Source organism: Thalassophryne amazonica, chromosome 3, assembly GCF_902500255.1.
Source record: "Thalassophryne amazonica chromosome 3, fThaAma1.1, whole genome shotgun sequence".
Taxonomy (NCBI): domain Eukaryota; kingdom Metazoa; phylum Chordata; class Actinopteri; order Batrachoidiformes; family Batrachoididae; genus Thalassophryne; species Thalassophryne amazonica.
Window position 1 is genome coordinate 41,717,897 of NC_047105.1, and position 57,408 is coordinate 41,775,304.

General features: G+C 40.9%; 1 protein-coding gene across 1 annotated transcript; it reads right to left on the reverse strand.

Annotated features, from left to right (window-relative positions):
• Window positions 1-992: 992 nt before the first annotated feature.
• On the reverse strand, window positions 993-38,807 carry timm17a (translocase of inner mitochondrial membrane 17 homolog A (yeast)). The gene is made up of 6 exons (XM_034166096.1): window positions 38,690-38,807; window positions 25,002-25,101; window positions 24,672-24,735; window positions 19,591-19,719; window positions 15,164-15,274; window positions 993-1,562 (listed from the first exon to the last, which is right to left on the reverse strand). The coding sequence occupies exons 1-6, from the start codon at window positions 38,713-38,715 to the stop codon at window positions 1,498-1,500; spliced, it is 495 nt and encodes a 164-aa protein (XP_034021987.1). The 5' UTR covers window positions 38,716-38,807; the 3' UTR covers window positions 993-1,497.
• Window positions 38,808-57,408: the final 18,601 nt, after the last annotated feature.

Consider the following 57,408-nt stretch of genomic DNA (forward strand, 5'->3'; position numbering starts at 1 on the left):
ATGGGCAGATCTGAGAAAAGAGAGAAAAAACTATGATGTCCAAATACTGGCAGGTTGTCTTTGCATAGATTGCCCTCTAGTGGGAAAGACGAGCAATCCTGCTCAGCCAGTTGAGAAACAGAACGGTCAACAACAAATCCATTAAATTTTATAATGACTCTGCACCATAGGGCATACCATGGAAATACATTCCCTCCACTTTAACCGTTGATTTTTTTTTTTTTTTAACTTTTTAATTTTGCAGGAAGTGGTGCACTGATCTCAATTTTCGTGGGGGATTCAGGGTTTATTGTAAGTAATTGTGTCTGTCAAAGTGAAGAATTTCATTTAGCTCTAGATAAATATTTGGATCAAATGTTTAATTCTTTTTTCATAGAAGGTGATATTTATTGTACACAAATAGGGTAACAGTCACGTGGACACTTGGCCTTGGTGCTGGCATGCTGGATTAAATATTACACATTGATAGACACTAAATGTGCATAAATATTTGACAAAAGTCTGCAATATTTCCTGAAACAGATGAAAAAAGCTTGTAATGTTATAAAATGGGGGTGGTGGTGGGGTGTTGTTATTTGCAGCAACCCCTTGAATGGGATTTGTTATAAATTATGCCAGATTCTTCCTTGGGCCATGACCCATTCACCGTTCCTGCAAATTTGATGAAATTCAACCTGGTAGTTTTTGTCATCCTGTTGACCAAGACACAGTTGAAATCATTATCCCAGTGGTGGAGGCAGTTGGTAAAGAAAAATTCACAAGTTGAGAATCTGAAGTTTTTATTAGTTGTAGCACAGTTGGATCTGCTGTACAGAACGAATACAGAGTTCATCAATCCCTTAGCTGACTTTGTCCACGTGGTGCACAAATGCCGTCATTTGTCACCGGCATTCTGCCTCGGTTTCTGGATTCTGGTGTTGAATGTAAAGAAGTCACATGGGGGGGGGGGGGGGGGGGGGACCCACAGAAAAAAAATCCAATTGAACTACAAATAATTAAATCCAATTTTTTAAAAAGTTCTTGGAATAGCATGGTGTCTGTACTGAATTTCTTCCTTCTTAACTGAATAAAATCCAATTAAAACACCATCTAGCTGTAAATGACCAGCCCAAGCAGGTGAAACAATGAAGGCAAATAACGATCAAGAAGTGAATAAAATGGAGAGGATATACTGTATATACAAATATGCATATAGTTACAATAGTAATCAAATTACAAGTGTGTCATATTCAAAACAACTCGACCGTATAAACTAGCAAAATATCATATCTCTATGTGTAATAAATCTAAGGTGGAGCACTCGAACAAGGACGAAGATGACAAAAGGCAGATCTGAACGTGGATCTCGATGGAGAAATGTCTTTTGCCCTTCGCTCACGATGCAGTCCGTAGAGTTAGGTGCAGGTGCTGTATATGTGGCATTTCATATCTCCTTTTCTTCTCTGTAACATCAGCAGGAATTCAAAAGGCCTAATGTACAAGTAGTGAGGAGTCCTCTCATTGATACTGTCTGTAGTCTCCAAAAGAGGAAGCGGACATGGGTTCCTCTGATAATTGAGGTCCTGGACAAAGACAGAAACATTTAGGCTGCCACAAGCAACAGTCCATGTCAATTACAAACCACAAGCAGCAATGAACAAGGTAGGCAATGCTGGAAAAGATAACTTCATTCACACTTAGTAGATTAGATTACATTAGGTAGAACTTTATTAATCCCTTGGGAAGACTCCCTCAGGGAAGCTGAGGTTCCAGCAGCATTGTATAGCAGCACACAGGTTAAGAAGCACACAGAGTATCAAAAGTGAAAGTAAAAAAGAATTTGCAAATATAAATACACAAATGTAAATACCAGAAATACTGCTCGCTACCGGTTTACTGGTTACTACTGTTTCTCTCCTTCCCGTCCTCTGTCTTCTTGTTTCTCCTCCCGAGTGAGGAGTACTCTTAGTAGTAAACCTATCCAAACGTGTTCACATCAGCTTTAGACCTGAATCAGAATTTCAAGACTTCCGAAATTACACAGTTAAGAGAAACGTTTCTCACTGAGTCTGATTAAACCTATCAGTCAGCAATGCACATTATCCCATCACAGACAAGTCAAACTTTGCTCAGCGGTTTTGTGAATTACAATTAAGTTATAAATCACAGAGGAAAATTCAAGGATTGTTATATGATGGCTGAGGATATTCACCCAAGTGCCCTAATTTAAAATGTTGTGTTCTTAAAGTGCATAGCACTCAATTTAAATTTATTTTCATTTGTATAATACCAAATCACAACAACGCTGCCTCAAGGCGCTTCACACAAGTAAGGCCTAACCTTACCAATGTTACCAACCTTACAACTCGTAAATGAAATGTCAAATGAGCTGACAATTCTAAATAATCAGAATCAGAAAAGTTTTATTGCCATATGAGTGAAGAAGTTCACAACATTAGGAAATTGCTGTGGTACTTGGTGCTAACATTAAAAAAAAAATAGAACAGTAAAACGTATAATAAAACTTTACACTATAACAATGTTACAAAATGTACAGAATGTATGAGTTAAGATAAATATATAAGATGTGTGTGTGTGTGTATGTATATATATATATATATATATATATATATACATACATACACACACACACACACACACATATACACCCATATGTGTAAATAAAGAATGATGACAATACAGATGTATTGCGTTTTATTTTTGGTGCCATATGCGCTGAGAATTTAAGTAATAAACATGGGGAATTTAGGCTGATTTCACCTGCTGCTGATAAATGCTCAGAAGCGTCAAGCTGTGAAGAATGTAGACTTTGATGACATCACATAGGGCCATGCGTCTCCAGGCCTTCTATTGAAATGAAGTCATGATTCATAATCTGGTATATAATTTTTTAAAAGACAGTGTTGACTGAAGTGAGATATGCCCTTTAATACAACAATACTTAATGAAACACATGGATGCTTAGGAGAGAAAAAAAAAAAAAAAAGACAGCAATGTGATTCATTTATAATATTCAAGACAGCAAAAGTTACCCCGAACGCCATAGGCGCTTGGAAAACTAAGGGGTGCGTCTGGGTACATTTTGAGAATATAAGTGCCCTGTGGTGCATTCTGGTGCATTCTTTGGACTAAATGTGGACCTGAAACAGCTGTTAAATTTCTCTTGTGATCTTGTGCAGTATGCCACAACATGTGGCTTTTGAATGCATGTTGTGCATCCTGTAGGAGCATGTACAGAATATAACAACACAACAGTTTACAAATATAGCTAAATCTTCATGAAAACTTTATTTAGTTTGTTTGTGATTGGGCTCAAAGACTAGGCAATTAAAAATCATAACTCTTAACTAAAATGTTATAAATAACCATAACTGCTTTCAGACTAGGTAAAGAGATATCATATCATAATATCATACCATAATACTGAAGCCAGTCAATTACTATTATTCATTCAATAAGGCACAACAATAAAATGTTAAATTTGTTTAAATTATCCATCTCAGTCTGAGCCCAGACACCTGTAAGAATCTGAACCTGAATTTATTTATTTTTTATTTTATACAGAAATTTATTTATTGACTGACATACCTTGATTAACATACCTTATAGTAAAAAGCCACATATTCTTGTGTAAATTCCTGTAAATCCACTCAAAGCCACTGTCTTTTTCCCATGAAAAATGTCTACATTCATAAAAACTCATTTACATTCTTGTGTAAATTCATGCAGCCTAAATCCATTCAAAGCCAGTCTTTTTTCCCAATGAAAAAGTCTAGATTAATGAAAAAAGTCACAATGTTTTCTAAAATCCTGTTTGAACAGCACAATGTTTATTTTCCAGAGAGAAAAATTCTTACCGTGTTTCCTGAGGGCGCAGTTCACTTTTCCCGTTTCTTTTATCTTTCAGGTGTGCTGATGAAGCCAGTGACAATGCCACGGATTCTTGTTTTTAATCAGACTTTTTCAAACAATCTTTCTCGCCATCTTCTCTCTGTCCGATGTCGGTCCGTGACAGAGACATGCTGCACAAGTCTTCTTTTAAAAACTTTAGCGCTGAGAGTTCCGGTGATGACGCCAGACAGAAGTGCGAGGTCGGATAGCTCCCGACCAAACCACAGCTAAAGTGATATTTTTAAGATACATCTGCATGTTAGTGTGAGTACAGTCAAAGTTTTAGGGGTTGCAACAATGTCTGGCAAACGTATGGCTTTGGAAGGCACCGACAAACAGAAGAATCCAAAAGGTTCCCGCAGGCAAGCTAATACCGAAGCTCCCTCCAAAGATGGCGATGTTAATGAGGCTAACACTAGCGATCTTAAACCATGTACACAGGCGGACTTGCTTTCACTTTCAACCCACTTATCAGACAAAATTACTGCGGTGATTGATAACAGAATCACACAGATCTCCAACAAGCTGGACGCAATCACCGCCAAGATTGAGAGTGAGGCTCGACGCTTGGATGAGGCTGAACAGCGCATTTCCAACACAGAGGATAGCATGGTGGAGCTGGAGGCTAAAATAGCTAGCGCTGAGGAGAGTCTGGCCAGCATTACTAACTGACTAGACGACCAGGAGGCAAGAAGCCCTAGGGACAACATTAAGATTTGCAACGTGAAATAAGGCAGTGAGGGACGTGATGCTTTAACGTTCTTTGAAACCTGGATACCCAAGCTATTGAACCTGGATACTCCCAACGGCCGTGTCATCTTGGATAGGTGTCACCGTCTCCCCTGCCCCAAGTCAGGCGCTCCCAGGCCGGTGATAATAAAGCTTCATTACTTGGCGGATAAAAGGAAGATCCTGGCCCTCAGTGCAGGGCGTAAGCTGGAATTTGAGGGAAACACAATTTTTTTTCGTCAAGACTTTCCTCAAAACATCACTCAGCAATGGAGAGCTTTCAATGAGGTGTGCCAAAAGCTTATCGCTAAAAACATAAGATTCAGGATGAGATTCCCAGCAACCCTGCAGTTTACATACGAGAGGAAGGAGTACTCTTGACAGTGCAGCTGCAGCTTCAGCCGTTGTGAACACGCTCGAGGAATAGTTATGTGAGTGACTGCATACATTTCGTATTACTGTAAAGCTTACGATATTATGTTAATTTGGTGGTTTGTGTCGGGGGTGAGTGAGCACAGGTACTAGAGACAATGCTCAATAGTGGTGTGTTTTCCTGTGCTTGCAGTTTGCGTTGTTTCCCCCCAGTATCCCGGAGCCTAGCTTAGCCCTTTTCTATGTGGGACGTCGGTCCCTTTGTTTTTATATTTTGTTTGATTTATGCTGTTACTGAGTGTACGTTTTTTGCACTCAGAACTGATGTAAGCCTTTTTTCTTTTTTTTTACACTGAGTAGATTTTCTTTATATTTGGGAGGCTTATTTACTCATGTTTTTTGAGGGGCTTTGTATAAAAACTACTGCTGCACAATTAGGTACATTGTTTTTCTGTAGTTGTTAAATATGTGTGCTACTAAATATGTATCTTTCAATGTTAAGGGTATCAATAATGCTGTTAAACGTAAAAAGCTTTTAACTTGACTTAAAAAAAGAAAAGGCTAATATTGTGTTGTTGCAAGAAACACACCTTACCGACACTGAACATGAAAAGTTGCGTACAGAATGGGTTGGACAGGTTCATTACTCTTTCTTCAAGTAAGAGAGGAGTGGCTATAGTCATCAATAAGAACACTCCATTCACTTTAGACAAATGTGTAAAAGACAAGCAGGGGCGTTATGTTTTAATAACAGGATACTTGTATGGTGAACACATTTTTATTGGATGTGTGTATGCTCCTAATATTTTCCAAAAATAATTTTATTCTGGCTTGTTGGCTGATGTCCTAAACTTGTCGTTACCATTTAGTATCATGGCTGGTGACTTTAATTGTACTATGAATCCTGAGGTGGACCAGATCCCCTTCTCTAAACCTATTCAGTTTAAAATGAGAGACACAACCAAACAGCTCTGCTTGGACCTTCAATTGCTGGATGTTTGGAGAGTTATTAATCCCACTGGGAAAGATTACACGTTTTTCTCTAACCCACATCAGAGTTACTCTAGAACTGATTATTTCTTTTCTACAAGAGAGGTACTGGACCGAACTATACAATGTAAAATAGGTTCTCGCTTACTTTCTGATCACACTGAAGTTTCTATGGTGGTGTCACCCCCCTCCCCGCAAACCACATCAAGGCGCTGGCGTATGAACACCTCACTTTTGCAACAACCCTTATCTGTTACCTTCCTTAAAAGATCAGATAAAAGATTTCCTTGCTAATAACGATAATGATGAGACCAATGCCTCTATACTGTGGGATACTTTGAAAGCATATCTTAGGGGTTTTATTATTTCATACAGTACAGCTCGTAAAAAGGAGGCTTTAAAGGCACAACTTGATCTAGAGACACAAATTTCAGTACTTCAGTACAAATGAAAATTTGTCCATCTTCAGTGTTGGCAAAAGAACTGGAAGTAACATGTTCGTCCTTAAATCAATTGCTAACCCAAAAGGCAGAAGCAAGTATACTTTATGCAAAACACAGATTATTTGAAATGGGGGATAAACCAGGTCGTCTGCTTGCACGTTTAGTAGCTGGTAGACAACAAATGAGAGCAATTTCTTCATTGCAAGATGATAGTGGGAAAAGTCATTTTGAGACTCAAATTAGTGGAAATAATGAGGTTGTTTTACAAAAAATTATACACCTCAGAACATAAAGCTTCGGAGGGACAAATACAGGATTTCTTAAGTGGTCTGAACCTACCTGAGCTTTCTGATGCCGATAGGTTGACTTTGGGAAAGCCAATTACTGTTGAAGAAATTGCAACTTCAATTAAGAATTTGCCAAATGGAAAGGCCCCCGGGCCGGACGGCTATTGCACTGAATTTTATAAAAAAATTCAAGATTTGTTAAATCCACTTCTGTTGAACATGTACTTACACTCATCGGACAAAGGCTCTCTTCCTCAATCACTCTATTCAGCTGACATTTCACTAATATTAAAAAAGGATTACCTTGCTGATAAATGTAGCTCATATCGCCCCATCAGTTGAATTAATGTTGATAGCAAAATTTTTTCTAAAATACTTGCAAAAAGACTTGAAGTTTACCTTCCCACATTGATTAATCAGATCAGTCCAGTTTTATTAAATATAGGACACCATATACTAATGTGAGGACACTGCTTAATATTATTCAATATGCTAATTCTAAACACTTGAAAGGTTTAATTGTCCCACTTGATGCAGAGAAGGTATTCGACCGGGTCGAATGGCCTTATCTGTTTATGGCTTTACAGAAATTTGGGCTGGGTTCAAATTTTATACATCTTGTGAGGTTATTGTACCAAGCCCCAAGAGCAAGTGTATTGGTTAACGGGGTTAAATCGGCAGAGTTTTCACTGGGTAGATCAACCCGCCAGGGTGATCCAATTTCACCACTAATGCTCTGGCTGTAGAGCCACTTGCTGCGGCCATTAGATCACATAAAAGTATTTTTGGTTTTGAAATGAATAAACACATTTTAAAACTGCACTCTATGCAGATGACATATTGTTGTTTATTACTAAACCAAATGTGTCAATACCTCAGCTAATGACTACTATTCAATCCTTCTCATTTATATCAGGGTATAAAATAAATTTTTGATAAATCAGTGGCACTGCCTGTTGGATATGCTCCAGATCCTCCCTTTCTAGTTAACTTTCATTTCTCTTGGTCCCCCACGGGATTTACCCATTTAGGAATAAAGATTTCACCGTGTGTTGAAACAACACTGAAGTCTAATTTTCAAGATGTATGCAAAAAAGTTAAAAGTGACCTTATGAGGTGGAAAGATCTGCCAATATTTTGGATGGGTAAAATTAGTCTGTTAAAAATAAATGTTTATCCTAGAATTTTATATCCCTTACAAATGTTACCTATATATGTGACTAAGAAGAAAGCTAGGGAGATTGAAAGAGACTTCTCAGGTTTTATTTGGAAGGATAAAAAAACCAAGGTTGAAATTGAGTGTTTTAAAATGGACAAAAGAGAAAGGTGGACTTGCCTTATCTGATATGAGGCTGTATGGCTGGGCTTGTCATGGCAGAATTATAAGAGAGTGGATACAGGCCTACTTAAATGGGGGTTTGGACCCTCTTGAAGCATGGCCATGTGCTCCATATAATCTCTTAGGAGAGCTTACATCTAAGAATATTACAGCAGAGGTGCATTGTAATCCCCTCCTGTTAAATACAGTCAAAACTTGGCGAGATATGTCTTCGTATGTTGGGAGGAAGGGTTGCTTTTCACTTCTGTCACCTATTTTAAGTAATCAAATGTTTCTTCCTGGAGTAAGCAATGCAGTGTTTGTTGATTGGTATGGACGAGGTCTTCGTATTGCAAAAGATCTTTTCAGTGAAAATGACAGTCTCATGTCTTTCTTACAGGTGAAGGATGCTTCTGGCCTCCCTAATATGGCCTTTTTTTGCATATTTACAAATTTGGCATTTTATAAATAGCAATGTAAAATCTCTGTATAAGGATGAATCATTGTTAAATCCACTTGAGAGTTTTTTTGTCCACATCTAAAATTACAAAAGAGTTTATTTCTTGATTTTATGGTGTGTTACTTAAATTTACTAGGGATAGTGTGGAGAAACTTGTTAAGAGATGGGAGGAGGATATTGGTCTTTCTTACAATGAAGTGGACTGGCAAAGAGCAATCCGTGATATCTACTCAATGATAACTACTCTACTTTTTTTTTGAGTAACAGATTAAGAGAAATTAAATTTAGAATTTTTCATAGGCAGCATAGAACTGCTTATGTTTTGAATAAATTTGACTCTTCCAGATCTTCATGTCGAAAGTGCAACCAGACTCCAGGTACCTATTTCCATTTTTTCTGGTCATGTCCTAAAATATCAAGATTTTGGTTCCTGATAGCAAAGGAGATTGGTGCAATTTTGAAATGTAAAATCTTTTTGGACCCCGGTCAGTTTTATTAGGACTGCCAGCTACATACTTCTATAGTAAATTACTCAAGACGTTTCTCTCTTTGGCTAGGAAATGTATTCTGAATAAGTGGATAATGGACAAACCCCTACAGTCACAGAGTGGTATAATGAAATTTTTAGAGTTATGCCAATGGAAAGAATAAGCGCAAAACTGAGGGGCAATGACAATTTGTTTACAGAAATGTGGCAGCCTCTTATTGATTACCTTCCCAGGAACCTTGCAGACACTATTGTTAAAACTTCTTGTACATTGACTGGACAATTCTGCTTTGCAGTGGGATGTCCGTGTCTACTTTAACAGTTATGTTTTGTTTTTATTTTACACCCTCTGTGTTTTTGTTGTGTATCCTCTTTTTTAAAGTTACTTCTCATGCAGTCTGCTCAGTGTTGTTGTTGTCGACATTTTTTTTGTTCCGATTTGTTGTTTCTTCTTGTTCATGTTTAAAACCAAATAAATTCTCATTTAAAAAAAAAAAAAAAAAAAACTTTAGCGCTCTAAAGGTTTGCGATGTCCACATGCTAACTTTAGTTAAAGCTTCGTGCAGGAGACACACAGCGTCACCACAGCAACCAACCAGTCTCACTTTACGATAACTGTCGCAACAGCCAGGCTTTTTTGTTGTCCGAGGACACTGATTATTATCAGTGTCCGCAGACTGCCGCGGTCTTATAAAACTTGCACAATGTTGTAAAAAAAAAAAAAAAAAAGAACATTTTGTGATAGACATTTTAAAAACTCAGTGACAATCATGATTACAGAGTAAAACACTAACACCTCCCCCCCATGATGAAATCTGCGGAATTTCATGGATCCACAGATTTTTCACAGCCCTGCATTTCTTTTAGATGGCAAGAATTTACAAAAACACGGAAAACCGTCCAACGACGGCGAATAAGCATCCCTGGGAACACCATGAAACCTCCCCACTTCTCTAAAATAACCATCGACTTGCTGCAGTCAGATGAAGTGTGGGTGGCACTTTGGGCTTCTTCAGCCAATGTGGTTTTCAACACTCAGACACCTGCGTGCTGGATCATTCACAGAAAAACATGCCACCATGGGCAAACTTTTAAAGATGATGCTTCCTCACAGTGCAAGTTATACTCCTCATCAGAGTCTTAAGTAACCGTTCATTTGACACAAAGTCATTCCAATGGTACCCAAGAATCCTTCGAAGAAAGTTAAGACCAAAGATATCCAGTCATCACCTTAGGTCACTGGGTAGCCTGCAAGTCTCACAACTAAACAGTAAGACAAGAAGCACAAAGACCCTAAAGAGTTGGACCTTCATCATCTTGCAAAGACAGACATCGGCAAACACCTCTGTCCAGCGACCTCATGGCTCAATACACTCTTCCCTGGTCTATCTCAATCTCAGAGGCAGAGGACCCAGAGACATGTATGTCACTACCACGATTATTGAATATCTCTACAAGTTCAACTCTTTTACCAGACACAGATACACTTCTGATAGCCAAGTCCAGAAGTCATTAAAAGCCTGTATGTTAGGCTTGTGCCACAACACTTATAAACCCAGACACTCAGATTCCTCACTCATCTTTTTCCAAGTGCTGCAATCAGTGTACCCACTGACTTTGCAAAGTCAAGGACAGTAAAATTTTCCTCACCAAAAAAAGAAAAGCACAAGTCACTGGTTTCCACACCCCTACCCTACACCCAGTCGATGCAAGCACTGAACAGTGCGGAGGCAGAACACATCCCCAATGAACACCAGTGTCACCGACCGAACGCCCCCCCCCAAAAATCGGTCCGCCTTTTGCATCTGCGCATGTGTCATTAGCCGCGGTTCACGGATTAAAACCTCGTTTCTGCTTAAAACTGCACTCCGCTCATCATCTATCTCAGTGACAGATATCTGAAGCTTTTGTACAACAATCATTTCCACATAAATTCAGCATTATTTCATCATAAAAGACGGCGGAAGCGATCAGACCGCTGCGGCTAAACGAGCTGCTAGCTGATGCATTCACTGAGCATCGGTCATTTCAAAGCATCATGGAATTTCGCTGAGTTTCTGCTTAAAACTGACTTTACAATGATTTAAGAGGTTTTACCTTTATCATCTGATGGTTAATAATCCCATTAATCCATTTGATTGCTTTGGGTGAAGAGACTCCATCTCAGATGTGCTGCTGTGGTTGGAAATGACGCATGCGCAGATGCAAAAGGCGGACCGATTTTTAGGGGTGGACCGTTCGGTCTGCGACACCAGTCTTCACTGGGAAAAAGATTGTGCGTGCTGCATACGCACAACTGAGGCCAGCTGAGGAGGTTTGGGGTAGCCATTAAGGGGATGCTGCTGTTTTACCAAGCAGCTATTGAAAGTGTCCTGACATTTTCCATCACTGTCTGGTATGGCAACTCCACTGCTCAACAAAGGATGCAGATGGATAGGATAGTCCACACAGCCTCAAAGATCATTGGCTGTGAACTCCCTCCCATCTCTACTATTTACGAAACACGTATCTGTCGGAAAGGGTTGAAGATCCTACTAGATCAGTCACATCCAGCTAACTCCCTTTTCAACATCCTCCCATCAGGTAAAAGGTTGAGAGCAATAACCACTAAAACATCATGGTTTCTCAACAGCACCTACTGCAGAGCCATTAAGCAACTAAATAGTTCTCCTACCCTGCACCAGCACCTTATGAAAGTAGGTTTTTATGACTATGACTAAGCTCATATACATTGTTGTATTTCTTTTCATATTTTTATACATTTATTTAGCATTTTATTGCAATATGTCCATTTTGTATCTGCTGCGTACTGTACTACTGCACTTAGCACTTTAACAAGCCACTGCTGAGAGTCTATGTTTGCACTTGACACTTTAACCTGACTCAGGTTAAGGGGGTCTATTTTTTTTTTTTATTATTCTTCAGATATAATGTGTGTGATTTTATGTGGAGTATTGTGTGTATGCTTATGCTTTTTATGTCTCTTGTTTACGAGCACACTGCAACAAATCCCTAGCATCTTGCATTGGTTCTTCTTCTTCTTCTTTGTCTTTCGGCTGTTCCCGTTAGAGGTCGCCACAGCAGATCAATCGTTTCCATCTCAACCTGTCCTCTGTATCTTCCTCTGTCACACCAACCACCTGCATGTCCTCTCTCAGCACATCCATGAACCTCCTCTTTGGTCTCCATCTTCTCCTCCTGCCTGGTGGCTCCATCCTCAGCATCCTTCTCCCTATATACCCTGGGTCCCTCCTCTGCACATGTCCAAACCATCTCAATCTCGCCTCTCTGACTTTGTCTCCAAACTGTCCCACCTGAGCTGTCCCTCTGATATGTTCATTCCTAATCTTGTCCATTCTTGTCACTCCCAAAGAGAATCTCAACATCTTCAGCTCTGCCACCTCCAGCTCTGCCTCCTGTTTTTTTGTTAGTGCCACTGTCTCTAAACCATACAACATAGCTGGTCTCACTACTGTTTTGTAAACTTTCCCCTTCACTCTTGCTGATATTCTTTGGTCACAAATCACTCCTGCCACCTTTCTCCACCCACTCCACCCTACCTGTACTCTCTTCTTCACCTCTCTACCACACTCTCCATTACTTTGAACAGCTGACCCCAAATATTTAAACTCATCTACTTTCACCACTTCTACTCCTTGTAACTGCACTATTCCACTGGGCTCCCTCTCATTCACACACATGTACTCAGTCTTGCTTCTACTGACTTTCATTCCCCTTTCATTCCATCACCACTGCAAACAAGAAAGGACTCAGAGGTGATCCTTGGTGTAATCCCACCTCCACCTTGAATGAGTCTGTCATTCCGACTGCACATCTCACCGCTGTCACGCTATTCTTGTACATGTCCTGTACAACCCTAACATACTTCTCTGCCACTCCAGACTTCCTCATACAATGCCACAACTCTTCTCTTGGCACCCTATCATAAGCTTTTTCTAAGTCCACAAACACACAATGTAACTCTTTCTGTCCTTCTCTGTACTTTTCCAACAGTATTCTCAGAGCAAACATTGCATCTGTAGTGCTCTTTCTCAGCATGAAACCATATTGCTGCTCACAGATCTTCACCTGTTTTCTAAGCCTAGCTTCTACTACTCTTTCCCATAACTTCATGCTGTGGATGATCAGCTTTATGCCTCTGTAGTTACTGCAGCTCTGCACATCACCCTTGTTCTTGAAAATAGGAACCAGCACACTTCGTCTCCACTCCTCAGGCATCCTCTCACTTTCCAACAATCTGGTTTCTAACAATCTGGTTAGAAACTCTACTGCCATCTCTCCTAGACATTTCCATGCCTCCACTGGAATGTCATCTGGACCAACTGCCTTTCTACTCTTCATCCTCTTCATAGCAGCCCTCACTTCTTCCTTGCTAATCTCTTTTACTTCCTGATTTACTCTCACCACATCATCCAGCCTTTTCTCTCGCTCATTTTCTTTATTCATCAACTCTTCGAAATATTCCCTCCACCTTCTCAGCACACACTCCTCACTTGTCAGCACATTACCATGTGCATCTTTTACCACCCTAACCTGCTGCACATCCTTTCCAGCTCTGTCCCTTTGTCTGGCCAATCGGTACAAGTCCTTTTCTCCTTCCTTACTATTCAACTTCTTGTACAGCTCGCAATATGCCTTTTCCTTTGCTTTTGCCACTTCTCTTCTCGCCTTACGCCGCATCTCCTTGTACTCCTGTCTACTTTCTTCATCTCTCCGACTATCCCAAAACTTTTTCGCCAACCTCTTTCTCCTTATGCTTTCCAGGACCAAACAACCATCCTATGCTGTCTAGTGACACTCTCTCCTGCTACCACCTTACAGTCTGTGATTTCTTTTATCTTGCATCTCCTATAAAGAATGTAGTCCACCTGTGTGCACCTTCCTCCACTTTTATATGTTACCCTGTGCTCCTCCCTTTTCTTAAAGTAGGTATTCACCACAGCCATTTCCATCCTTTTTGCAAAATCAACTACCATCTGTCCTTCCCCATTCCTATCCTTGATACCATATCTACCCATTACTTCCTCATCACCTCTGTTCCCTTCACCAACATGCCCACTGAAGTCTGCTCCTATCACCACTCTTTCATGCTTGGGCACACTCTCCACCACCTCATCTAACACACTCCAGAAATCTTCTTTCTCCTTCATCTCACAACCTACCTGTGGGGCATATGCACTGATGCTATTCATCATCACCCCTTCAATTTCCAACTTCACACTCATCACCCTGTCAGACACTCGCTTAACCTCCAACACACTTTTAACATACTCTTCCTTTAAAATGACCCCAACACCATTTCTCTTTCTGTCCTCACCATGGTACAACAACTTGTACCCACCGCCGATGCTCCTGCTCTTACTTCCCTTCCACTTGGTCTCTTGCACACACAATATGTCTACCTTTCTCCTCTCCATCATATCAGCCAGCTCTCTCCCTTTACCAGTCATACTACCAACATTCAAAGTCCCCACTCTCATTTCCACCCTTCTAGTTTTCTTCTTCTCCCGCTGTTCATGGCAACGTTTTCCTCCTCTTCTTCGTCGTCATCATCTTCGCCCAGCAGTAGCCCAATTCCCACTGGCACCCTGTTGGGCAATAGTACCGGTGGCGGACATTGTTAACCCGGGCCGCGACCGATCCGGTATGGGAATTCGATTCTGAGTCTGCATAGTTGGGTTGGCTTGTTTTACGCCGTATGCCCTTCCTGACACAACCCTCCTCATTTATCCGGGCTTGGGACCGGCACTCAGAATGTACTGGCTGCACACCCCATGTGGCTGAGCAACTTGCATTGGTTGCATGGCAATAAAGTATTGAATCTTGAATCTTGATACATCTCACTCAGAATCTGTGTATAAGCTGGATGTGATGTCCAGCAGCTTCTTGGGGATCCCATGAATTCTCAAGATGTTCCAGAGAGCAACCAATCAACTGAATCTAATAACAAATGACCTGAACATTGAACTGAATTGACTACTGTGTGTACTACTGTGACATTAAAACGTTAATTTCTTTACATTAACTGTGTGAATTCAGTAACAGCTGTGTAAACGAGGCCAATAGCCAATATTATTTCAATGTTTTCTTTTTATGAATGTATCCTTCTTGTTCATCTAAATGACTCAAAAGACAGAAAGTCCCAATATCAGGAGCATCACTCACCAGGTTGGAACTGTGAGGAAGCAAATCTATTCAGCAAAATTCCAGCGCCCTCAATCAGTGCCAGCAGTATGCCTCCCATGGCTGCTGAACCGACCATGGTCACTGGTCCACCTGCAAGAAAGGTGGACAAATTGCAAACTTCCCTCAACATGTAGAATCAAACAGGAAGCTGTGACTGCACTTTAAATGTAGTACAGAGAAGCTTAACTCATGCTTTCACTCCACCTGCCAGACTGTTTTAGACGCTGTGGCTCCATTAAAAATCAGGCAGTCTAAAACTAAATCTGAGCCCTGGCTGAATGAAGCCACTCGTGCTGTTAGACGCGTGTGCCACAGAGCTGAACGGAACTGGAAAAAGGACAAACTGCAGGCATCTTTTCAAATGCTAAAACGCTGCTCATGTCATCATCAAATAACTGTGAAAAATGCGAAAAGAAAGCATTTATCTGATATCATTCTGTCAAGCTGTCACAGTCTCATGTTTTGTTCAAGACTATCGACTCGGTTCTTAATGTCCCGTAGACTGTCTGTATGAAGACCTCCCCTGCTGCTGTTGTTGTCCATTCTGCTGCTTGTTTTTTTTTTGTTTTGTTTTCGGGGTTGCCACAGCAGACAGAGCCAGATCCGCATTGGTATTTGGCAGAAGTTTTACGCCAGATGCCCTTCCTGACGCAACTCCAGTTTTACCTGGAGAAACTGTGAAAATTTTCTTCACTTTTTTATTGACTAGGTCTCTTCTATTAGGACCCTTATCTCTCACCTTCTGCTTACGATCCCTCAATCTCTGCCACCTGCTCCGTTGTTTTTGACCAGTTTATGCCTGTGACTGTCCTTTTAACAGGAGATTGTTGGTCATTTGAAGCCCTTAGGTTCTCCAAATGATGATGTCCCTCCTCCACTATTTAAAGAGGTTCTTCACACTATAGGACCATCTGTTCTTGCAGTTATTAATAGCAGTCTGTCCTTAGGTGTGGTCCCTGAAAATTTTAAACTGGCAGTTACATGACCTCTGAATAAAAATCTGGGCTAGATCCTGCAGTTATTGCCAATTTCAGGCTCATCTCCAATCTTCCTTTTCTTTCAAAAATCCTTGAGAAGACAGTTTACAGTCAATTAACAGCTTTTCTGAAAAAAACAATATTCTTGAGGTTTTCCAATCTGTGTTTAAAACCCTGCACAGCACAGTGTCTTGAGGGCATACAAGCCTGGATGGCTCTGAACTTCTTAAATTTCAATGATAAGACAACACAAGTGATGATTTTTGGTGGCTCCACTGGGACCCCCTTGCCAGATCTGCGTTCCTTGGCCCAGTATAGGAAGCCAACCATCACAAACCTAGGGGTTAAAGTGGACACTGATCTGAAACTTGACAGTTATATTAGGCAGTTGTGAAATCAAGGTTTTTCCATTTGAGACAGCTGGTAAGAGGAGTTGAATTCAGAATGCTTACACCTTTTTTGGGACAGACGGACAAACGGATGGAAATCACCATGACATAATCTTTCTTGGGGCCTTTGGCCAGCGGGGGATAAAAAGGCCATCAACAAAATGCTGCCTTCAGGAAAAACATGCCCTACAGCTGGTCTTTAATCAAAGTTGTTAAACATTTACATCCCCTTGAACAGACAACTCTCTGTATACATTTACAAAAACAATTAGGGGATAAAGTGTCGAGAATATGGTTAATTTACAACCCCAATTCCAATGAAGTTGGGACGTTGTGTAAAATGTAAATAAAAACAGAATACAATCATTTGCAAATCCACTTCAACCTATATTCAGCTGAATACACCACAAAGACAAGATATTTAAGGTTCAAACTGATAAACTTTATTGTTTTTGTGCAAATATTTGCTTATTTTGAAATGGATGCCTGCAACATGTTTCAAAAAAGTTGGGACAGTGGTATGTTTACCACTGTGTTACATCACTTTTCCTTCTAACAACACTCAATAAGCATTTGGGAACTGGGGACACTAATTGTTGAAGCTTTTTGTAGGTGGAATTCTTTCCCATTCTTGCTTGATCTACGAAAACAGTTGTTCAAAAATCTGGGGTCTCCGTTGTCGTATTTTGCGCCACACATTTTCAATGGGCGACCGGTCTGGACTGCAGGCAGGCCAGTCTAGTACCCGTACTCTAACTACGAGTACAAAGCCACGCTGTTGTAAGACATGCAGAATGTGGCTTGGCATTGCCTTGCTGAAATAAGCAGGGACGTCCCTGACAAAGACATTGCTTGGATGGCAGCATGTGTTGCTCCAAAACCTGGATGTACCTTTCAGCATTGATGGTGCCATCACAGATGTGTAAGTTGCCCATGCCATAGGCATACCCCCATACCATCACAGATGCTGGCTTTTGAACTTTTTGCTGGTAACAATCTGGATGGTCTTTTTCCTCTTTTGTCCGGAGGACACGACGTCCATGATTTCCAAAAACAATTTGAAATGTGGACTCATTAAACCACAGCACACTTTTCCACTTTGCGTCTGTCCATTTCAAATGAGCTTGGGCCCAGAGAAGGCAGTGGCATTTCTGGAGGTTGTTGATGTATGGCTTTCGCTTTGCATGGTAGAGTTTTAACTTGCACTTGTAGATCTAGTGACGAACTGTGTTAACTGACAATGGTTTTCTGAAGTGTTCCTGAGCCCTCGCAGTAAGATCCTTTACACAATGATGTCGGTTTTTAATGCAGTTCCGCCTGATGGATCTAAGCTCACAGGCATTTAATGTTGGTTTTTGGCCTTGCCGCTTACGTGTAGAAAGTTCTCCAGATTCTCTGAATCTTCTGATTATATTACGGACTGTAGATGATGGAATCCCTAAATTCCTTGCAATTGAACGTTGAGAAACATTGTTCTTAAACTGTTGGACTATTTTTTCACGCAGTTGTTCACAAAGTGGTGATCCTTGCCCCATCTTTGCTTGTGAACGGCTGAGCCTTTTGGGGGTGCTCCTTTTATACCCAATCATACACAATTAGAGTCCTCAGTTCCCAAACGCTTATTGAGTGTTGTTAGAAGGAAAGGTGATGTAACAGTGGTAAACATACCACTGTCACAGCTTTTTTGAAACACGCTGCAGGCATCCATTCCAAAATGAGCAAATATTTGCATAAAAACAATAAAGTCTATCAGTTTGAACATTAAATATCTTGTCTTTGTGGTGTATTCAATTGAATATAGGTGGAAGAGGATTTGCAAATCATAGTATTCTGTTTTTATTTACATTTCACACAATGTCCCAACTTAATTGGAATTGGGGTTGTATTTCCCCAAGGCAAAACGTAAAGAGTTTAAGTGCATATCATTTTTCTGTGGATAATTAGGTATACTGGGTTCATATGTGCATGTTGTTTTTCCATTTTATTTTTCATTTAAGCCAACTATCTTTGAATTATTAAATATCCTGTGACCGCTGTTTGTTTTTTCTTCTTTGTTTTCTGTTTGCTTGCTTGTCCTTCTTATTGGTTTTTCTCCTTTAATAAATTGCTTGTTTTGTTAAATGTAGTTCATAAAAAAAGTTTGAAGAAATACCACCCACCATTTAATTTTCATCTCCTTGTTTATAACTTGGCCATTATAATAGCCATTTTAAGTAGGATTACTGTGTGACATTCAATAGCTCAGATGAATAACTTCACATATAAGACCTCACATGCTGCACTCAATTTCCTGTTCTGGGACAGACAATCTTGTGCACTGGAACACCCATTCCAACAAAACACTCCAAATGACCTTGTTGTTTAATATCCCATGTCAAGGGGATGGGTTTTATGAAATAACCTTCTGAGCTGGTCATCATTGGTGTGAACTACAGTCTATGAACATTTCCTTTTATCAAATATCACAAAGACTTCTATCCATCCATTTCTACAAACACTTACTCAAATTTAGGGTCACAAGGAGGCTGGAGCCTATCCCAAAAGTCATAGGGCGTGACACCACGGGGATGCCAGTCTATCGCAGGGCCATGTTTAGACAAACACATTCACACCTGCACACACACACACACCTACAGTCAATTTAAAGTTTCCAATTCACCGAACCTGCATGTCTTTGTAAGTGGGAAGAAGCTGAAGCACCTGGAGGGAACCCACACAAACACGGGGAGAACATGCAAACTCCACACAGAAAGGCCCTGGGGGGGGAGGCAATCCCATGACGTTCTTGCTGTGAGGCAACAGTGCTAGCCACTAAGTCACCGTGCTGCCACCAAAGACTTAATGAAGCTTAAAAAAAAAATACAAATCTTATAACTGTACAGAGGGAATGGCTCATATAAAAACAATGGCATAAGTCAACTTTAACCCGCCACCTCCTTTTACAAGCAATTTGCCTCTCTACAACATTCATTTTTGCAACCTATAGGACGCATGCATGTGCTGAGTGTGACAAATGTCACCTTGTTCTAAGACTACTTACTTCTTGCAGAAAGGATAGCTCCTGTCATGGCCCCACTTGCTATTGAGTTCCAGGGATCTTCCTTCCCTCGCACTTTTACTAGACCACAGTCAATCATGGAGAAGAGGCCTCCCCACACGGCAAAACTTCCTGCAACACAAAGTCACAACCAAGTGAAGCTTTCATTGTGTTGTGAAGAATTTATCAATTCTGCTGAGTATTTCTGTAATGGAAAGTGATACAAAGCCTAGAGCTGAAAGTTAAATAGTCTCTTTTCCCATATGAAGAAAACAATCAGCATAGCAGTCTGTGAGAAGGGGTGTATTAAATTTCTAACCTAAAGCTGCAACTAATGAATATGGTCATTATCGATTACTTTCTCAATTAATTAAATGCAGCAGGGGAGAGAAAAGCAGAGAGCTGTAATAATGCACTCCCCCGCTCTGCTGACCAGCCCGTCTTCGTTCTGGGTGACTTTAACTCCTGCAATCTGTCTGACCACTTGCCTACCCTACAGCAATATGTAGACTGTCCCACATGTCTACATCGGACGCTTGATCGTTGCTATGGCAACATCCCCAAGGTTTATAAAGTGGTATGCAGACCACCTCTTGGAAAATCTGACCACAATGTGATTCATTTTTTGCATAAATACAAGGCTGTGGTCAAAAGAATTAAAACAATTCATAAGCAGATACAGGTGTGGTCCAATAAAAGTAAAGAGCAACTTATGCTGCGTTCACACCGGGCGCGACCAGACGCCACAAATTCGCGTCGGATGTGCCGCCCGGTGTGTTGCTCTGCTTTCGCTGTGAAAATTCACCCCATTGCGTCATCAAATAGGAGGAGCTTCCATTCCGCTCGCTGGCTCCGGTTGTCAGTCTAGTTAACATGACGGACTTTGATCACACGGAGCGAGTTGTTGTGGAAAGCTGACAAACGTCATGAGACGTTCCCAATTTGGGGAGTATCATTATTTGCTACAGGAGCTGCGTCTGGATGACGGCCGCTTTCAGCGGTCCTTCCGCCTCTGCAGGACCCAGTTTGAGGACCTCCTGTCCTGTTCACGCACGCACATGTAAACAATTAAAAAAAACAACTCCACTGCCCCTGCTGTGGGGCTGCTCCTCGCTCTTCCCCCAAAAACTCTGTCATAATTGTGTTGATGAACCAGTCACCATTTGTTTTATTATGCATCTGTGTAGTTAATAAATAAAATAATCTTCACGGACGATTCGCTTGCACGCGCATATGAAAGAAGAAAAAAACTCTCCGCTGCCTGCTGTGGGGCTGCAGCTCGCCCTTCCCCCAAAAACTCTGTCACAATTGTGAAATAAAGGACAAAAGGGACATAACTCCTGCTCACAGGCTGCTACCAGAGACAGGACATGTTCACATCCAACTCAGTCAAACTCCAGACATCTCCACGTCACTACATATTCAGTCCCTGATTGGTCATCGCGGCACGACAAGACAAAAAATGTTCAGATATTTCAACTTGGGGAGGTGGGCAACGCGACGTGACGCAACGCAATATTGCGCCACAAACGCGCCAATCGCTCAAAATCGCTTCACTCGCGTCGCTTCATTCACGTCCATCGCGTCGTGCTGCGTGGCTTCGTGCCACAATACGTCCTTCCATAGGGATTACATGGCAACCTGTCGCTGCTGTCGCGTCGCGCCCAGTGTGAACGCGGCATTAGAGATTACTTAGGAGCACCCACAGCCATCACTGAGGATGCTGTGGCTAAAAGTCTTTTTAAACTGAAGCCAAACAAGGCCACTGGCCCAGACAGCCTGAAAGCCCATCTACTGTGCTCCTCAATTAGAAGGAGTCTTCGAGACTGTTTAACTCCCTCCTTGTCACAGGACTGTCCAAATCTTGGAAATTCTCAATAATAAAGTCAAAAAAGCCAGGGGCAACCAAACCTGAAGATTTTCAGCCCATTGCCATAACCTCCATATTATGCTAAACTATGGAGAGTTTTAGTTGACCTCCTGACCACCACAGTGGCCGGTCAACTAAACCCTCTAAAGTTCACCTATAAAAGGGACAGACGTACTGATGATGCCGTGCTGACCTTGCTAGACGTGATTTCAAAGCAGCTTTCGCTTGCTAAAGCATACGCTAGGGATTTTTTGTAGACTTCAGTGCAGCTTTGAATTCTATGAAATTACACATTCTTCTGAAAAGGCTGGCTGATTTAAATAAATCAAATCAAATGTATTAATTTATATAGCACCAAATCACAAGAAGTTGCCTCAAGGCGCTTCACAAACATCATTTAAAAAGCAGAATAAAATAAAGCAAAGATTAAAAACACAATAAAAAAATTTAAAACATAAATAAGTAAAAGGAATAAAATAAATAAAAGGAATAAATAAATATTGAAAAAGTCCTGATGCTCTGGATCAGACTTTCTCTCTTGTCGCCCTGAAAGGATTTGTGCTAATAATGACATTCTATCAGGAGAGCTCATCATATGCACTGGCTGCCCACAAGGTAGCGTCCTTTCACCTTTACTCTTTTTTTTTTTTTTTTAAATTAATTTGCACTTAATGACAAATTTTAAATTGATTAAATACACGGATGACATGGCCCTAGTTGGCCTGCTACAGAAATGACTCTTCTGGTGAAGCCTCCTATTTTGCCCACACTAAGGCTCTTGAAGCTTGGTGTCTAGACAGCCAACTAGAAATCAATGTGTCTAAAACAACGGAGCCTGTTGTTCACACAAAGCAAGAACTGACAATACAGCCAGTTTCACTCGATGGTCAGCCTGTTGAAACTGTGGAAACCTTTAAAGGAGACCTGCACTGAAAAAAATGCAGTCAGATTTTTTGAACAAAAAATGACTTACATTTACATATGAGATCCTTATGAATGTAGTAAAGTAAATCTGCAAGCCCAGATCTGTCATTCAACGGAGAAATCTTCATTTGAAAATGACAAATTTACAGCTAACATTTAGCCCTCCGCAAATTGTCCCTCTCATCATGGACGCTGCCGAGACGTCACGGACAAGACCCTCTCCCAGCATGCATTGCGCCAATTGTAATTAGTGGATTTACGTCAGTTTGCATCGCTTACCTTTTTGTCTTTAAATTGACCACAGGTGTGCATGCGGGTGTAAATGTGTTTGTCTATATTAGGGCTGCAGCTATTGAATATTTTTGGAATGAGTATTCTATCGATTATTTTAATTAATCGAGTAATCGGATAAAAAAGTACTTTTGTATTTTTAAACAATATCAGTAGTGGCAGTGCTCTCCCTGAGCAATGGCACAATGTCGCTGTGCCATCATGCAGATTTTTAAGTTTAGGATGTTCCCTCTCACTCTGTTTTCCCAGGTAATTATTTATTTTTTCACATTATTAAGAGTTTTGGAGCTTTGCCAAACCATAAGCCCAGGCGCTCTGAGAAATCTTCAGTCTGCGGACAGGTCTTTTTTTTTTCCCTATTGCACATTTCATTTGCACTTTTTATTACTGTGATTTATTCAGTGTTTAGTGTATATTTCTACATGCCGTACAGAGTAGCTCAAACCGAAGTCAAATTCCTTGTTTTCTGTGGATACTTGGTGAATAACAAAGCCTTTGAAAAAACAGCTGTGGAGTGCAACATTTCCATAACAGCTGCACTGATAAATTAACTCTATAGCCTGTTGATAAAAACGCTTATCAAATCTGAATATAAGCTTTTTTTTTTTAATAGTTAAACATGATTCATTTAAAGTGCGCTTCCTTTCGCTTCATCTGCAGAGGTGGAGAACAGCCAGTGACGCAAACCACGTTTTAAAAAAAAAATATATATATATATATATATATATATATATATATATATATATATATATATATATATATATATATATATATATATATATATATAAACACACTGCTTCACTTTAAATGCATAGTAAGTCCGTTTCAGACGATCAACACAGACCCATTCTCTTAAAAGGCTTTATTTTACTCAGCGTGTGGCTTTGTAAACTTGTAGCATTGCCTGCTACATTGATTAGCGCTTACATTAGTTATGGGCATGCTCTATGGTCTTCTTCTAATTTTTTTGTGGGAGCGTTACAGTGTCACCTACAGGCCTGGCATATGTACTACAGCTTTAAACGAAGCTTCGAGGCAAAGAATTTGCATTACATTTTTTGTAATCAAATTATTCGAATTACTCGATTAATCATTTCAGCCCTAGTCTATATGCAGCCCTGCGACAGACTGGCCTCCTGTCCAGGGTGTACCCTGCCTCACACCCTATGACTGCTGGGATAGGCTCCAGCCCCTCCAGTGACCCTTCCTTCAAATAAGTGGTTGAAGATGAGTGAGTGAGTGAACATCTCAAGGTCGATCAGTAGAAACAGGATGCACCCAAGCTCAATTTTGAGCTTCATGGCAAAGGCTGTGAATACTTATGTACATGTAACTTCTTCTTATTTTTAATAAATTTGCAAAAAAAAAAAAAAAAAACCTTTTTCACATTGTCATTATGGGGTATGCTGTGTAGAATTAAAAAAAAAAAAAAATTTCATCCATTTTGGAATAAGGCTGTAACATAACGATATGTAGAAAAAATGAAGTGTTGTGAATAATATCTGGATGCACTGCACAGCCACCAATTCACCTAACATGCATATGTTTGGAAGTGGGAGGAAGTCAAAGCACCCGGAGGGAACCCACGCGAACACGGGGAAAACATGAAAACTCCAGGCAGAAAGCCCCAGGTGGGAAGAGATCCCATAACCTTCTTGCTGTGATGCAACAGTGCTAACCTCGAAGTCACCATGCTGCCTAAATTCAAATTTCAGTGCCTGAAATCACAGAATTTTGACAAATTAAAAAGACTCAAAACATTCAATTGTCAAAATAGTTAGCAATTAATTCAATAATTGAAAAATCATTGTAGCTCTATTCAAATCAAATGAGTTCAGCGAGTTTAATTGTGTGACATAGTAGCACTGTATTTGGCCTTAAACAAGTTTGCAGCATGTCACATGGTATAGGGCACAAAGGAATAACAGATAAGAGGATTATATAACAGCAGTGGCTGAAAATCCAACACTGATACTTTTCTGCTGGTTTGAAGTGTTACCTCCAAGCAGTGGGGCTCTGGTCCTGATGGCATTGAGGCTTCCTCTCATCCTAAGACTCACCCCCTACAAAATAAACCGAGAAAAACACAAATCAGTGAGGGGAATTACTTGCACATTTTTGAATACCTTTTTTTTTCATGATGAGTAAATGCCAAAAATACAAATAATTTAAATTGCACACAAGACAAAATCAAGTGTTTCAGGTTTTGCTGGTTAAACGTGACCACGCCAATAGCGACACAGCAGTGAAGCATAAAAGTCATTATTTCCTTCTCTCCAGATAATAATTTGTAACTGAACTGACAGAACAGTTACAAGACATCACTTACCGAAGGAGCATTTCTGAAACCTTTAACTGCCTGAAAAATTCCTCCACCAATGGCTCCCATGGTGAACGCTCCTCCACAGTCATCCACAATCCTCCAGGGACTGCGGGGGAAACATAACCATTACAAAAGATTCACAGATACAGCTCCTTAATATCATGAAATATCAGACAGGTTTATTTTGGATATGCCTCATCTGACTGACACAGCCATGTTTGTAAAACAAATTATGAAGTAGAGCCTGGCCAATTTATCGGTTGGTCAATTAAAATAAATAGGTTAATATGAGCCTTTCATAGACATACGTATCAATATAGTTGTTTACATTTGCTGATATGTACAGGTATTTAATCTTATTTTTACAAAAATAAACAATAGAAAAAACTGCTTTTGAAAATAATGTTATGGACTGGCAGTATTACAGACTTCAGCACTTGTTTTAAAAAGAGCTGTCTAAGTAGGAACGGGTATCAAGAACCGGTTCCTTTCGGGTATCGTTAAGAAATGATTCAATCCACCAACATCAATAACCTTTTTACTTAACGATTCCCTTATTGGTCCTTCAGAGTGGCCGTTGTTTTTGGGAGTGTTTGTCAGGAAAATTATAATTTCTCTATACTGACTACAGACCCTGCAGCGGGTCTGTAATCAACTTTTCTGCAGCGCGACTTTGCTTTGAACCTTGAACCAATCGAAGCAGTGCTTCAATCATTGATTCTGTGATTTTTTTTTTTCTTTCGCTTTCCCCCGATAAAACCCTAAAGAGCATACGTCTGAGTATTATTTACCTTTTTTATGTTAAAACAACCTGTTATGGTCTTCTGAAACAGTTGATAGATGTATTTTATAACTTAAAAACGGGACCGATGCTAACACGTTAGCATGTCTATGGCATTTTCAATGTTAAAGTTAGCATTAAGCAGTTGCAGATGTCAAGCTTTTGTTGTCGTAAAAGAGTCAAATGTATTACAAATTGTAATATTTTTTAATTTATTTTTGTTTATATATTAATAATAATAATAGCAAGCACAACAATAATAGTAATAATAACTAATCTAATGACTAAATACAATTTTAGAGAAAGAAACAAAAATACAGGGGTCAGTATTGGGTCCAAAACTGTTTAAATTTATATAAATGATATTGTCAATGTTTCCAAAATATTAAAATTAGTATTATATGCAGATGACACAAGCATTTTTTGTTCAGGGGTGATTTGCAGGAGTTACTGAGGAGGATCAGTATAGAAATGGGAAAATTGAAAATATGGTTTGACAGAAACAAATTATCATTAAACTTAAGTAAAACAAAATACATGTTATTTGGCTACTGTAATACAGACATACAGGTTCAGTTACAAGTCGAGGGGGTAGATATTGAAAGGGTACATGAAAATAAGTTTCTGGGGGTGATAATAGATGATAAGATAAACTGGAAGACTCATAAAACATACGAGTATACAAAGTAAACTCGTCAAGAAGCATTTCAGTTCTAAACATAGCGAAACATATTCTGGACCACAACTCACTCCGCATTCTTTACTGCTCACTGGTTTTACCATATTTACAGTACTGTGCAGAGGTATGGGGTAATACTTATAAAGGTACAACACAATCACTATCAGTAATGCAGAAAAGAGCTATAAGAATCATTCATAATACTGGCTATAGAGATCATACAAATCCACTATTTTTACAATCCAAAATCTTAAAATTCACAGACTTGGTTCATTTTCAAACAGTACAAATCTTGTATAAAGCAATAAACAATTTACTTCCAGCAAATATTAAAAATATGTTTAACAAATCAGGGGATTGCAATCTGAGGGGGAAATTTAATTTAAAACATCAGTGGGCACGAACAACATTAAAAGGTTTCTGTATTTCTGTCTGCGGGGTGAGGATGTGGGACAGATTGGGAGTGGGGCTCAAGCAATGTCCAAGCATGAACCAGTTCAAACAGCGGTACAAAAATATGTTTTTTTCTAGGTATAGGGAGGAGGAAGGGTAATGAGGGGTAGGGTGTTTTTGTTTTTTGCTTCGGCTTGTAAACATATAGTATTTTGTATGTAAGTAGGTATGTGTAGGTGTATATTTATGTTTGTGTATACATACATACATATACATATATACATACATACATATATACATACATACATACATACATATATACATACATACATACATATATATATATATATATACATATATACACACACACACGAGGTCTATTAGATAATAAACCGACCCTTTTATTTTTTTTAACTATATGGATTTGAATGACGTGCGATTACACCAATCATGCTTGAACCCTCGTGCGCATGCGTGAGTTTTTTCACACGTGTCGGTGACGTCATTTCCCTGTGGGCAGGCCTTGAGTGAGATGTGGTCCCGCCCTCTCAGCTGAATTCCTTTGTTTCACACGCTGCTCGAGACGGCGTGCGCTGCTTTATAAAAAATTTTTCTGGACCTGTGAGGAATATCCGAGTGGACACTATTCGAGAAATTAAACTGGTTTTCGGTGAAAGGTTTAACGGCTGATGAGAGATTATGGGGTGTTTCTGTCGGTGTATGGACTTCCCACGGAGCGGGACGTCGTGCAGCGCTTCCAGACGCCGTCGTCGGCCTGTTTCGACCTGAAAACATCCTAATTTAAGGCTTAATTCACCCAGGACGTCGTGAGAGAACAGAAGAGTCAGAAGAGGCCGGCATGAGGACTTTATGCGGACATTCCACTGTTTAAGGACATTTTTTAATGAAAGACGTGCGCGCAAATTCGCCGAGTCATGTCCGTTGCGACAGGAAAAACACCTCTGTGTTGAAAACCATTTGTAAAATTCAGGCGGCTTTTGATGGCTTTCAACAAGTGAGTAACTGAGAAATTGTTTAACAGCTTGGGCATGTTCCAACTTGCCCGTTAAGGTTTCCAACGGAGGTGTTTTTCCTGTCGCGACCCCCTGCGGTCGGGTCTGGCCCGACATGCGACTCTGCCCACACGTTCTTTCATTACAAAATGTCCGTTAACAATGGAATGTCCGAATAAACTCCTCATGCCGACTTCTTCTGAAAGTTCTCTGTTCTCTGACGACTTACTGGGTCAACAGAGCCTGAAATGTGAAAGTTTTCAACTTGAAACAGCGAGACGCTGCCACCTCAAAGCGCAGATCGCCGTCAGGCGCCGTGGGCCATCCTTACGGCGACACTACCAGACCAAAATCTCTCAGCCGTTAAAATTTTTACCGAAAACCAGATGAATTTATCGAATGGTGTCCACTCAGTTGTGCCTTACAGTTTTGAAAAAATTTTGATCAAACAAAGCAGCAGTCTCTGAGCCATTCCTAAACAATGAAAAAAATCGACGAGAGGGTGGGCGACTCCTCACTCAAAGACTGCCCACAGGCGAATGACGTAACCGACAGGCGTGAAAAAACTTTCGGATGCCCACGAGGGTTCAAGCATGTCTGATGTAATCACACGTGATTCAAATCCATATGGTTTTTGAAAAAAAATAATAAGGTCAGATACTTTTCTAATAGACCTCGTGTGAAATATATATTGATATCGGTTTATGTGTGTAGGAATCTATGTGTATATGTGGCAAAGGGTGGGGAAGAAGGGATAGGGATAAATAAGCTGGTGCTTCACCCTACCCCTTTTCGGACATGTTGGGTACACATTAGGAACTTTTTTTGTTGTTGTTTTCACTGATCTAGCTTGTATTTGTTGTTGTATCAAATGTTCGGAATAAACAGTTTTCACTTCACTTCACTTTTCACTTCAACCTGAATAAATACACAACAGAAAATATAAAACCAACTAGCAATGAACATACATAAATACATACATACATACATACGTGTTTCCTGTGAACACCTAGTGACTCTTACACCTCCATTTCATCCCTGTCTTATTTAAGTTTAATGACAGTTTGTTTCGGTCAAATAATATTTTCAATGTGTTAATTTCTTCAGTGACTTCCTCCAGAACTATCTGCCAAGCTAGAAAACTGCTGCATCCTAGTAAGAGCAAAACACTACTAGAATGAATGTGAATAAGGAAAGTTGTTGTTGTTTTTTTTCCTCTCACCTAAATAGATGCTGCACTCACTGCAGTTTATTGTCTCGAATAGTCCCACATTGCATTTCAGAGCTTCTAGAATTAAAATATTTTCGTGCAGGTGGTGTTGGGGGGTAATTTTGGGTTTCAGCTTCTTTTTTTTTTTGTTTTTCACCACTTTCATCCCTGAATATGTCAATCGTGAGTCACTTTTGTGCGGATTAAAGTTACTAACTGGGACTCCTGTCTTGTTGCGAGAAAGAAACGAGAATCGTTCTCCTTTCTGTTCACACAGCTCCAAATGCTGCGTGGCTCTCTGCCGAGTCAAGTTAGAACGATAGAGTCCAGTCGGATTTAATAACTTCAAAGCGAAACACCATTTTGTTTATTTTATTTATGTCCATAGATCAAGGATACAGTGACCAATTTCATATTTATTTACTTTAAGACTCAATGAAATACATAGAAAACCTGTAAAGCCTACTTTTAGTACAAAATTCACAAGAGGTATCGATAAGGGAATCAGATCGATAAGCAGAATCGATAGATAAAATCTTAATACCCATCCCTAGTGTGTAGTGTATCCAATTGTTTACACTTGGAGGCTTCCCCCACGTTACTGCATGCTTTAAATGCAAGGTCATCTTGTTCATTTATTATTAACTTATTTTTAGATGTTCAATATTATGTCATGTACACTGCTTACATTTTAGGTTAAATAAATATTTTCTGCACCCATGGTCTTTATATTTGGACATGTGTTTTCTTTTATAGTTACAATAACCTTTATGGTAAAATATCAAGTACCAGTTACATTTTGTCATCATTAAGTGTTCCATAACTATAATCTGTAGCAGACTTTTATTTTTTTAAACACACTAGAATAGAATAGAAACTTTATTGTCATTGCACATATATACATATGTACAACGAAACCTGTCTTCTGCATTTAACCCATCCTAATTACAGTTAGACACACCAACCACTAGGAGCAGTGGACAGCCACAGTCCAGCAACCGGGGACCAACTCCAGATGTAGACACTGCCTTGGTCAGGGGCAGAGAAAAGAGCACACCCTAAATAAACATGCTTTTGATTGTCGGAGGAAACCTGAGTGCCCGGAGGAAACCCACACAGACACGGAGGGGGAACCACAAACTCCACACAGAAAGGCAGGGAATCAATGACATGACCTTCTTGCTGTGAGGCACCAGTGCTAACCACTATGCCACCATGCCACACTAATAGAGTGAATGGCATAGGCATCCAAAAATTCTGTCAGGCTTCTTGTATGAACATACGACATATAATTGTGTGTCTATTCAATGTTAAGGCAGAACTAACAGGGCAGAGATAACACAGTTAAGATGGAAAGAGACTGTTTTACAAGAGATGGGGTTTGAACGAGCAGGCACCACTGTCTGGCACAGTTTGTTTCACTGATCAGTAAAACCTTATGCATAAAGTTTCTTTCCCGATACAAAATACTGCCAAACCAGTCTGTCACTTTCCCTATGAATGATCCTTTCTGGGTTAATTGACATAATCCCGATACATTTTTCCTTTCTGGCATGACAGTTGATGCACCATGCAAAGGCTTCCTTTTAATGTTTTGGAGGCGTCTTTTTGGGCCTATTTCAATGGTGCCATTAGGGGAGGTGATGGTCTAGCAGTAAAGCGTTGGGCTTTGGACCAGAGGATCCTCGGTTCAATTTCAATTTATTTTCATTTATATAGCGCCAAATCACAACAGCGTTGCCTCAAAGCGCTTCACACAGGTAAGGTCTAACCTTACCAACCCCCAGAGCAACAGTGGTAAGGAACGTGGTTCAAATCCCAGCCTGATCATAAAATCACTAAGGGCCCTTGGGCAAGGTCCTTAATCCCCTAGTTGCTCCCAGTGTGTAGTGGGCACCTTGTATGGCAGCAGCCTGACATCAGGGTGAATGTGAGGCACTGATGTCTAAAGAGCTTTGAGCATCTGATGCAGATGGAAAAGCGCTATATAAATGTAGATCATTTATTTATTTATTTGCCATCCACAAATCAACGATGGATTGCCACTCCTGTAACAATCTCAGAGGAAGCTCACTGCTCTTGACTGCAAGCAAGTTCCGAGCAAGACTATTACTCTATAGACACATTGCACACCCAGACCAAGGTCTCCAAGTGAGCCAGCGTGGCTTTGAAAACACCAGGGACACTAGTGACATGATGTCTGATGACACACAACTGCAAGTGTCAGGAACAAAACATCAAGCTCTACATCACTTTTGTGGCACTGAGAGCAGAAAGAGTCTTTGGCAGATGATGGCAAGGTTTAGCTGCTCTGCACTGTATATTGAAATGAAGCAACGGTTTCTGCTCACCAGAGTCCAGGATGATAGAAACACTTCCGTCCCTTTCCCAGTCACTAACAGAATGAAACAAAGGTGTGTTCTAGTGACCACCCTCTTCAGCACTGTGTTCCCTGCCACGCTGCAGGATGTATTCAGACACTGAAGTCAGCATCAAGATGCACTTACACATGGATGGAAAACTGCTCAATCTGAGATGACGGCAGTTGAAAGCCAAAGGCCAAGTGGAGACTGTCTGTGACTTGCCGTTCGCTGGCAAGTGTACACTTAATGTCAGCACTGAGTCAAACATGCAGTCCAGCTTGAACCTCTTCCCCAATGCTGGCTCCAACTTCAACCTGGTAATCTCCACAAAGAACACTGAAGTCATCAGCCAGCACTAGGAAAACCATACAAAGAACATGAAATCATGACTGATGGCCAGAAGATCACTGCTGTGGACAAGTTTACGTACCTCGGAAGCACCTTGTCAAATTGTGTTCACAAAGACGATGAAGCCATCGCCATCGCCAGATCCTGAGCAGCATTCAGAGGACTCAAAGCTGATGCCTTGGTCTCAAAGTGAAAAGGGATATCCTTTGAGACCAATCTCAAAGCTATTCAGCTGTAGTGCTACCACCACTCTTCTTTGCACTTGAGACATGCACTGTCAAGTAGGGCTGGGTTGTATTATAAAGTATAATGATATATTTTAGAAGGGGATATATAGATGAGACAATACCATACCGACATACTTTTGATGTTGCATTATGGGCTTTTTCCCCTCTATTAAAGCGGTTTGAACCTCTCCAAGTACATAGAAAGCAGGCAGGCAGATCTCACCCACTCTACCCCACATTCCCTCTCCGTTTGAGAGGGGTTAATGAAGAAATTGCAGACCTGCTGCTTTTGAGGGAAAAAAAAAAGCGAAGCTGAGAACCAATGAAGCAGCGAGTTGAAATGATGCCTCACTGGTTCAAGCTTCAAGCAGACCCGCTCTGCAGCAGGTCTGCAATCAACATAGAAAACAATCATTTTCCCAATAAAAACACCCTCAAAAATAACGGCCGCTCCGGCATAATGTCAACTGAAGGACCAATAATGGAATCGTTAAGCAAAAAGGCTACTGATGTCAGTGGATCAAACGATTTCTTTAAGATTATTAAACAGGAACCAGTTTTCGATACCCAACCCTATTCAGAACACTTATACCCTTTTTTGTGACGGATAGCCAGACAGATGTGTTAATCTTGTACAATATTACAATATGCATATTATCAAACTATAACAAGGATTTGTACAAAATTACACAAAATTCCTACTAAAAATGTGAGAAGACCCCACCAACATAAAATAAATGTTCTTGACTAGGAAATGGACCCCCCACCCAAAAACACACACACACACACACACACACAAATGTTTGCATATAATAAATGATCTTGACTAGAAAATGAACCAAAACCATTTCTTATTAACAATGAAATGAACTCTTAATGACTTGGAAATGGATCATTGCAAATACTTCTAATATAAACCTATTCATAAACATTTGATTGCAATAATGTAAATGCATTATGGACCACATATCTTAGTTTGCATATAACGTATATGAAATGAAATGTTCTTGACCAGAAAATTTATCAATCCAAATATTTGTAATATAAACAACATAGTCAAAGATATATAAAATCCTTTGATTATTTCACATATCACATATTCTTTTCAAATGAGATTTAGTCCTCAATCAAGTGTGAAGTCAATACCTTTGATTGGAGTTTTAACACCTTCCATGGTTTGTCTTATGTCTAATAAATAACACCTTAATGCCATGAAGGAAGTCTGAAGACTGGCCTTGTGATAAAAACTTCACACCTTTTAATCTGGTGTTATGTCAATCAATCAATTTTCAATCAATTTTATTTATATAGCGCCAAATCACAACAAACAGTTGCCCCAAGGCGCTTTATATTGTAAGGCAAGGCCATACAATAATTACGTAAAAACCCCAACAGTCAAAACAACCCCCTGTGAGCAAGCACTTGGCGACAGTGGGAAGGCAAAACTCCCTTTTAACAGGAAGAAACCTCCAGCAGAACCAGGCTCAGGGAGGGGCAGTCTTCTGCTGGGACTGGTTGGGGCTGAGGGAGAGAACCAGGAAAAAGACATGCTGTGGAGGGGAACAGAGATCACTCACTAATGATTAAATGCAGAGTGGTGCATACAGAGCAAAAAGAGAAAGAAACACTCAGTGCATCATGGGAACCCCCCAGCAGTCTAAGTCTATAGCAGCATAACTAAGGGATGGTTCAGGGTCACCTGATCCAGCCCTAACTATAAGTTTTAGCAAAAAGGAAAGTTTTAAGCCTAATCTTAAAAGTAGAGAGGGTGTCTGTCTCCCTGATCTGAATTGGGAGCTGGTTCCACAGGAGAGGAGCCTGAAAGCTGAAGGCTCTGCCTCACATTCTACTCTTACAAACCCTAGGAACTACAAGTAAGCCTGCAGTCTGAGAGCGAAGCGCTCTATTGGGGTGATATGGTACTATGAGGTCCCTAAGATAAGATGGGACCTGATTATTCAAAACCTTATAAGTAAGAAGAAGAATTTTAAATTTGATTCTAGAATTAACAGGAAGCCAATGAAGAGAGGCCAATATGGGTGAGATATGCTCTCTCCTTCTAGTCCCCGTTAGTACTCTAGCTGCAGCATTTTGAATTAACTGAAGGCTTTTCAGGGAACTTTTAGGACAACCTGATAATAATGAATTACAATAGTCCAGCCTAGAGGAAATAAATGCATGAATTAGTTTTTCAGCATCACTCTGAGACAAGACCTTTCTAATTTTAGAGATATTGCGTAAATGCAAAAAAGCAGTCCTACATATTTGTTTAATATGCACATTGAATGACATATCCTGATCAAAAATGACTCCAAGATTTCTCACAGTATTACTAGAGGTCAGGGTAATGCCATCCAGAGTAAGGATCTGGTTAGACACCATGTTTCTAAGATTTGTGGGGCCAAGTACAATAACTTCAGTTTTATCTGAGTTTAAAAGCAGGAAATTAGAGGTCATCCATGTCCTTATGTCTGTAAGACAATCCTGCAGTTTAGCTAATTGGTGTGTGTCCTCTGGCTTCATGGATAGATAAAGCATGTATAAAGTGAATAAAATTGGTCCTAGCACAGAACCTTGTGGAACTCCATAATTAACCTTAGTCTGTGAAGAAGATTTTCCATTTACATGAACAAATCATAATCTATTAGATAAATATGATTCAAACCACCGCAGCGCAGTGCCTTTAATACCAATGGCATGCTCTAATCTCTGTAATAAAATTTTATGGTCAACAGTATCAAAAGCAGCACTGAGGTCTAACAGAACAAGCACAGAGATGAGTCCACTGTCTGAGGCCATAAGAAGATCATTTGTAACCTTCACAATGCTGTTTCTGTACTATGATGAATTCTAAAACCTGACTGAAACTCTTCAAACAGACCATTCCTCTGCAGATGATCAGTTAGCTGTTTAACAACTACCCTTTCAAGACTTTTTGAGAGAAAAGGAAGGTTGGAGATTGGCCTATAATTAGCTAAGATAGCTGGGTCAAGTGATGGCTTTTTAAGTAATGCTTTAATTACTGCCACCTTAAAAGCCCTGCCACCTTAAAAGCCTGTGGTACATAGCCAACTAATAAAGATAGATTGATCATATTTAAGATCGAAGCATTAAATAATGGTAGGGCTTCCTTGAGCAGCCTGGTAGGAATGGGGTCTAATAGACATGTTGATGGTTTGGATGAAGTAACTAATGAAAATAACTCAGACAGAACAATCGGAGAGAAAGAGTCTAACCAAATACCGGCATCACTGAAAGCAGCCAAAGATAATGATACGTCTTTGGGATGGTTATGAGTAATTTTTTCTCTAATAGTTAAAATTTTATTAGCAAAGAAAGTCATGAAGTCATTACTAGTTAAAGTTAAAAGAATACTCGGCTCAATAGAGCTCTGACTCTTTGTCAGCCTGGCTACAGTGCTGAAAAGAAACCTGGGGTTGTTCTTATTTTCTTCAATTAGTGATGAGTAGTAAGATGTCCTAGCTTTACGGAGGGCTTTTTTTATAGAGCAACAGACTCTTTTTCCAGGCTAAGTGAAGATCTTCTAAATTAGTGAGACGCCATTTCCTCTCCAACTTACGGGTTATCTGCTTTAAGCTGCGAGTTTGTGAGTTATACCACAGAGTCAGGCACTTCTGATTTAAAGCTCTCTTTTTCAGAGGAGCTACAGCATCCAAAGTTGTCTTCAATGAGGATGTAAAACTATTGACGAGATACTCTATCTCACTTACAGAGTTTAGGTAGCTACTCTGCACTGTGTTGGTATATGGCATTAGAGAACATAAAGAAGGAATCATATCCTTAAACCTAGTTACAGCACTTTCTGAAAGACTAGTGTAATGAAACTTATTCCCCACTGCTGGGTAGTCCATCAGAGTAAATGTAAATGTTATTAAGAAATGATCAGACAGAAGGGAGTTTTCAGGGAATACTGTTAAGTCTTCTATTTCCATACCATAAGTCAGAACAAGATCTAAGATATGATTAAAGTGGTGGGTGGACTCATTTACATTTTGAGCAAAGCCAATTGAGTCTAATAGTAGATTAAATGCAGTGTTGAGGCTGTCATTCTCAGCATCTGTGTGGATGTTAAAATCGCCCACTATAATTATCTTATCTGAGCTAAGCACTAAGTCAGAAAAAAGGTCTGAAAATTCACAGACAAACTCACAGTAATGACCAGGTGGACGATAGATAATAACAAATAAAACTGGTTTTTGGGACTTCCAATTTGGATGGACAAGACTAAGAGTCAAGCTTTCAAATGAATTAAAGCTCTGTCTGGGTTTTTGATTAATTAATAAGCTGGAATGGAAGATTGCTGCTAATCCTCCGCCTCGGCCCGTGCTACGAGCATTCTGGCAGTTAGTGTGACTCAGGGGTGTTGACTCATTTAAACTAACATATTCATCCTGCTGTAACCAGGTTTCTGTAAGGCAGAATAAATCAATATGTTGATCAATTATTATATCATTTACTAACAGGGACTTAGAAGAGAGAGACCTAATGTTTAATAGACCACATTTAACTGTTTTAGTCTGTGGTGCAGTTGAAGGTGCTATATTATTTTTTCTTTTTGAATTTTTATGCTTAAATAGATTTTTGCTGGTTATTGGTGGTCTGGGAGCAGGCACCGTCTCTACGGGGATGGGGTAATGAGGGGATGGCAGGGGGAGAGAAGCTGCAGAGAGGTGTGTAAGACTACAACTCTTCTTCCTGGTCCCAACCCTGGATAGTCACGGTTTGGAGGATTTAAGAAAATTGGCCAGATTTCTAGAAATGAGAGCTGCTCCATCCAAAGTGGGATGGATGCCGTCTCTCCTAACAAGACCAGGTTTTCCCCAGAAGCTTTGCCAATTATCTATGAAGCCCACCTCATTTTTTGGACACCACTCAGACAGCCAGCAATTCAAGGAGAACATGCGGCTAAACATGTCACTCCCGGTCCGATTGGGGAGGGGCCCAGAGAAAATGGACGTGGACGCAATACCTTTGATTGGAGATTTTACACCTTTCATGGTTTCTCTCACATATATAACTTGTCAAAAGCATCTGAGGAGCGTCTATACTAAAATACGAAATGGACGAAACGGAGCCTGATAATCATGAAATGGAAGTAAAATGTAACAAAATGGAGCAGAATGACCCAGAATGACTCCAAATATGATTTACTTAATTACTTTTATTAAATTATTTTTAAGCAAAATTGGGAATGATAATAACAAAACGGGGTAAAACATAGCAAAGTGGAGCAGACTGACTCCAAATATGACTCAATTAAGTACTTTTACTTAATTTTTTTTTTTTTTTTAGCAAAATGGTGACCGATAACGAAATGGGAGTAAAACGTAACAAAATGGAGCAGACTGACCCACTGACTGAAGTCTCATCTCTTAAACGCCCGATGGTGCACCTGCCCCTACTACATGTACTGAGCGCATCTCACAAAAAACACAAAAGCCAAATAATTAAATAAAAGGTATTTATTTGGAGTCTGGTTCACTCTGCTCCATTTCGTTACATTTTACCCCATTTCGTGATTATCAGTCCCCATTTCGCATTTTAGCATGGCCCACTTACAACTTACCTTTTATTAGAATTTCCCTTTGAAGAAGGTCCTATGACAACAGTTGTTCACACCACAATAACTATAGTATCATATAAATTCACATTCATTTCTTCTCCAAATCATAACCACACTGACTGCCTACATCCCCCTTTGGCCAGTGGGGGATAAAAATTCCTAGATGGACTGTACTCAACTGTACATCTCATTTGAGCATCACAATTAATTGACTGAAAGCAGGCTCCATTAAATGGCAAAGGCACTCCAAAATTATTTTATATACATATATATTTTTTTTACCCCATGGAGTACAAGTAACTCCAAATTTCTAAACCCTAAATCGAATCCTGACAGCCACCTTGGGACACACAGATGACAACATGGTCCACTTTGAGGACAAATGACGAACAACAGGGTTTATTCCCAGATTTACCAGATGTGCAGAGTCAACTGCAGATCCTAGTCTTGATTGACACATCTGTCCTGATCGCCAAGGTTACTGACCATGCTAAATAACTGTCATATGGATTACTTTATTGACCAAGACTTTAACCCCGCGTCCATACACAGAGCCAGAATGCATGCACTTTACGTGTACACAACATCAAACTACTTCATAAACTGTGGTTAGACAAGCCAGATAATTCATGTCAAATCATCTGGAAAAATAACTGTTCTCAGTGACACTGGCGATCCGGATCCACTCCGGGCAGCTGCTCTGTTCAATGAAACCGGCAGCTAACAAGCATTACTAGTTAGCTAACGTGCTAAAGTAAATGTGATTTCAAAACCTTCGCCTTTACAAGAATTCACATCGTGGCGTTCTGTCCTCCAGCGTATTATCTGACATCAACGCAAAAACGTTTTTGTCATTACTCATCTTAATGCTTGGATTTGTAGGGGAGTGAAACGACAAGGTCACTAACAACGTGACATAACAGCGACGTGCTAATGCTAACATCGCCAGCACTGTTCCACGGGAAGTTAGCATTTCAGCTAACTCTAGTAAGCTATTTGTCCCTTCAATCAAATATTCAAACATACACGTGTCAGGCATTTTGAATAAATCTCGGCAAATCAACATGTTAAAATGCAATTTTTCGTGAAAACTCACCAAGGCTCTCTAACGTATTCCTCCATCCTATCACCGTCGATTACAATCAGAGCTTCGAGACGTGTACCGAACACCTTGAAACATTTCGAATGAAGCTCTGTATCGAGCAAAGACACCGAAGCTTGTATCACCTAGGGTCCCTTTAATGGCGCCATTTTGGGGCCAATTCTGGTGAACTGCTAAATGAACCTTTCATGTTTTCAACATTTTTAATGAGTTAACCACATACAGCAACACATCCAGGTACAGGTGCTATCAAAATCAATATAAAAATAGTTAAGATAGCAAATTTACATGAATTTAAATTCATGATGATTTATTTAATGAATTTAAAGCCTGATTTTTACTTCTGTACCACTGTCACGCTTTTCTTTCTACAGTCATCACCTCCAATTCAAAGGTAAACTGTACAATTTCCTCTTTTTACAGACTGCTGCTGTAAATGTGCAGACTTTTCTGATCCATTTGTAATCAGCGTGCGCACTGTAAAAACTATTAAAATATGATGGGAGACAAAGAAGTGAAGCAGAAGAGTGTCAAATCACAGCCTTTTGTGGTTTCTGATTTAACGGGTGCATGTCCAGGCTGCGGGTTCGAGTCTGAACACGGTTTGAAAAAAATAAATGGCCGGGTTTTTAATCATGGAAATGACTCCGGTCCCACATGCGACGGGTTTTTAATGGAAATACATTGCGATCGGATGGGATATTTTATCTGAAGTGAGTGAAAAATCTGTTGTACAAAATCCGTTATATACGATGTTGATTACATGGAAAACAGTACAAAAACACTGGGACTTTTTTTGTCCAGTGGCGAATATCCGGTTTATACGATGACGGTTTAGGTGAGTTTTACTGTACATGGGACTGAACAATAAATTTACCTCTCAAAGCTTTGACGATGATGTCGGCTTCCATCCCACACGAATGACTTTATTTTCCCAAGTTTTTCTTCTGTTCAGATCTGAAGGGAATCTGTACATCTTGAAGCCCTTGTTGTGCCTCGAAATGCACAACAACCCGGTATTTTCAGTGAATAAATAAATAAAATGGCTGGATTTACATTTAGACAGATTAGCAATGAACGCTAACCAGTAGCGAGCAGTATTTCTGGTATTTATATTTATATTTGCAAATAGTTTTTTACTTTCACTTTTGATGCTCTGTGTGCTTCTTACCCTGTGTGCTGCTATACAATGCTGCTGGAACATGAGTTTCCCTGAGGGAATCTTCCCAAGGGATTAATAAAGTTCTATGTAATCTAATTAAATCCTCCAAAGACTGCAGGAGAAACATAACCATCCAAAAAATAATCACTATAAAAATGTAGATACATGTATTTTTTAAATCTAAAATTGCAGCAGCTCGTTAACATCTTAATATATTATATAATGCAATGCTAAAATACCCTCAGCCGTATGAGCATGTAAGCAATGAAAGAGTGTCTAGAAAGAATGTGACCTTTTGACCCCTTAGAATAGATCAAGGTTAGCCATCTTTGAACTTGTCCAAGGTCTGTGTCCCAAGAATGTTCCCTGTGTGAATTTGAAAAACTTGTCAGTAATAGGACTGGAGTTATGCTGAGCACAGACAGACGGATGGATGAACAGACAGATGCAAAGTCTTCCAATACCTGATGGCCATATTTTGGCCCTGGGTAAAAATGCCTGACTGAAGGATTATCTATATATTAAAAGCAAAGTGGCCTCTGTGTGTGTGTGTGTGTGTGTGTGTGTGTGTGTGTGTGTGTGTGTGTGTGTGTGTGTGTGTGTGTGTGTGTGTGTGTGTGTGTGTGTGTGTGTGTGTGTGTGTGTGTGTGTGTGTGCGCAAGTGCAACTTCAATCATGGAGAAACTGGGGAGAGCTGACATTTGCTGTTTGGTGTGTTTATGTATTTTGGGTCAAGGATGAACGCCATGAAAATGGAAAGTTAACAGGACTAATATTTTTGGAGAAATTAGGGATATTAGGTAACAATAGTGAACAATGGGAGTTGATATCACCATTAATCCATTCCTAGTAACCAGACAAGCTCTGAACAAAGGAAATATCTCAACCTTGCCAGTTGTAAAACATGACATCAGCTAAATGTGCCAAATAATAAATACAGTTAATCACAGAACTTTCTCATTTAAATTTCTTGCACTTTCAGTTAAAATCATTATAGAAACTACGCATAATTTATTACCTACCCAGTCCATGCCACCATTGAACAGTGTAGGAGTTAGAATACATCTTTGACTAAAACCAGTTTTCACTGGGGAAAAAAGTCTCATCCTCTGCCTCTCTTCAGCACTCATAGAGGAGTCTGATTCAAACGCTTTGCAAAAATCAACATAGGCTGTGAAGAAGCACTGCCAATATTCACGCTTGAGTTCAATGAGTAACTCGCAGGGTGAGAATGCAGTCAATGGTTGACATCTTGGGTGTGAAGTCAGACTTTTCTGGTCGCCGAGCAGTAAGGAACTGACTCCTATCTATATTATAATTGCCAAGTGGCCTTTGTGTACGTGCGTGTGTATGGCTTCTATCACGGAGAAACTGGGAAGAGCTGACATTTGCCCTTTGGTATGCTTACATATTTTCAGTCAAGGATGAATGCTGCAAAAATGGAAAGTTGATAGGACTAATATTTTTTGGAGAAGCTACAGTGGTTCACACCACTGAACAATGGATGTTGATAATGAAATTCTGGACTCACATGTCATTCCAGCAGAGGACAGTAAATCATTGTTACATTAAAAGTGTGAGTGTGTGCGTAATTCTATTTAGTAAGTTCAATGTAAGTACATAATTGTAAATACATTAAAAAGACATGGATGACACAAGAAAGTGAAAACACTTATTTTCATTGTGGTCCATTTAAAAATCAAATGACAAAACAGAAGTAATAATAAAATAAAAATAATGATAATACTGATAATAATAATGATAATAATAGTGTTAGGGAAAGTGAATGCACGGACCCACGCCAGGGGGCGTAAATGAACGGTCAATAGGGTTTCCAAATTATTCTGCAAATGTGCACAAACACTCAAATATGCTTTAGACAGTCAATTCAAAACCGTGATGCGTGGGCAGGCCCGAGGGTAGGAGACGCCTATCCAGAGAAGAGCCGGGACCCACGAAGTTCCACCGCCAACGGAGACCTGCAACACACCAGAGCCGCCAATTCCTGAATCCCCAGGTGGCCACCGCTCCAGCTGTCAGACCCGGTACTGCTGGCAGGAACAAAACAGGTTAAGGTAGGTGTGTGCACACCCAGCAAACAGTCAGTAACTCACAGAAATCCTCCTGAAGGAATAAATCCAGATACTCCCAGAGTGCAGAGGAAAAACTGGAGGACGTGCAGTGTCAATTGTTATACTTAGTAAGTCAGAAGTGAAGAGTGGAGACGCCAACTCCTCCAACTTCCACAAACTCAGCTACAAGCTGCAAGTATAAGTCACAACTGCAAAGACTTCAGTTACAATGAATGTGCGAACGGCACAAAATGGCTGAGTAGGTTTACCTGTGAGGTAAGCAGATAACTCGGCAGAGTTATGGTGTCTCTCCCAGGCTTTTATGGATGAAGAGATGAGGTGATTGATGACAGGTGATGACAGCCCCCTTCCTGGCTACTGCGCCCTCTAGTGCCTAAAACCTGCCAACAGGCAGGGCGCCCTCTGGTGGTGGGCCAGCAGTACCTCCTCTTCGGCGGCCCACACAACAAATAGTGTGTATATGAAAAGAACCTAAACAATTTCTAAATACATTAAGACAGTAAATTAACCTAAAAAAAAAATTACACAATTAACAGGAAATAAAAGGGTTGAGTTCTTCTTCTAAAAATTATTGAGGTCTAACGTTCTAAAAACATTCTGGACTCTCACGCCGTTCCAACTCATTATAAAAACTTTGCCTAATTTATTATAATGCTTGAAAAATAGCAGCTAACTATTTTATAAACACTACCCAATCTGAAGCCTGTGGATCACCACGGGCAACATGCTAGTTATGAATAATCCTTGCAAGCACCTTCCCTGGCACAGACAGCAGTGTAATGCCTCTGTTATTCAATCCATGCAATCACACTTTTTTTTTTTTTATAAATTTCTTTGACTCATCTCTGGCTTTGAATCCTGGTCATGTTAGAGCTTCTTTATTTATGGTTTAAAATGCATATATGACAATCATCATAACCAGAGATAATTACAAATGTTTTGGAACCAGGGAAAGTTTGTAAGATAGTCACTTCAAAAGGTAATTTCGGCCTTACAAACAAAACAAAAGTAAAGTAGCCTGATAATCATATGAACTAGATTGATCAAAGATACTAAATAAGAATAGAGTTGCATATTAATACAGCTACATATGGCTAGCCATCGCCTAGAATAAACATACAACAGTCTACACCATAAATAAATAAAACAAATTACAAAACGTGAATAATTTAGGTTGACACTATAAGGAAAGTCAGAAAATGCTGATAAAAGAAGGAACAATGCAACAAAATGTTCATTTATGTTTACATTTTTGGTTAAAAACTAGCTAGCTAGTCATATTTGTAGAGCTTCACATAAACCACTTGTCTGTTCATTCAAATAATCATATTTAACACAGATATTTTTGAAAAAATGCATTATATCAGGAAAGCAAGACATTAAAAAGCAATTTTTCATGATTAAAACTCACCAAGGGTCTCTAGGGCAATCTTCCATTCTGACGCTGACGTTTGTCTCAGGTCTGAGCTTTGATGTGTGTACCGAGTACTTTAAAAAATCTTAAATGCAAGTGCCGAGTACTGTGCAGAGTACCTTGAAATTTGATTATTTCAACTGATGCTGAGGTTTTCATTTAATGCAATAAAACTGCCAGAGGTGGCTGCGTCGCTGATGTCATAAAGCCTCTGAACTATGTTGTAATATATGGGGGCAGATCCAGGGGGATCTGTGGTGCAGGAAATGGCACTTAAAAATTCAAAAATTTCCCAAGTCACGCCTTACTCTTTCATAAATTTATGAGCCCCCCCCACCCCCACACCCTTACAAAATCCTGGATCTGCCACTGATAATGTTCAATGACCAAAGCTGCTGCCCACTTGCGGCTTTGTTCACAATTAAAGCAAACACAATTGGTCATATTTTGAAATCTGCTCATGTGCATTGAACCAAAAGTCCAGTTATGCCCTGAAAACTAATTATCTAAATATTTTTAATACATTTGTTGGTGTAATTTTTATTGCATAAACACACAGATTAGTAGTTCTGCTACTTTTTATTCACATATGTGGATAACCAGAGGATGAGCAAAACACTATTATCACCCAAAATGCTAATCAACATAAAAATTAAAGTTGATATGAACTATGTGGTGTTATGAACATTTTTGACCAGAAGATGTCCTCAGTGTCCTCAAAATAGTGTTGAAAACTCGCCCTGTTTGTGCCGGTGGAGTGTTGATCATTATAATCCTCTCTTTGAAAGATAGTAGTTTTTGGATTTGATGCTAACCTGACACAAATACAACCTGAATATTTCAAGTTGATCAGTAAAACCATTTTCCGTCAAATGTGTCACAGACATAAGCCAGTCTTTTAAACCAATACCGCAACAGTTTTTGCATGCTGGGGTAATAACTGATTTTGAAGTTGATCATCTTAATAGTACTACTACTACTACTGCCACTGCTGCTACTACTAGTACGAAGGTCAGCTGAAAGTTTCTGCCTTCAATGTGATTATTTCATGAACAAGCAAGATATTAAAGTGAAACTGGTACAAGAGTAATCCCTCACTTATTGACTATCGCTACACCAAAAGAGTTATTGCCTGTAATCTCAGGCCTGTGTGGAATCTTCTTTGACATAACACGTGCACAGTAGTCAGTAAAAAGTGGCAACGTACATGTTGCTGAATTCCTCACAGCGGAGGTTTGTGCCCCTGCCGACATTCATTGATGACTGACTGTTGTTTATGGCAACACCTGTGCGGATGTCAGTGCAGTCAACAGGTGGGCAAGCAGGTGGGCAAAACTGCAAATCCTACCATGACAAGTCTGCATGGCCAGGCCCGTAGTTGACTTCCCACAACAGCCACAGTTTCACAGCATCAAGTGTAGGTGGATGAGATGATTTGTGCCAGTCACCAATGTCAATCACCGTGTCAAGCAGAAAGACATCAAGCAAGCAGGTTCATCATACTGTCCATGATTTACTCGGCTACAGAAATGTGTGTGCATGAAGGGGCTGAGGGATGTTAACTGACATGCAGCTGTCTGGGTGGCTGGTCTCAGACCATCTTGGAGGTGAACATGCTGGATGTGGAGGTCCTGGGCTGGTGTGGTTACATGTGGTTAGCACTGTTGCCTCACAGCAAGAATGTCATTGGTTCAATTCTCACCTGTGGCCTTTCTGTTTGGAGTTTGCATGTTCTCCCTGTGTTTGCATGAGTTTCCTCCAGGGCTCCAGTTTCTCTCACATTTAAGAAGACACGCAGGGTAGGTGAATTGGAAACTTCATAATTGTGCAGGTCTCCCTTGCAAAAGAGGTCTCAATTTCAGTGGGACTAACCTGGTTAAATAAAGGTTAAATAAATACTGCGAAATTCTCTGAAACGCTTTTGGAGATGGCTTATGGTAGAGAAATGAACAATCAATTCACGGGCAACAGCTGTGGTGAACATTCCTGCAGTCAGCATGCCAATTACACGCTCCCTCAAAACTTGCGACATCTGTGGCATTGACAAAACTGAACATTTTAGAGTGGCCTTTTATTGTGGCCAGCCTAAGGCACACCTGTGCAATAATCATGCTGTCTAATCAGCATCTTGATATGCCAGACCTGTGAGGTGGGATGGATTATCTCAGGAAAGGAGAAGTGCTCACTAATACAGATTTAGACATACTTATGAACAATATTTGAAAAAAAAAAAAATAGGTCTTTTGTGTATTTAGAAAATGTTTCAAATCTTTGAGTTCAGCTCATCAAAAATGGGAACAAAAACAAAAGTGTTGCTTTTATATTTTTGTTCGGTGTAAATCTGCTTCAGAATTCATCTTTACATATCTTTGCAAATATTCGCGATATATGAAAACTCTACACCCTGCTGAACCCTCATTATGTTAGCTACACACTGGTAGTTGTTTCGGGTTTATAGCTCTATTTGTTACCATAAAATAAATCAGTACTGATAACTCCCTAAAAATACATATTTTGATTCACAAAACCTGGATTGTTATCCAAAGCCACATCAAATGTCAATTGTTTTGGTATATTAACATTCCAACTGTCTATTTAAAAGAATTAGAAGGGAAAAAAAAGACGGCCGCATTATTGCTGGAGATTCATAAAAATGTAATAAATAAATAAATTTATAAAATGAAATTACTGGAGCAGTCCCCTTAATCTGGTTCGCACCAAAAGTTATTGGTTTCCTCCTTGACCCATCTTCTCCCCTTCCACCGTGTTTCAAGAAAACCAGTTCAGTAGTTTTTGCATAATCTTGCAAACGGACAGCCAGCCCTGAAAACATAAGCTCCTTGGTGTAGGTAATTACTGACATTAATGCAGTTTTTGTGTATAGGAATGAAATATATGCAAGCAATCTAAAAAAATGCAGACTGCATCATTCCACAGGCCTTATTCTGTTTAAATGTGCCTGTTGTTTCATTCATTAACTTATTTTATGCATACTACCAAATTCTTCTCATATTCTGTTTGCATGTAATTAGTCATCTCAACATTTTCCTTAACACTCCTCTTTTTTCCTACATTATGAGATCAGTGTTGTTGGTCAAGAGAGCAGAGACAGACCACTGGACCACAGCCCATATTATTAGGAACGGGAAAGGAATGAATTGCAGAGCAAGTCTTCATTGAGAAATGACCAAATATAGACATGGATTTCATGGATGTGGAGGCTGAGGAGAGGCAATGGAGACATAAACAGTCCCCCTTCTGTTCTTCTCTGCCTGGACGGCTCCAAGTGTTTCCCTGCAGCCTTAAACATAGATGTGCAGGACATACAGTGCATCTGGAAAGTATTCACAGCGCATTTTCCACATTTTGTTATGTTATAGCCTTATTCCAAAAGGGAGTAAAAATTATTTTCCCTCAAAATTCTACTCACAGAACCCCATAATAACAACATAAAAAGTTTTTTTAGATGTTTGCAAATTGATTAAAAATTAATACAAAAAATAAGAAATCACACGTACATAAGTATTCTTTGGTCAATACTGCACATTTGGCACATTTGGCAGCAATTACAGCCTCAAGCATCCAGAAAGTATTCACAGCACTTTCCACATTTTGTTACGTTACATTATTTATGTTTTCCCCTCAAAATTCTACTCACAACACCCCATAATGACAACATGAAAAAAGTTGTTTTTTTTACATTTTTGCAAACTTATTAAAAAAAATAACATGTACAATGTTGTGAAAGTGTCGTGACACGGACCCACAACAGGGGGCGGTAATGAACGGACAATGGAAAGTAACAATTTAATGTTGTGAATCGCACAACGACGTACAGACAATAACAATACAGTGACTGTCAATCATACACCAGGTGACGTGTGGGCAGGCTCGACGATAGAAGACGCCTGGCGAGAGAAGAGCCGGATCCCCACACAGCTTCCACCACCAACGGAGCTGAAGAACACCGGAGCCGCCAAGCCCTGCGCCCCAGGTGGCCGCTGTCTTCAGCAGTCAGACCCGGTACTGCTGGCAGAAAACAGAGACAGTCCTGATGAGTGTGAGTTCGCACACTCAGTAATCCCACAGTCAGTGTTCAGTAAAGGAGGGAGAACCTCCACCTCCAATCACACACTCGTGCAGCTCCTGTCTAACCACTTATCTGATTGGAGTGTGAAGCGAAGCCGTCGCTGATCACACCAAACGCCAATCCCACAGATAAGGCAGACACCACAGGATAACAGCTGCAAAAGAAGTTCAGATTATTACTCAACGTTTTGAGTCAGCAGAGAAAATTACCTGAATGGTAGCTGATTTCTCGGCGAGGAGGTGGAGTTGCAGTCCGGCCTTTATGGTGATGGTGATGATGATGAATGAGTGACAGCTGGTGCTGAGGATGAGTGACAGCTGTCACTCCCAGTGGCTCCGGCGCCCTCTCGTGCTTGAAGCCCGCACTCCAAGCAGGGCGCCATCTGGTGGTGGTGGGCCAGCAGTACCTCCTCTTCAGCGGCCCACACAACATACAAGGGTTCACAACCTCTAGTCAATAATTTGATGAAGCACCTTTGGCAGCAATTACAGCCTCAAGTCTAATCTGATGCCACAAGCTTGGCACACCTATCTTTGGGCAGTTTTGCCCAGTTGTCGTTACAGCACCTGTCAAGCTCCATCAGGTTGGATGGGAAGAGTCGGTGCACAGCATTTTCAGATCTTTCCAGAGATGTTCAATCAGATTCAGGTCTGGGCTCTGGCTGGGCCACTCAAGGATATTCACAGAGTTGTCCTGAAGCCACTCCTTTGTTATCTTGGCTGCATGCTTAGGGGTCATTGTCCTTCTAAAAGATGAACCTTTGCGCCAATCTGGGGTCAAGAGCGCCTTAGAGAAGGTTTTTATCAAGGATGTCTCTGTACATTGCTGCATTCAACTTTCCCTCAATCCTGACTAGTCTCCAAGTTCCAGCCTCTGAAAAACATCCCCACAGTATGATGCTGCCACCACCATGCTTCACTGAAGGGATGGTGCCTGGTTTCCACCACATGATGCCTCGCATTCACATGAAAGAGTTCAACATTTGTCTCATCAGACCAGAGAATTTTGTTTCTCATAATCTGAGAGTCCTTCAGGTGCCTTTTGACAAACTCCAGGTGGGCTGCCATGTGCCTTTTATGAAGGAGTGGCTTCCGTCTGGCCACTTTACCATACTGGCCTGATTGGTGGATTGCTGCAGAGATGGTTGTCCTTCTGGAAGGTTCTCCTCTCTGACAGAGTGACCATCGGGTTCTTGGTCACCTCCCTGACTAAGGCCCTTCTCCCCCAATCACTCAGTTTAGACGGGCGGCAGCTCTAGGAAGAGTCCTGGTGCATCCAAACGTTTACCGATGATGGAGGCCACTGTGCTCACTGTGATCTTCAAAGCAGCAGAAATGTTTCTGTACCCTTCCCCAGATTTGTGCATCAAGACAATCCTGTCTCTGAGGTCTACAGACAATTCCTTTGACTTCATGCTTGGTTTGTGCTCTGACATGCACTGTCAACTGTGGGACCTTATATGTAGACAGGCTTGCGCCTTTCCAAATCATGTCCAATCAACTGAATTTACAGGTGGACTCCAATTAAGCTGTAGAAACATCTCAAGGATGATCAGGTGGAAACAGGATGCACCTGAGCTCAGTTTTGAGCTTCATGGGAGAGGCTGTGAATACTTACGTGCATGTGATTGCTAGGGTGTTTTATTTTTAATAAATTTTCAAAAATCTCTAAAAAAAATTAAAAAATAAACTTTTTTCACATTGTCAATATGGAGTACTCTGTGAATTTTGACCAAAAAAAAAAAAAAAAAAAAATTCATCCATATTGGAATAAGGCTGTAACATAAAAAATGTGAAAAAAAAAAAAAAAAAGTGAAGCACTGTGAATACTTTCCGGATGCACTGTACTCAAATAAGACTTTAACTTGCTTGAGGCAGAAACATGTAACAGTCGGCTTGTCAAAATTTACTCCAGTTATTAATCACAGAATGTTACATTAGTTAAAGGCTTTCAAATGAAGTATGAAAGCCTAGATGTTTGACATCAACACATATTTGCTTGATTTGGCTTTTTATACACCGTGCATGCATCTTCCTGAAATACTTGTAAACTATATGGGCACTCAGGGTGTATACCCCTGCCAGTGCCCTTGAAGCCCCAAACTGAATTTCAAACCTTTTTCCACTCTAGTGAACCATCAAATCCTTATCTGGATTTGAACCAAAGTACACTGATGACAGAAAATCATGGACTCCTGAATATTCACCTTTGACATAGACTGCACATATAAAGGGCAAACCCTTCGTGACGTCACTCATAGGTTTAATGAAGAGGGTTTGAAGCTTAAGTGTGACGGTTCTTGATGTGACCATCTTGGCAGTGCCAGTCTCTGCCTAACTCCCAGCCAATCCATATGTGGGTAAATGTGAGCAGTGTGAGCAAAACCAGCATAACATAGGTAGGAGGAGGAATGAAGTCTGAACACACTCATCTACCTAAAGTTACCAATGTAGCCAATGCTAACATGTTAAGTAATGTTGGTTTGAGTGTTTCATTGACGCACGCATATTTTTTGCTGTCTGGGTGGTGGTTTGGGTGCCAGTATTAAAACTATGACTGGTATATTGCCTCAATAGCAATGATACTACCAGTGTAGCTAACATTCCCAAGCTATTGATACATGCTAATTCAATCAATCAATCAATCAATCAACTTTTTTCTTATATAGCGCCAAATCACAACAAACAGCTGCCCCAAGGCACTCCACACTGCAAGGCAAGGCCATACAATAATTATGAAAAACCCCAACGGTCAAAACGACCCCCTGTGAGCAAGCACTTGGCAACAGTGGGAAGGAAAAACTCCCTTTTAACAGGAAGAAACCTCCAGCAGAACCAGGCTCAGGGAGGGGCAGTCTTCTGCTGAGACTGGTTGGGGCTGAGGGAAAAAAACAGGAAAAAGACATGCCGTGAAGGGGGGCAGAGATCGATCACTAATGATTAAATGCAGAGTGATGCATACGGAGCAAAAAGAGAAAGAAACAGTGCATCATGGGAACCCCCCCACAATCTACGTCTAAAGCAGCATAACCAAGGGATGGTCTAGGGTCACCCGATCCAGCCCTAACTATAAGCCTTAGCGAAAAGGAAAGTTTTAAGCCTAATCTTAAAAGTAGAGAGGGTATCTGTCTCCCTGATCTGAATTGGGAGCTGGTTCCACAGGAGAGGAGCCTGAAAGCTGAAGGCTCTGCCTCCCATTCTACTCTTACAAACCCTAGGAACTACAAGTAAGCCCGCAGTCTGAGAGCGAAGCGCTCTAATGGGGTAATATGGTACTACGAGGTCCCTAAGATAAGATGGGACCTGATTATTCAAAACCTTATAAGTAAGAAGAAGAATTTTAAATTCTATTCTAGAATTAACAGGAAGCCAATGAAGAGAGGCCAACACGGGTGAGATATGCTCTCTCCTGCTAGTCCCCGTCAGTACTCTAGCTGCAGCATTCTGAACCAACTGAAGGCTTTTTAGGGAACTTTTAGGACAACCTGATAATAATGAATTACAATAGTCCAGCCTAGAGGAAATAAATGCATGAATTAGTTTTTCAGCATCACTCTGAGACAAGACCTTTCTGATTTTAGAGATATTGCGTAAATGCAAAAAGGCAGTCCTACATATTTGTTTAATATGCGCTTTGAATGACATATCCTGATCAAAAATGACTCCAAGATTTCTCACAGTATTACTAGAGATCAGGGAAATGCCATCCAGAGTAACGATCTGGTTAGACACCATGCTTCTAAGATTTGTGGGGCCAAGTACAATAACTTCAGTTTTATCTGAGTTTAAAAGCAGGAAATTAGAGGTCATCCATGTCTTTATGTCTGTAAGACAATCCTGCAGTTTAGCTAATTGGTGTGTATCCTCTGGCTTCATGGATAGATAAAGCTGGGTATCATCTGCGTAACAATGAAAATTTAAGCAATACCGTCTAATAATACTGCCTAAGGGAAGCATGTATAAAGTGAATAAAATTGGTCCTAGCACAGAACCTTGTGGAACTCCATAATTAACTTTAGTCTGTGAAGAAGATTCCCCATTTACATGAACAAACTGTAATCTATTAGACAAATATGATTCAAACCACCGCAGCGCAGTGCCTTTAATACCTATGACATGCTCTAATCTCTGTAATAAAATTTTATGGTCAACAGTATCAAAAGCAGCACTGAGGTCCAACAGAACAAGCACAGAGATAAGTCCACTGTCCGAAGCCATAAGAAGATCATTTGTAACCTTCACTAATGCTGTTTCTGTACTATGATGAATTCTAAAACCTGACTGAAACTCTTCAAATAGACCATTCCTCTGCAGGTGATCAGTTAGCTGTTTTACAACTACCCTCTCAAGAATCTTTGAGAGAAAAGGAAGGTTGGAAATTGGCCTATAATTAGCTAAGATAGCTGGGTCAAGTGATGGCTTTTTAAGTAATGGTTTAATTACTGCCACCTTAAAGGCCTGTGGTACATAACCAACTAACAAAGATAGATTGATCATATTTAAAATTGAAGCATTAAATAATGGTAGGACTTCTTTGAGCAGCCTGGCAGGAATGGGGTCCAATAAACATGCCGATGGTTTGGACGAAGCAACCAATGAAAATAACTCAGACAGAATAACCGGAGAGAAAGAGTCTAACCAAATACCGGCATCACTGAAAGCAGCCAAAGATAACGATACATCTTTGGGATGGTTATGAGTAATTTTTTCTCTAATAGTCAAAATTTTGTTAGCAAAGAAAGTCATGAAGTCATTACTAGTTAAAGTTAATGGAATACTCAGCTCAATAGAGCTCTGACTCTTTGTCAGCCTGGCTACAGTGCTGAAAAGAAACCTGGGGTTGTTCTTATTTTCTTCAATTAGTGATGAGTAGAAAGATGTCCTAGCTTTACGGAGGGCTTTTTTATAGAGCAACAAACTCTTTTTCCAGGCTAAGTGAAGATCTTCTAAATGAGTGAGACGCCATTTCCTCTCCAACTTACGGGTTATCTGCTTTAAGCTACGAGTTTGTGAGTTATACCACGGAGTCAGACACTTCTGATTTAAAGCTCTCTTTTTCAGAGGAGCTACAGCATCCAAAGTTGTCTTCAAAGAGGATGTAAAACTATTGACGAGATACTCTAACTCCCTTACAGAGTTTAGGTAGCTACTCTGCTCTGTGTTGGTATATGACATTAGAGAACATAACGAAGGAATCATATCCTTAAACCTAGTTACAGCGCTTTCTGAAAGACTTCTAGTGTAATGAAACTTATTCCCCACTGCAGGGTAGTCCATCAGGGTAAATGTAAATGTTATTAAAAAATGATCAGACAGAAGGGAGTTTTCAGGGAATACTGTTACGTCTTCTATTTCCATACCATAAGTCAGAACAAGATCTAAGATATGATTAAAGTGGTGGGTGGACTCATTTACTTTTTGAGCAAAGCCGATAGAGTCTAATAATAGATTAAATGCAGTGTTGAGGCTGTCATTCTCAGCATCTGTGTGGATATTAAAATCGCCCACTATAATTATCTTATCTGAGCTAAGCACTAAGTCAGACAAAAGGTCTGAAAATTCACAGAGAAACTCACAGTAACGACCAGGTGGACGATAGATAATAACAAATAAAACTGGTTTTTGGGACTTCCAATTTGGATGGACAAGACTAAGAGACAAGCTTTCAAATGAATTAAAGCTCTGTCTAGGTTTTGATTAATTAATAAGCTGGAATGGAAGATTGCTGCTAATCCTCCACCCCGGCCCGTGCTACGAGCATTCTGACAGTTAGTGTGACTCGGGGGTGTTGACTCATTTAAACTAACATATTCATCCTGCTGTAACCAGGTTTCTGTTAGGCAGAATAAATCAATATGTTGATCAATTATTATATCATTTACCAACAGGGACTTAGAAGAGAGAGACCTAATGTTTAATAGACCACATTTAACTGTTTTAGTCTGTGGTGCAATTGAAGGTGCTATATTATTTTTTCTTTTTGAATTTTTATGCTTAAATAGATTTTTGCTGATTATTGGTGGCCTGGGAGCAGGCACCGTCTCTACGGGGATGGGGCAACGAGGGGATGGCAGGGGGAGAGAAGCTGCAGAGAGGTGTATAAGACCACAGCTCTGCCTCCTGGTCCCAACGCTGGACAGTCACAGTTTGGAGGATCCAAGAAAATTGGCCAGATTTCTAGAAATGAGAGCTGCTCCATCTAAAGTGGGATGGATGCCGTCTCTCCTAACAAGACCAGGTTTTCCCCAGAAGCTTTGCCAATTATCAATGAAGCCCACCTCATTTTTTGGACACCACTCAGACAGCCAGCAATTCAAGGAGAACATGCGGCTAAACATGTCACTCCCGGTCTGATTGGGGAGGGGCCCAGAGAAAACAACAGAGTCCGACATTGTTTTTGCAAAGTTACACACCGATTTAATGTTAATTTTAGTGACCTCCGATTGGCGTAACCGAGTGTCATTACTGCCGACGTGAATTACAATCTTACCAAATTTACGCTTAGCCTTAGCCAGCAATTTCAAATGTCCTTCGATGTCGCCTGCTCTGGCCCCCGGAAGACAATTGACAATGGTTGCTGGTGTCGCTAACTTCACATTTCTCAAAACAGAGTCGCCAATAACCAGAGTTTGATCCTCGGCGAGTGTATCGTCGAGTGGGGAAAAATGGTTAGAGATGTGAACGGGTTGACGGTGTACACGGGGCTTCTGTTTAGGGCTACGCTTCCTCCTCACAGTCACCCAGTCAGCCTGCTTTCCCGACTGCCCGGGATCTGCCAGGGGGGAACTAGCGGCGGCTAAGCTACCTTGGTCCGCACCGACTACAGGGGCCTGGCTAGCTGTAGAATTTTCCACGGTGCGGAGCCGAGTCTCCAATTCGCCCAGCCTGGCCTCCAAAGCTACGAATAAGCTGCACTTATTACAAGTACCGTTACTGCTAAAGGAGGCCGAGGAATAACTAAACATTTCACACCCAGAGCAGAAAAGTACGGGAGAGACAGGAGAAGCCGCCATGCTAAATCGGCTAAGAGCTAGTAGCTACGCAACCTAGCGGATTCCTAAAAACACACAGAGTGAATAATGTGTAAATAATTTAAAGGTGATTCAGCAGAAGGAGTGCCCCAATCAAGGCACCAAACAGGCCATGAAGCAGCACAGGCAACGCACGACAACAGCGAACGCACGACAACGGTGCTAAAATAAAATAAAAATCAACTAAACACGCTGTGGAGCAGCACAGATAACGCACGACAACAGTGCTAAAAGAGAAAAATAAAAAATAAAAAAAAATAATAAAAAAAAATAATAAAAAAAATAAAAAATAAAAACGAAAGCGTTAGCAAGCTAGTTAACTTGCCAACGCTGATGAAAGTTAGCTGATAAAAGTGCTCCGTCGCGATGTTTCGACCGTTAGAGGTCTTCCTTAGGCATTGGAGCACAGTAAAAAAGTAAAAAAAAAAGTAAAAAGGTAAAAAAGTAAAAAAGTCTTGAAAAAGACTGTTAATTCAAGTCCAAAGCAGCAGGTAGCAGTCTCTGTGTAAACAGTCCCAGAGGTGGGATGCTAACAGTGCCAACATTCAATTTAGTGAACACTAACATTTCATCCATTTTCTTCCGCTTTATCCGGAGTCAAGTTGCGGGGGCAGCAGCTCAAGCAAAGCCGCCCAGACCTCCCGATCCACACACCTCCCCCAGCTCCTCCGGGGGAACCCCAAGGTGTTCCCAAGCCAGTCGAGAGCATGTCCTGGGTCTTCCCCGGGGCCTCCTCTTGATGGGACGTGCCCAGAACACCTCTCCAGCGAGGCGTCCAGGGGGCATCCGGAAAAGATGCCCGAGCCACCTCAGCTGGCTACTTTCGACGTGGAGGAGCAGCAGCTTGACTCCGAGCTCCTCCCGAGTGACCGAGCTCCTCACCCTATCTCTAAGGGAGCGCCAGCCACCCTGCAGAGAAAACTCGCTTGTACTCGCAATCTCGTTCTTTCGGTCATGAGCCAAATCTCATGACCATAGGTGAGGGTCGGAACGTAGATCGTTCAGTAAATCAAGAGCTTTGCCCCCCATTCAGCTCTCTCTTCACCACAACGGTCCGATACAGCGACCGCATCACTGCAGACGCTGCACCGATCCATCTGTCGATCTCACGCTTCATCCGTCCTTCGCTCATGAACAAGACCCCCAGATACTTAAACTCCTCCACTTGAGGTAAGGACACTCCACCGGCCTGAAGAAGCCAAGGCACCTTTTTCTGGTCGTGAACCATGGCCTCAGATGTGGAGGTGCTGATTTTCATCCTGGATGCTTCACACTCGTCTGCAAACCATCCCAGTGTACACTGAAGGTCCTGATTTGGCGAAGCCAACAGAACCACATCTTCTGCAAACAGCAGAGATGAGATTCTGTGGTTCCTTAAAACCAGACCCCCTCTACACCATGGCTGAGCCTAGAAATTCTGTCCATAAAGATAATGAACAGAACTGGTGACAAAGGGCAGCCCTGGTGGAGGCCAACGTGCACTGGAAAAAGGTTTGACTTACTACCGGCAATGCGAACCAAGCTCCTGCTGTGGTCGTACAGGGACCGGATAGCCCTTAGCAAAGGACCCCAGACCCCGTACTCCCGGAGCAGGGTGCCCTGAGGGACATGGTCGAACGCCTTCTCCAGATCCACAAAACACCTGTGGACTGGTTGGGCAAACTCCCATGAACCCTCGAGCACCCAATGGAGTGTGTAGAGCTGGTCCAGTGTGCCGCAACCAGGACGAAAACCACACTGCTCCTCCTGAATCCGAGGTTCGACTATTGGTCAAATTCTCCTCTCCAGTACTCTGGAATAGACCTTACCGGGGAGACTGAGGAATGTGATCTCCCTGTAGTTGGAACACACCCTCCGGTCCCCCTTCTTAAACAGAGGGCTTCCTCCCCTCCCAGCGGATCCAACTCACCACCAGTTGGTGATCGGTCGACAGCTCAGCCCCTCTCTTCACCTGAGTGTCCGAGACATGTGGCCGAAGGTCAGATGATATGACTACAAAGTCGATCATTGACCTCCGGCTCAGGGTGTCCTGGTGCCACGTGCACTTATGGACACCCTTGTGCTCGAACATGGTGTTTGTGATGGACAAACTGTGATGAGCACAGAAGTCCAACAACTAAACACCACTCGGGTTCAGATCGGGGAGGCTGTGCTTCCCGATCACACCCCTCCAGGTCTCACTGTCACCACCCACGTGGGCATTGAAATACCCCAGGAGAACAATGGAGTCCCCAGTCAGAGCACTATCTAGTACCCCTCCCAGGGACTCCAAGAAGCCAGGTACTCTGCACTGCCGCTCGGTCTGTAGGCCGAGATAACAGTGAGAGACCTGTCCCCAACCCAAAGGCGTAGGGACGTGACCCTCCAAAACATGGCGACTGAACTGGGGAGCAATAAGCAGTGCTACCCCAGGTGTCCGCCTCTCCCCATGGGCAACGCCAGAAAAGTGGAGCGTCCAGCCCCTCTCCAGGAGTTGGGTACCAGAGCCCAAGCTATGCGTGGAGGTGAGCACGACTATCTCTAGTCATTATCTCTCAACCTCCCGCACAAGCTCAGGCTCCTTAGCCCTCAGCGAGGTGACATTCCACGTCCTAACAGCCAGGGGCTGTGAGCGTGGATCGGGCCGCCAGGCCACCCGCCCTTGACTGCCACCCAATCCTCTCTGCACCCGATCCCCATGGCCCCCTCTGCAGGTGGTGAACCCACAGGAGGGTGGGCCCACGTCGCTCTTTCGGGCTAAGGCCCGTGGGCTAAGGCCCGACCGCCAGGCGCTCGCGCACGAGTCCCAACCCCAGGCCTGGCTCCAGGGTGGGGCCCCGGCTTCGCCATATCGGGCAACGTCTCGGTCCTTGATTTTGTACTGGTCATGGGAGCTTCTGAACTGCCCTTAGTCTGCTGTACTGCCAATACTGGCAGTACTGCAG

Coding starts and splice junctions, on each gene's coding strand:
- timm17a (XM_034166096.1), bottom strand. CDS start 38,715: ATGGAGGAATACGTTAGAGAGCCTTG. Junction 25,102..38,689: donor GAATACGTTAGAGAGCCTTG/GTGAGTTTTCAC, acceptor TTTCCCCCGCAG/TCCCTGGAGGATTGTGGATG. Junction 24,736..25,001: donor GTTTCAGAAATGCTCCTTCG/GTAAGTGATGTC, acceptor TTTATTTTGTAG/GGGGTGAGTCTTAGGATGAG.